General features: G+C 36.9%; 2 protein-coding genes across 2 annotated transcripts in view; both read left to right on the top strand.

Moving 5' to 3' along the window:
• The first annotated feature begins 4,696 nt into the window (after window positions 1–4,696).
• LOC117399821 (ras suppressor protein 1) lies at window positions 4,697–54,536 on the top strand. Its single transcript, XM_033999206.3, has 9 exons — window positions 4,697–5,073; window positions 5,258–5,369; window positions 7,338–7,388; window positions 21,606–21,726; window positions 24,075–24,193; window positions 25,312–25,394; window positions 25,682–25,796; window positions 33,776–33,908; window positions 54,019–54,536. The coding sequence occupies exons 2-9, from the start codon at window positions 5,261–5,263 to the stop codon at window positions 54,119–54,121; spliced, it is 834 nt and encodes a 277-aa protein (XP_033855097.1). The 5' UTR covers window positions 4,697–5,073; window positions 5,258–5,260; the 3' UTR covers window positions 54,122–54,536.
• A 9,607-nt stretch (window positions 54,537–64,143) lies between these two features.
• Window positions 64,144–64,591, top strand: part of LOC117399793 (complement C1q-like protein 3) — an 8,371-nt gene continuing 7,923 nt past the window's right edge. Inside the window, exon 1 of the mRNA XM_033999166.3 lies at window positions 64,144–64,591. This exon is cut by the window's right edge and continues 697 nt beyond it. The gene's annotated coding sequence lies outside the window, so the exon portion shown is untranslated.

Genomic DNA, 64,591 nt, shown 5'->3' with positions numbered 1-64,591 from the left:
AGTAATATTTCACAGCATATACTAACTGAAAATAGGATGTCCTGTCAATAAGAATACACTGCTGGATGTTGTTGCTCATCAAAGTTTGCTAAAGTTCAGTACTGTGAGGCATCTGTTCCTGCCAAAAATAATCAGGGTCTAAAAATAGGATAAACTATCAGTCTCTTCTTGTAACTAAACCCTGAAAAAATACTACTGTCGCCTGCCACAGTGCTGAATTCTTATTTGAGAAGTGATACTTTCTGGTTTTGAACAGCAGTACGGTGATCCTGGAAGGTCTTTATTATCATCTGCCAGAGGAAAGCCCCACTAAGGAATGTGTCTGCCTAGGAAGGTAAGGGGAGAGGTTGTGTTAAAATTGGGGAAATGACCAACCTGCATTGTGTACAGGTTTTGCACCCTGTTTATCTAGAGAAACGGTTGTCCAATTGTGATTTAACAAGCTAGACCTTCTTTAGCACACCATTCTCATTAGCAACCATGCTTATATTATATATGCCAACAAGGCTTAGATGCAAATGAAAGGTTACAGACTTTTTATACTGGTTGGTTATACTCCTGGAATTGTATTTCTTTCTCTATGCAGGTACCTAATCCAATAGGATATAATGCAGAAATACAAATATTGTGCAAGATGAAAACATTGCAAAGCAATATTCTGCAAATATGTTTGAATAGGTTACCCAAACCAGATCTATGTACAGACGTGCTCAAATTTGTTGGTACCCCTCCACAAAAAACGAAGAATGCACAATTTTCTCTGAAATAACTTGAAACTGACAAAAGTAATTGGCATCCACCATTGTTTATTCCATATTTAATAGAAATCAGACTTTGCTTTTGATTTTTTATTCAACATAATATTGTAAATAAGAAAACAAATGAAAATGGCATGGACAAAAATGATGGGACCGCTAACCTAATATTTTGTTGCACAACCTTTAAAGGCAATCACTGTAATCAAACGTTTTCTGTAGCTCTCAATGAGACTTCTGCACCTGTTAACAGGTAGTTTGGCCCACTCTTCCTGAGCAAACTGCTCCAGCTGTCTCAGGTTTGATGGGTGCCTTCTCCAGACTGCAAGTTTCAGCTCTTTCCATAGATGTTCGATAGGATTCAGATCAGGACTCATAGAAGGCCACTTCAGAATAGTCCAATGTTTTGTTCTTATCCATTCTTGGGTGCTTTTAGCTGTGTGTTTTGGGTCATTATCCTGTTGGAGGACCCATGACCTGCGACTGAGACAGAGCTTTCTGACACTGGGCAGTACGTTTCGCTCCAGAATGCCTTGATAGTCTTGAGATTTCATTGTGCCCTGCACAGATTCAAGGCACCCTGTGCCAGGCGCAGGAAAGCAGCCCCAAAACATAACCGAGCCTCCTCCATGTTTCACTGTAGGTATGGTGTTCTTTTCTTTGAAAGCTTCATTTTTTCATCTGTGAACATAGAGCGATGTGACTTGCCAAAAAGCTCCAGTTTTAACTCATCTGTCCAAAGGACATTCTCCCAGAAGGATTGTGGCTTGTCAATATGCATTTTAGCAAATTCCAGTCTGGCTTTTTTACGTTTTTCTTTCAAAAGTGAAGTCCTCCTGGGTCTTCTTCCATGGAGCCCACTTTCGCTCAAAAAGCGACGGATGGTGCGATCAGAAACTGACGTACCTTCACCTTGGAGTTCAGCTTGTATCTCTTTGGCAGTTATCCTTGGTTCTTTTTCTACCATTCGCACTATCCTTCTGTTCACTCTGGGGTCAATTTTCCTCTTGCGGCCGCGCCCAGGGAGGTTGGCTACAGTTCCATGGACCTTAAACTTCTTCATAATATTTGCAACTGTTGTCACAGGAACATCAAGCTGCTTGGAGATGGTCTTGTAGCCTTTACCTTTACCATGCTTGTCTGTTATTTTCTTTCTGATCTCCTCAGACAACTCTCTCCTTTGCTTTCTCTGGTCCATGTTCAGTGTGGTGCACACAATGGTACCAAACAGCACAGTGACTACTTTTCTCCATTTAAATAGGCTGAATGACTGATTACAAGATTGGAGACATGTGTGATACTAATTAAAGAAACACATTAGTTTGAAATATCACTATAATCCAATTATTTATTATCTTTTCTAAGGGGTACCAACAAATGTGTCCAGGCCATTTTAGAATATCTTTGCAGAATAAGCAATAATTCATCTCTTTTCACAGCTTCTTTGCTTTATTCTATGACATACCAAAGGCATGCAAGTGTACATGATAAAATAGCTTTTAATTTCATCACTTTTCAGGAGGAATGAAGCATTATTTCAATGAGCTGTAAGGGTACCAACAAATTTGAGCACGTCTGTATAGCTACAGTAATTCATAGTAAATATTGTACTGTATATATTTTCCACAAACTGCAGCACTTCATTTCTGTGTAAGATGCACTGTAGTGATCTAGTCATAGTTATAATGGTCTCTCACTAAAAAAGAAAAACCAGATAAAGGGAACAATTAGCACATACTAATATCTCCATTTCACAAACAGTGCACAACATCTGCATTAATCAGAACTCTGTAGCTGGCTTATCCATTAGAACAGTGGGATCTCTTTGAACATTCTCAACAGTAGCCTGCTGACACTTCCACAACTGTTAGCTGGTGAGCAGCTAAGTGTTGGGATTTGGATGACACGTGTACTGACTCTTACTGGGCACTCAGCACAAACAATCCCACATAATGTTTAGAGGGATGTAGACAACAAAAATTTGATTTCAGAACTTTACAGTAAAAGGGTTTTTAAGGACCTCTTATTCTTGGACCCACTTAATGATACACCATATTATATGGTAAAGGACAAGGTGTATAAAATAAGAAAGTTGCCCCCATGTTTCGATATTTACTATGATATGGAAGTTGTTTTATCTTTAATTTAATGTCACTACCACATATAAGAACTATTGCCACGTTGTTATTTTTCCATGTGTATCTAATGTGCAATGTTGCTCATGGTAAGGTAATTTTCCTACTTTGCGTCATCTTTAATGCTTGATAACACACTAAATAAAAGATGGTGCTCATATTTAAAAAAAAAAAGTAAGAAAATGACTAAAGTTAACTTACCACAATAATATTCTACTATTAAGAATATCTTGCTTACTCCTTTATTGCTTTTGCTGTTAAAAAAAACAACCAACAACAACTGATACATATTTCATTTATTTATTAAAGAAAGTTATGCAACACCAATGCCTCCATGTGAAAAAGTAAATTGCCCCCTTAGACTCAATAACTGGTTACGCCACCTTTAGCAGCAATAACTGCAACCAAACGCTTCCTGTAGTTATTGATTAGTCTCTCACAGCGCCGTGGAGGAATTTTGGCCCACTCCATGCAGAACTGCTTCAACTCAGTGAAGTTTGTGGGTTTTCGAGCATGAACTGCTCGTTTCAGGTCCTGCCACAACATCTCAGTGGGGTTTAGGGTCTGGACTTTGACTAGGCCCTTCCAAAACTTTAAATTTCTTGTTCTTCAACCATTCTGATGTAGACTTGCTTGTGTGTTTCGGATCATTGTCTTGCTGCAAGGCCCAGCTGCGCTTCAGCTGCAGCTCACGGACGGATGGCCTAACATTCTCCTGTAGAATTCTCTGATACACAGCAGAATTCAAGGTTCCTTCAATGATGGCAAGGCGTCCAGGTCCTGATGCAGCAAAGCATCCCCAAACCATGACACTACCACCACCATACTTGACCGTTGGTATGAAGTTCTTACTGTGGAATGTAGTGTTTGGTTTTCGCCTGACATAAAGGGGCCCATGTCGGCCAAATAGTTCCACTACTTTGTGCTACTCTGCCACAAATCCCATTTTTGCCCAGTATCTTTCTGATGGTGGAGTCACAAACACTGACCTTAGTCAAGGCGAGAGAAGTCTGCAGATCCCTGGATATTGTTCTAGGGTTCTTTGTGACTTCCTGGATGATTTTACACCTTGCTCTTGGAGAGATTTTGGCAGGATGGCCACTCCTGGGAAGATTCACTACTGTCCCAAACTTTCTCCATTTGGACAATATGGCTCTGCCTGTGGTTCGGCAGAGCGCCAGAGCCTTAGAAATGGCTTGTAACCCTTTCCAGACTGATAGACATCAACAACTTTTTTCCAGAGGTCTTCAGGAATTTCTTTTGTTCGTGGCATGATGTGCCTCTAGAACCTGTGTGCTGACAACTTCACTCTGAGTTAGTCAGATTTATATTGGGCAGGGCTGGCCCAAATCAGGCCTGGTTATTAACCAAAATACTCAAACAGCTGATCCTAATTATCCCTTTAATTGGGTTGAGTTAACTAGAGGGGGGGAGGGGGCAATAACTTTTTCACACCTGAAGATTGCATGTTTGATTACCTTGCACACCAAACAAATGAAAGAAGCACCAAACTTTGGTGTCATTTTTTCTCTCAGACTCCTATATACTACTACAACCCACAAAAAATCTGACCAAATACAATGTGAAAAATGTGCAAAAATGCAGAAAATCAAATACTTTTTCACGGCACTGTATATATATATATATATATATATATATATATATATATATATATATATATATCAAATAATACAAGTTACAGCTACCCATATTTTCTCTTTAACTGTGATTTGGAAAGGATATGCATATTGTTTCTGTTCGGGACTAATAACACTGTAGCAACTTCCTCCATAAAGATTGCCCTTTCGCTAATGTAAATATTCTTAGATGATTTTTTTTTCAATTGGATCAAGCTGCTTTTCTCCAGGCAAATTCACCAGGATACAGAGGGGTCTGTGGATCTGATTGAAGCCTTTGGAAAAAATAATTCTCGCATTCCTAATTCGCTGCCGCCTCTGTCTGGGTTCTCCCGAGGAAGTCTCCTTTTACGGAATGTAGACATTTTTACAACACACACACTCACTTCCTGTTGGGTGTGCTCTTTTGTTTTTTTTTATTTTTTAGCTGGCTGGGGAAGAGTTTTCTTACCGTTTATATATATTTAAAAAATCATTATTATTTTAACTTACTAAATATTTTACTTTGTCACCTTTTTTTAAAAATCTGGACTCTGCTGACAAAAGGTTAGTTTTACTTTTATTAAATAGTTGCTAACTGCATTTATGTAGCAATTACTAATTAATACCGCTATGAAACTTCTTTCAAATTCAATGTAGCCTTAATGCATCCACTAGTTTTACAATACATTAGCTGGTTGATAAATAGTTTCTTACCATTTAGGTTTTAACCTCTGCAATTTTGATACAGAAAATGTCGAAATCATTAAAGAAAATCGTGGAAGAAAGCAGGGAAAAGAACCTGACTGAGGTGGATATGTGTGACAGAAGCATCTCTAATATGCTGGACATCTCGGGACTCTGTAAGTACTTATTTTCATGTGTATTTTTGTTCTAGTGTGGGGAAAAAAACAGAATATTAAAATGTCCACCACCGGTAACGTGCAGCATGTGAACGAATGACTGGATCCCTTGTATACACTTTTTTAAAACTGCTGTCGTGTAATTTCTATACTATGACTAAAACGTTTGTTGCGGGGTAATCTACCGTACATCTACAATGCATGGCCCCTTTGCTACATCAAACTGTATTCACAATAAAGTAAATACAATTGCATGCATTTAACAAGTTATAATGGCGATCATCTTTAAACATGCACTACATTCTAGTGCAAATAAAATAGCACAGATTACTGTATTGGTGTGCATCATAAGGATACTAATTATATTGGGCTTGGTTTATGGAGATTGATTTTCTTTAATGTTTCTACTGCTTCTGTGATCGCTGATTTAAATGATTTTGAAAAATAAAATTGTCAAATCCAAAATTCTACGCTTTAAACTTGTAACGCAGCTATTACCATAAATATGACAGTCACCTGTAAAATATGAGGCATCCATTTAACTTTTAAAATTTCTTTATTGCCTAAAGTTAAAGAGTAATGACACTTCAATGTTTTATTACACGTATTTTTCTGGAATTAGAAGCTGGATAATCTGTTTTGCTAAACATCTCTCACAGTGCACAGGTTTAAAAAATAAATAAATAAAAATAAACTGTTTTAATTATTTGGTCTTTTGGTGCGTTTCTCCCTCTAGCTCAGAATGGGGGATTTTACGTTGTATTACTGTCCAGGCAGTGGGTTATCTGCTATTGCCCCAAAGCACTGTTCTGGAGTTTTGAAGTTTTGAAGTGTTGAAGCACACAAAGCTGCTCAAATCAAATAACAGCACAGGTGAGAGTCACAGTGACTCCCTCCTATTACAAGAAAATACCGCCGGCTACGCAATGAACCAGTCTCCAGTGTGCATTAAAAATGAGCACCGGTTCAAATTTGCATTTGATCAAGCAGTAGGTATATGTGTGGAGTAAATGGTGGAGAATTTTTAGATATATAAAAAAAAATGTAATCTGTGATAATGTGGCATAACTCGTATAGTATCATGAAACTTCAAAGTAGATTTATAATACTTATAATACTTATACAGATTTTTTAAAACAATTCTTTTCAAACCATTTTTTTCTACAAAATAGGTTGTTGGTTATATCTAATTCTAAATTGGATGTTTGTATTAGTTACTCGGGCTTGAACTACAGCTTCTGCTTTATTTACACTTGAATGTGGACGTAGCCCACTGTGGAGAGGAATGTATCTATGTACTGTTTGCACTCAATTATATTTGACATCTTTCAGAAAAAGTGAGCGATGTAGTTATACCCCTAAAGCTGAAATTCAGAGTAAAAATCTACTCATCTTAGCCAACATATTAAAAAAAGAGAGAAATACATTATATATATATATATATATATATATATATATATATATATATATATATATATATATACACACACACACACACAAATATTACAAGTTTCAGGGTTTGTATTCTGCTGCAATAATGCTGTATATTACACAAAAGCTACCTGGAATCCACATAATACAGGTATCCATCTTCAGTGTCAACAAATTCCTGGTTTTGGGGGTATCATTGAAATGTTATTTATTTTATGTTTTTGTATGCATTTTAAGTTTTATTTTCTTCTGCTGGGGTAAAGTAATTCCTTAAAATTACTGTTCCCCTTGTGGTGGGTATTGATGTTCTTCCACCTTCTGAGGATGAGAAGCTGTTGACTTCAATGAAAATGTCTGGGGATGGGAATTTATTCACCATGTAACCCTATTAAACCTCTTGTTTTCTAATATCCTGGTGTTCTTGAATAGGTAACCACAGCATAAAAGGCTTACCTTTCTGTTTGCAAGCGACTCAAAGCTTTGTCTTTGTAATTCAGCATCATTACTAAGTTTTTCTCCACTATTTTTGTTTTGCAGATACATTGTCTAACATCACCCAGCTGGTACTTAGTCACAACAAACTCACAAGTAAGTGTTTGTGTAATGTATCTATGCAAAGAGAAGTAGAATCTCTCAGCATTCACATTGGCTGGGATTTCAAATCCTTTTATTCTGCTATAACACAACACGGTGACAGCAGCCGCCACCAAGATGAATGACTGATTCAATTAAAGCAAGACTCGGAGCGCAAGTAGTACTTGACATACTTTTAAAAAATGTACAACCTTAAATAAAGAAAGACTAAAACACTTGTCATATAATAGCTATAACCATTACTATACTTGACTCCATCGCTTGTATAAAGTCTGAGTTTTTATCCACTTGGAAGACTGTAATCTCCTTAGTATGCTAGTACACAGGAGACTTTGTCAGACTGAGGTTTTACATTTGAGTTGTGTACTGCAGTATTTAATGACTATAAATGAATGATCACAGTACCGTCACTGTAATGAGACATAACACATATTAGTGCTTTTCTAGTTTTCTGGTGTATGTTAAATAAATGTTGACCACATGAGGGTGCTCTTGCCACTGTTTAGTCAAGTCGCAGTTACTTGCAGTTAATCACTTGAGTATCTTCAAATAATTGGTTTAAAATCATGTGCACAATAAGTAATTAAAAAAAATGATTCAGCCTAGCACTTCCCTACTATGCGTGCTATATTACACTCATCTACAGTGAAACAAAGTCAAACTGCAGTCATCATTGTCTGCTAAGAAATAAATAATAATAATAATAATCATTATCACATATTGTGACATGACTACTTTTATAAAGGTTGGGATGTACGTACAATAGATATGTAGGAAAGAAATGCTTTATCAAGCACCATATTTACAAATCTGTTTGCAACAGTCAGATCAATATTTTGCACATGTTCATTTGTTATTTATACAATTATCCAAATTAATTGTTATCACGGACACCTGCTGTATGTCAAATTAGATCTGATTGGTTTTTGCCTACAGTACCTTCTGGTACTTTACATTGAATTGTACCCCATACACTTTCCAGAAAAAACTAAATAGAAACTAGGAAGCATACCTTTATGTATCTGAACATTGAACTTTATCTCAATGGAGATGCGGATGGGGTTATGAGAAAGCACTTTGTGTGTCACCCTTAGATCACTACATACAGATCAAGAGAACCACTTATTCCATTGTTATTATTCAGCAGGGTTTTTTTTTGTATTGCCCAATAAGCACCTATTTACAACAGCAGACACAATGTCATATCTTGAGTGATGGATTGCTGTGAGACAACAGTAACCAATTAACCAACTTGATTGATTGATTTGTGTGAATACACTGTGATCAACGTGAAGAGCAGGAAGACTTCAAAACTGTTCCACAACACTGTTTACAGCTATGTGGGTAGAATCTTAACGCCGAGAGAACTGTCTACGGTTTACTGCACACTTATTTAAATGTCTTGCTTTATTTTGCCCATTGAAATTCCTGTTTTAATAACATGCTCTGTATATAACTCTAGTTTCGATATCCAGTAAAAGCAGAATGCTACCATAAAACCCTAATTTATCACAGAACTCTTTCCAATGTATTTCTATTGTATTTAGTTCTGTTAATAAGGGAGTGTCACACGGCTGGCTGAGTGGTGACGTCAGACCCAGGAAAGGAAATGCACACACAGTACTGAAGTGAAATGAAATGATGAAGGCGCTTGCTTGCGCCGGTTTATTGTAAATAAAAAGGATGTACAAAACAGAACAAGGCACTTGCGGCCAAAATAAATAGACAAACAAAACGAACCGACAATAACAAACAGGGCACGAACACTAAACACAAAACAAGTACGGTGCTGGTGCTTCCAGCACTCGTAGCAGTTATTTATTATTGTTGCTTTTACCTCCTCACTCTCTCCCGTTCTTTCACCCTGAACACACAACCCCGAGTGAGTGAAACGTGCATCTATATATACAATTGTGCTGGGATTCAATTACCAATTAATTATTCACTTGAATCCCAGCACATGAACTAATCTGTGCACTCCTGTGCTCACATAATAAACTTTTATTTTGCACGTGAAGTGATTTGTGCCACCCTCGTGTCTAAATACAATTATACATTATAAAAACTTGTGCTTCAGACCCATTTATATCATGTGCAGCAATACACCAACATTTACACACTACGTGCAACATAAAACACAAAAATACACACAGGGGTGGGGCACATTGCCACAGGGAGTTAAAGGGCAGAGCTACAAAGATCCGCCACCATTTGGATCATTAAACTAGACCCATGGCTGCTAGTGCTGCGTTCTTTTTTTCAGCCATATCCCTTTACTTTAATGCAGAGAAAATACAACTTACTAACATTTTTAGCACATTATTGGACTGTGTTTTTTTATTATTGAACCACTTTAAGTCTAGAATGTCAGTGCAGTGCTCAATAAATTTAGAACATGCTTTCTTTGTACACATGCTGTGTTTCAGCACATCTCCCCTCTTGTCTTGCATAAGAATATTGAGGTGTTTTTTAAGCAGTGCCTCATGCCTCACAACGCTTCGAAATTATGGGTTGTATCAGTACAAACCACACCTTCTCGTGTCTTATTGCTTATTTAGAAAATGGCTTAGGTTAACAAACTGATGTGATTGGCTGTAAAGGATTCCAAACCACGTAATTATGTCTGTACAGCCATGCGGTCTGAAATACAGCCTCATCACACAATGAAAAAACAAAAGCACCTGCATTTTAAAGTCTGGGAACTTTTAAAGCAGTCGGATTAAATCCATGAAACTGCATGTAATTAGAAAATGGTTTCTTTGTACACATGCCGCGTCCCTCACATTTGTACAGCACGTATTTTCCCTTGCCAATTTCCGATCTTTGACCTTTACTACTTTTGTCTGTTTTAAAGGTCACTTATTGGATGAAATGCTGCTTACTTCAATGCAGACCTTTTCCCATGTCTTGGCCAGGAAGAATCTGTCCTTCCCTTGCATGCAATGCTTTGACTGGAAAGAGCAATCTGATTCATCCAGTTCATGTTGTGTGCTTTCCTTTGCCCAATGAAAACAATATGCAGCACCTTTATTTATTTTTAAAAACAGTTATTTTACGTCTAGGGAATCATAATAGCTCTTCAGTGCAGCTGGGAAACTTAAAAAAAAAAAAATACAAAATACAATATTCTTAAGTAAAACAAGTAGAAAATGACTTCGGGTAGTGCCTTCATAATTGCAATACACTGCAAAAGGCTGAAATGTTTGAAAGAAAGATATATCATATGTTGATATGTAGATATGTGCAAAAAGTATATTCCAGAAATAGCTTCCTACTTCATGTTGCTTACCAGCATAGCCTTGATTTACCCGTGGTGATGTCCTGTGAATATTAACCGTTTCGGTGCCACATTCTTAACAATAACGATACAGCTCACTTGCTTTCAGACAGCATCTTTACAAGCTGCATTCTATGATTCTCTCAATAAAGTTGCATTGCAGGTGGTGTCCAGTGGACATGAACTTTTTCACTGCCACATTGTGTTTTTAACTTCTGGACATGCAGGTGATTAGATGAATGATACCGAGATTTCTATATTACTTCCTGATTACAAACCATTCAATCTGATATGACACACCCCTTAGAGCAGGGGTTCCCACAGTTTTGGTGATGGAGGGCCAATTTCCGGAGGTTGCATGGGACGGGGGGCCGCACAAGAAAATGTACCACTCATGAAACCGAAATATGTCCCAAATCATACCTTTTTTATTTCCTATACATTTTTGCATTTAAATTAGGAATGTATATTACTACCACTGCAACACCAGCAGCTTTGAAATGTATTTGTATTTTATCCTGTGTCTTGGTGACACAACAGGCTTAGGTTTGAGCACCAATATCATGCTGTCACATGTTACATTGTCCTGGTCACAACAATTAAAGAAGATCATACCGAAATAGACTCATCAAACTATACCAATTAAACTCTTCTGTGGGTTATTCTTCATTAGTGAGGCAGAATTCCTCTTGACTTGTACAACTAACCACTTCACTAAAAGCTGAATGTATGTACAGTGAATCTCTGGGGACCATACAAATAGTTTGAGATGTGCAAAGTTCGAATTAAACAAATTATATAAATTGCCCCATGGTGTGGATATTTAGAGCTATTTCCATAGTAAATGTGCAGAAATAAAACAGACGTTACTGTATTTTACCTTGATGTTTTTATTTATTTTTTCTTTCTGAATACAATGAAATAATCACATTTCTATATAAAGTGCAGCATTAATTATTCATAAATTATCTGCCATTACATTGTGGCTTTTTATGCAATTACATACGATTGCTACGTAACATCTTACTAGCTACTGTACTGTAGCCTAACTGTATTCGTATTCAGAAACATTGTACAAAAAATTAATGGAACAGTAACAATTTTATACTGTAGCCTGGTACTGTTACTACAGTAGTACTTCCCAAACAAAAGATCCAAGAACACCAAAACTACAATACTGTACAAAGAGCATTTTCCCGATGTAGTTGAAGATGAATACAGTTTTGCTCTTAAAATAATAAAATAAAATCTACTTGCTTCTCTGCGATTTCGTGAGCTACCACATAGCTAGCTCGTGTTGCAGCTTCACTTGCTTTACTTACATTTTTGAAAATTGATTGTTGAGCTGATAGTTCTCTTCGTAGCTGTTCAAGTTTTTTCTTTCGCTGATCGCACACAAGACTATTTATTGTAAGAGCCGTGATTTATCTCATAATGACGTTTCACATTGTACTCTTTCATGGCAGATATCTGCTGTTTACAAATCAAGCAAAGTGCTGTTTCACCATTTCTGATAACGAAGGAACTACTCAATTTTTCTTAAAGGCCTCCTCTCCTCAACGATGAAACGCTTTTTCTTACGAGGTTCCATGTTTTTTTTTTTTTCCTTCAGCGCGTGGCAAATCTACTGTGCGCTATAGGCGCCGTTATTTTTATTTTTTTAAAGTGACAGTGCACATATAATGACCGTAACAACTTAATTAATAAAATTGGCTTGAGAGGGTCCAGATTTGATCCAAAACATGTTAACAAATGTATGTTAGGGAACTTTTATAAACTTTGATTGCTGTGTATTATTAATTTCCCCCAAATTACATGCACCATTTTTTACAGAACATTTTCAGAAAATGTAAAAATAAAGTGGTCAGAAAATGGTGGGGCGAGGGGGTGTTTTGGGGGGTCGCACCAAACGTCCTCGCGGACCGCAGTTTGGGAACCCCTGCCTTAGAGTATGCTACCGGAGATGCTTTGTTTTTGTTCACTTTCTAGTAACTAAAATGGAATCCTAGTGAATCAATAAATGGGTCCCTTGCCAATGGGATTGTTTTGTAGACTGTGGAAGTCATGTTAATTTAGGTCTACACTTAAAACTTTGTGTTTATTGTAGTAGTTTAATCCAACTTGTACTAGTTTAATCCACCTTGGTTATTATTATTATTATTATTATTATTATTATTATTATTATTATTATTGAGTACAGAATTGAAAGCACTGACTTTTTTGAAGTTGTGAAAACTATTTCTGTTTCTTTCATATGAGAAAAAAAGTTTGCTCTGAAATCCCAATGTTGGTATGCAGCTCAGGACTATTCACTTGTAAGAGCTGCCCTTACCAAGTTGGCACTACAGTATAGCAATGTATAATATGGCTTGGACATTTCCTGTATCCTGATTGGATGCTAACATTCCAGTGTCATGTGGTTACAACAATTGCTTTGGATCTCATGTCATTCTAATCAGTAAAATCACAGTTTCATAATAATATTGATCCATTTCATAAGCTCAATAACACACTTGAAGGCGTGGCTCGTACTGACCATGTAAATATGTCATTACAACCACACCGTCTGCAGGGCTGGGGTCAATTCCTTTTTAAAATCAATTCCCAATTCTAATGCTCATTCCCTATTAATCAATTCTGATTCCAATTCAGGACTTGGAATTGATTAAAAGGGAATGGGAATTGGAAAAAAGAAATTGACCCCAACCCTGACCATCTGGAACACCGCCTCCTCACACACAAAAGCACTTTTAGTTGTAAAGCAACAGTAAGAGATTGTATAAGGCTCTTAACACATTTAAACGTGTGTGGTAGTACAAGATTGGCACACCTTCTCGGCTGTTGTTACTTCAGAGTTTTTCAGCCCTCATGATTGGGCTTAACTACCGGTACTTATCATTTCAGTGCATTTCGATATCTGAAGAACCCTTTTATATTAAAAACACACGTGGTGATCCACTGTTTCATGATTGTGTCATTTAGCGACTAAAAATCCTGCTCATAACTTATACATGCTTGTGTTTTGTGAATACCAGTCAGCATTCAGAAGAAACTATTGTGAACAAAGAAGAGCTCAGAAAGGCAGAATGGTGGTGGTCCTCTCTAAAATATTATTGAACCATTCCTAACTGTTTGAAGAAAATGATCTTGGCAATAACAGCTGTTAAAGGAGCTCACAGTGCCAAATGTTTAAAATGAAATCCAGATTTTCTCCTACAGTCTTACCTAAAATCAAGAGTAGCTTATAAAAATACATTGCAGGATATGGAACGTGCATTCTTCAGAAGCAGCAGGATTATCAGCAACTATTGGGCCATAGCTGGATAGAAAGTCTTGACAATTTCCTTTCTAATTTTCCTGTTCTTGATAATACCTGTCCATCACATGCCCGCACATTTGTGTATCACATTTTCCCATCTTACTGTTATCTGGTTCTCGATCCCCATTCTGACAGTAGCTTTGTCATCCATCTGTTGTTGTATTTCGTGTAAGTTGTCATTTTATTTTTGATTGAATTTCCTTTCATTTTCTGCTACAAGCTGTAGTGCCCAGGTGATGTGTGATTTCAGTACCATAGGTCCTTACTGTAAGGATGGAACCACAAAGAGTTTAATTTAGAATGAATGTTTCATCAGCTCGCACCTCCAATTTACCTTTCCCTTTGCATTCAAATACAGCCTTATGTTTTAGAATGTGACTGTCCAAGAAGCAAAATATGATAACCTTTATTCATTTGGTGTGAACTGCTGTGTCCAGAGATTAAGGATTTACACGTCAGTGCTACAGTTCAATTTGGGATCTAATAGCTCACCTTCTGTCTGGAGAACTGCTTTGATAGCGCCAGCCAGCCAGCAAGGTTAATATCCTTTGAGAGCATGAAATGTTTGTACCCTAAGGGAGACGCGGCTGTAAACTGGAATTTACACTTAACAGTTCAATCTGAGCTACCCCCAGTTCATGTCAATAGAATATAATAAGGTTGCCAGCAGTTTTGAAAAAGGTTATAACTATGGACCACAGACTAGAGCTAATGCATGTAGATTGCATGTGCATGAATACGTATAAACACTCCTTGTTTCCATTAAAGCTTACTTGCAAAATCATATACAGTACAGGTTGTAATATGTGTGAAAGCCTGTAAACCAGAGCCTGTATTTAACTTGTGCCCTAAAGCTTAAAGGAGTACCATAAATGAGAAGGAATCAGATGAGGCTTTTTGCTGTTGTAGTTCAGCATCTAATGAAACTGGCCTAGAGTATGCTGGTGAGTTACTGAATATTTTTTAGGATTGTGAAATAATTCACCTCACAACTAAGTATTAATATAGGTGTCAGTTTGATTTATTTTAATGATATGTTTTGGCCAAATAGCAGGGAGATGACTTCTTTTTTTTTTTTTTCCAGTCGAAATATTGTTCTTCTGTATTCATTACACTTGAAAGCTTATTTTGTGTCTTAGCTTGTTGTCCAGATATATTGCCTGATACATCAAAAGCTTTTTTTGAAATCAGTTGCTTGCTAATTCTTTATTTTTTCCCCCTCTTTGTCTCATTAACTAAGCTGCGCAACACTCTTTCATTCTTATCTTCCCTTTAAATCTCTGTGCTTGACTGATCCGCCACAGTTAATTGAAATGGCCTGCCTTGTTACCTGAATCAAAGCACAAGAACGGTTATTTTAATCCTTTAGTACAGTGTTGTGAATTCTTAATCAGCTGCTTCCAAAATAATAAGCCGTGCAGTAATTGGCATTCGTACTTCGAGTGTACCTCTTCAAGCAAGGAGACACAACCACTTTAACAGTGGATTCAAAGAGCCTCTTCATGTACAAACTAATTTAATATGGAAACTTTTGTTTAGTTTATTGCAACTCTGGGAACCTTGGGTGCTTGAATTTCCAACATTAATATGGATTATAACAAATTCCATTTTCACTGGCCTGTGCCATTGGTACAGCTCTCTCAAGCATGAATAAACTGTCCATGTGTTTTTGTTACAAGACATTCCACATTCTGAACGGTGAATGGAGGTCATGGTGATTGGCTGAACTATTGATGACTATATCTTAGGAACAGGGTGGGACAAATCACTTTGTATGCTGGTGGTAATTTGGCCACTAGCTTTCAAAACCTGGTGGCCAAGTGAACTTTCATGGTGGCCAACATTTTCAAATGGGGACAATAAGAGGAGACGTGTATATGTATATGCACGTTTTGTTTTCATGTAATGGGTGTTTATTTATTATATTTAAATTGTGGGAGGGAAACTATATACAATCAATGTGCCAGAGCACTAACTACATACAATTCCAGGGAACTATATGCATTAAATGCCGGGGAACTATTTACTGTGTGCATAAAAGGCCAGTGAGTGAAGTATATACATAAAATACCAGAGAACTATATACATAAAATGCCAGGAGATATAACTCTATTAATTAAATGCCAAGGAAGATAAAAAAAATGTAGGGAAGTGAACACATTTCTTTATTTTTCAGTTACTGTTATAGACAAGCTGTCTAAAATATTAAATTAACTCCTCCTCATCTTCAGTTACATTCTCATTTTCATGGAGTTGGCCAGATGTGGATTTTCCAAATCCAAATGCAAATAGATTTGACTGTTGCTTCAGTTTCTTTGACATTTTATTTAGGGTAAGTAAGAGATAGTTTGAGAAAATGTTGTGTCAGCAGCTTCAATGAATTTGACCTAACATTGCTTTATCATGCTAATGAAAACCTGTTGTTTCTGAGATGTATGATGAGTCATTAACATATTTAGTAATTGTAAAGTACCATCTTTTGAAACTAACAAACCGAGCTATCTGTTAGGACTTTTATTTTATTGCCCATATCTCTTGGAAATGTGTGTGTGTGTGTGTATATATAATATATTATATATATATATATATATATATATGTATATATACAGTACTGTGCAAAAGTTTTAGGCAGGTGTGAAAAAATGCTGTAAAGTAAGAATGCTTTAAAAAATAGACATGTTAATAGTTTATATTTATCAATTAACAAAATGCAAAGTGAGTGAACAGAAGAAAAATCTACATCAAATCAATATTTGGTGTGACCACCCTTTGCCTTCAAAACAGCATCAATTCTTCTAGGTACACTTGCACAGTTTTTGAAGGAACTCGGCAGGTAGGTTGGCCCAAACATCTTGGAGAACTAACCACAGTTCTTCTGTGGATTTAAGAAGCCTCAGTTGCTTCTCTCTCTTCATGTAATCCCAGACAGACTCGATGATGTTGAGATCAGGGCTCTGTGGGGGCCATACCATCACTTCCAGGACTCCTTGTTCTTCTTTACGCTGAAGATAGTTCTTAATGACTTTCGCTGTATGTTTGGGGTCGTTGTCATGCTGCAGAATAAATTTGGGGCCAATCAGATGCCTCACTGATGGTATTGCATGATGGATAAGTATCTGCCTGTACTTCTCAGCATTGAGGAGACCATTAATTCTGACCAAATCCCCAACTCCATTTACAGAAATGCAGCCCCAAACTTGCAAGGAACCTCCACCATGCTTCACTGTTGCCTGCAGACACTCATTCGTGTACCGCTCTCCAGCCCTTCGGCGAACAAACTGCCTTCTGCTACAGCCAAATATTTCAAATTTTGACTCATCAGTCCAGAGCACCTGCTGCCATTTTTCTGCACCCCAGTTCCTGTGTTTTCGTGCATAGTTGAGTCGCTTGGCCTTGTTTCCACGTCGGAGGTATGGCTTTTTGGCCGCAAGTCTTCCATGAAGGCCACTTCTGACCAGACTTCTCCGGACAGTAGATGGGTGTACCAGGGTCCCACTGTTTTCTGCCAATTCTGAGCTGATGGCACTGCTGGACATTTTCCGATTGCGAAGGGAAGTAAGCATGATGTGTCTTTCATCTGCTGCAGTAAGTTTCCTTGGCCGACCACTGCGTCTACGGTCCTCAACGTTGCCTGTTTCTTTGTGCTTCTTCAATAGAGCTTGGACAGCACATCTGGAAACCCCTGTCTGCCTTGAAATTTCTGCCTGGGAGAGACCTTGCTGATGCAGTATAACTACCTTGTGTCTTGTTGCTGTGCTCAGTCTTGCCATGGTGTATGACTTTTGACAGTAAACTGTCTTCAGCAACCTCACCTTGTTAGCTGAGTTTGGCTGTTCCTCACCCAGTTTTATTCCTCCTACACAGCTGTTTCTGTTTCAGTTAATGATTGTGTTTCAACCTACATATTGAATTGATGATCATTAGCACCTGTTTGGTATAATTGTTTAATCATACACCTGACTATATGCCTACAAAATCCCTGACTTTGTGCAAGTGTACCTAGAAGAATTGATGCTGTTTTGAAGGCAAAGGGTGGTCACACCAAATATGGATTTGATATAGATTTTTCTTCTGTTCACTCACTTTGCATTTAGTTCATTGATAAATATAATCTATTAACATGTCTATTTTTGAAAGCATTCTTACTTTACAGCATTTTTTCACACCTGCCTAAAACTTTTGCACAGTACTGTCATTACTCGTTGATGTACATCTGTGCAAGAAGGCACAGGAAATTGAACAGTGAATTTTGCATTCTACCTTGTGCTTTCTAAATTAGGTCTCAGATTCTGGTGATGTTTTGTGCAAGAGTTGCCATGTTTAATTAAATGTGATCAAGTACTATCCTAAACAAAATGAAATGCATCATGGCCTGTTTCTAGTGTGTACTATTAGAATAGGGAACACATTTCTACAGGCTTGTGGGGAACACAGCATTCAGCTGTACTTTAAATGCCAGGTGCATAGCTGGAGATTTTGATCCATTGATTAAAAAGGTCCCATTGTATGCTTTCTAAGTGCTAAATAATAGTACAAATAGACATTGTTTAATGTATTTAATTTTAAAGTGGGAATTTGCCCTCTTGTCATTGTGTTTGTTTGCATGGTCTTGTTCTATCGTGGTGGTTTATCTGTGCAGTGGTATTCATGTCATGCTCTTAGTTCCTTTATACTTCTAGGTAATGAATACACATTGATCAGTGTGTAATCTGATGGGAGTCGTGTTATCGTCATTGATCAAAAAGTCCTCCCTCAATAGACCTGAATCAAGGGAGAAATAAATCGCTCATGTAAAACACTTCATCATGAAGAAGTCAGATTCATCCTAGACTGTTAATTAATTAATGAATGATTGACAATTATTTGGTTGTTAAGTGAGTGTAATGCCTTAATTGGACAAGTATGGTCAAAAGTTTTGCATTAACTAGAATTTTAGATTCTTATATTGAGATATAATAAAAAATATACATATGAACATAATTTAGATCTTTTATTTAACATCATTTAATCAAGGAAACTACTAAATGATATTGCAAAAGTCTACCGGAAGCCATATTAGAAGTACATTATTTCATGTTGGAGTTTGAATGTGACTTCTTTTTATAAGGTAATGCAAAACCTTTTGGCCATAGCTGAATGTAGTACATTTATACACAGGTTAGTAAATACACAGGTCACATCTGTTTGTCTCAAGGTCGTAGACATGACTGCTAAGATTGGTACCACATGCCATACTAGTTTTGGACTAAGTTGGTCAGTTGCAGCAAACTTGCAGTGTAGTCCTTAGTTCTCTGCTAAGGTGAGTAGTGTCTAGTATGGTACTATCTGTGAGTCATCTCCAGCTATGTAATATTTTAGTACAATTGCAATAAAAAAATACAGGTAACCAAGTTGGGGATCAGCTAAGCCTCAACTGGTCATTTCTTGTTTGCATATCGGAATACGGTAGTTAGTGTGGGAAGGGGCAGGAGGAGAGTAAGAGGAGCTCTGCATTCTTCTACTTTATTATTTCATGGGTCTTTATTATTATTTACATTTTTCTTCATTCTATAAACCTCAGAAAATCATATTGTGAATTACATACATGCACATCCTGTAGAAATAATTGTATTAATAAGATGATATAAAGTTTCAGCAGTGAAACGAGTGAAATATAGAATGAGGCCATTGTTAATTAAATGTACCTATAACACTCAGTCTGAAGACATTCAGTACCAGCATAGTTGAAAAGACAAAGCAATCCAATACATCATTCAAAAGGATGAACCTTTCCCAGTATCACATACAGGTAGGTATCAATCACGTTTCCAGTACAGCTTTTACAACATCTCCAAAGTGACACTGTACAGGCAGAATGAAGTATACCGACTTCATGCATTAATGCTGCTTTGAAAAATTCTGACAAACAAAAACTGTTTCCTTAAGTAATATGAAGTCGACACTTCATACTTGTGTGAAATAATGTATTTTTCTTAAGAGTATATTTTCTTCTTGTGTGGGGTTTGGAACATACGCAAATTCAAAAGACCCCACACAGCAAATATTCATGCATATTTAAACACTGGAATCAATTCCTTCCAGTTATTATGAAGTATGATATATATGTATCTGTATGCATTTATTTTTTCTTTAAGTCTAGATTTTTTGAGAACAGCTGTAAAGTTAACAAAGACATGTGCAACATCACAGTTTGCACAGCAATATTAACTACTGTTCATATTAGTATATATATATATATTATATATATATATATATATATATATATATATATATATATATATATATATATATATATATTTATAAACATTGTTTGGAAGTAGTGTGCTCTCTCTTTCTCTCACTCACTTACTCCCTCCCTCTCCTTCACCACTTGCTGTTCACTTTACATTTCAGATAAACTTCCCCTTACCTGGTTAGTTTTAAACACGGTCGCTCCCGTCTGTACCTTTGTCAAAATAGATCAAAGCTAACATGCAAATGAGACCACGCCTCAAAAGTTATGCCATTGGCACCAACGCAGACGGTAAAGGACAGGGCAAAGCATGTTGCCAAAATCACATTACAGGGTAAAGGCAGTGTATCTCCTGTTTTGATCTGTGTTTTTTTTTATTAAAATCAGGGGCAAATGCGTTTTGCCCTCGAGTTAAAGACTTGCCCCGTCATCAGAATCGGGCCAGTTGTGTTCGTTACTGTAGAGCAGGGGTCTCCTGGTCCTAGAGAGCCCCTCTCCAACAGGTTTTATAGGTGTATTTACATCATCAGTGGCTAAAGATCTGGAACACCTGTTAATCTTGACTAAATTAAGACAATAATTGGTTCAATTAAGTAACTGAGAACTGGTTGAAACGAAAATCAGCAGCCACAGTAGCTTACCAGGACCAGGGTTGGAGACCCCTGCTATAGAGAATATCTTAAAACCTGCCTGCAGTCTATAAGAAGTGCTCATTTCAATGCAATTGCAGATATCCTGCAGTCTATCATTAGCACTGTCCTCCGTACGAACCACAGGTTACATTTAGTTACTTTTAGTTTGTTGCAATTGACCAAAAACGTTGAAGAAGCTCCCCTTTTTCTGCATTGATGGGATTGATTGCTCATAAAACCTTTGTGTATCTGAAGAGGAGTTAGTTCAGGGATACTATGACTACTAAGCAAGCTGTATAGTTGGGTATAATGCACAATAAATGCCCCACCCACAGGCGATGACACTTGTTCCCATATTACTAGAAAACCATTGTACTGTAGTGCCACCTAAAACTGTCAATGGTGTCTACGTTGATAAAATGCGTAACTCTATGACCGCATCCTGACATCACCCTCAAATTTGGACCAACCCTTGACTAACATACTAATTGGCAATACATGCCATCTCTTTCTGGAGTTATTGCATGTCAAAAGAGCATTTGATGTAGAAAAGAAAGGACAACAGAATGTCTCTTCCAAATTGTAGACATAACTAGATTTTTGTAGACTGATCCATCTTGCACTTAAAAACAGTAGGTTTATTTTTGAGTAAGCCCTTCTTAGTTCTGTGGTATTTATTCCTAGATACATTGATTTGTCACTATTTACTGTACCTGTTATTTAGTAAAGCGTTCTCTTTTTGAATACACAGCTGTTCCACCAAACATAGCTGATCTGAAGAACTTGGAAGTACTGAACTTTTTCAATAACCAGATTGAAGAGCTCCCAACACAGCTAAGCAGCCTTCAGAAACTCAAACACCTTAACCTGGGGTAAGTATGGACTTTATCTCTCTCAGCACTAGTAACTAAATTGTGTCAGTGTCACATAATGACAAATAAATACAAATGGGCATACACATCCTGTATGGATATATTCGATTAGTTTACTTGTCTATTGGGTTACTGGAGTTATCTTTTCTTTACTGCTAGGGCGGTCTGCAGTTTTCATTGGAGTTATTTTTCCAGCAGGTTCAAGCGATTCATCTTGAGAGGGAAAAAAACGAATCTCCATTAATCTTGGATTTAATTGATACAATTACTGCATCCATCTTATTTAAGTTTGTATTATTATTATTATTATTATTATTATTATTATTATTATTATTATTATTATTATTATTATCCATAAAACAGCCCAGCATAAAAACCCTGTTTTCCTATTTCTGGATCCTATTTGTTGGTCCCTCTTTATAGTTTTATATTTATTTAATCCAGCATTTGTTTAATCCACCAACTGCTAAATAACAAAGAACATAATTGTAAATAATATCATTTAAAATAAATGTGGTTATTGAAATAAAACAAAGCTACAATGTTAACAGGTCTATAGTTGGTAGCTATCAACCTTGCAACAGCACTGGATATAGTATCGTACTTAGCTTAATTCATGGGTTTGCAGCGATCCTGAATTTCTAAAAGAATACTCTGTTGAAACTTGACAGGTTTCATTTGTTGTTGTATTGTTCTTGTCCGTAGCAGAACTACTACTAGAAAGTGTATTTTGAGAAGTGAAAGCATGCTGAACAGCAGACTTGATGCACTTCTGTGATACTGGAACTCACTTTGACATTAGATACAAGAAACCCTCTTTCTATCCAATGAATGTGGTTCCGAGGCTAATTTTATATGCAAACTATGACTGCACTCATTCCATGTTGGCATGCACGAGAGTGTACTAAAGTGGATGCTGCAGGAAATTAATTACAGTATGCCAAGAGGGACAAGACAGGAGTGCGATTTAACGTGCGTTAAAAAAATGCATCCCCCAAAAACTAAACGTTTAATCACATAAGTTAACTGCGATTAATTAACAACCCTAATCAGTGTGTATGTATGTATGTATGTATGTATGTGTGTGTGTGTATATATATATATATATATATATATAATATATATATGTTATGTAAGATCCATTGTTAATGCGTATCATACTGAACATCTCCTCATCTTCTGCCATTGCGCACATCCTGCTTTGTGAATGAGGCTCTTCTCATTTGGGAAGAGGCAGCCTTGTGGGGGCTTGTGGGAGCTTCTGGAGCCTTCCTTTGTCAGGGTCATAATATATCCCCATACTAGTGTATGTTTTAAAGCTTTTTTTCTCTAAAGGGGTTTTTGTTTGGTTCTAAAATTAGGAACTGCTTGAAGATATTTGTTTCATAGATTACTTTCTTGTCTCATTTTGTTGGTCACTGATTATAATGATCATCTTCACAATACAAGTAACACACCATGGAACTACTTCCTGTCATTTTCTAGTAATGTATTCCCTAAATCTTGCTCTTTTTGGGTGGCAAATTTGGGATTCATACAGTGTGTTTTTTGTTTATGTTCACATGGTTTTTAACTTGGATGTTTACTGTGTTGCTTCTTGTAAATAATATAAAAATATATATTACTATACTGTATGTAGAGAGTGAAGACAGAACACCTGTGATCACCTTCATTGTTATATTAATTCCATGATCACCTTCAATGTTGCACAGCCACATGCTGCTGTTAACCTACGCAGTCTTAACAAATGTGATATTGATGGTTATTGTCACCAGAAATAATTTATGTTTTGAACACAAAAGGATTTTTTTAAAGAAGTTTTATTTATCTTTTTTCTTCTTTGTTCAACAAAGAAGAAATGATGATGTTCATTCAGAGCAAAATGGAGTTGTTTACCTAGGTGTTGGAGGATAATTTAGAAATATTTTAACAAATATGTTAAATATATTGTGTGAAATAACTGTCAACTTGTTTATTTTAGTAGAGCATATTCCAATGTATAAGCTTTCAAAAATTCACGTTCCGGGGTGCCTTTTTTAAACTGGTATCCGCACTGCCTGTCAGTGATCAGGTCATAGAAACACACAAAAAAACATTCATTTTTAATCCAGGGGTCTGTATTGTTTGTGCAATGTACAAGTACAACCCAGAAAGTGTCTCCAGTGCTGACTTTGCTATTATTTTGCTGCTGTATGTTGACTGGAAAGACAACGTATTTTTTTGCTCCTGGTTAAAAATCAAGATTCGCATTTTTCTATATATATTTTTTTTGTTTTGTTTGTTTTTTTCTGTGTAAGTGAAAATGCTGTGCAGATGTGTCATGGTAATGTCTCTGTTTTGTAATTTAGCATGAACAGATTAAACTCCCTGCCCAGGGGATTCGGGTCACTGCCAGGTCTAGAGGTTCTTGACTTGACCTACAACAACCTCAACGAGTCCTCCCTCCCTGGAAACTTCTTCTACCTCAGTAAGAAAACCCTCAGATTCCTCACAACTAACTTTCCACATTGTAACACAGATGGAACTGAACATAGAGATGTTCATTACTCCACATACTCTAATGCAGAGAGAAGCTACTGAAACTCTGTGTAGACATTGCACATGCATCCATTGAGATATACTGTATATTCTTTTTATTAAATATAATACATGTCATTCAGTAAAAAGAAAAATGGTATAAACCTTTTTTTTATTATTGGAACGTTCAATAACACTCACACTTTGACAAGGACTAATTGCTATTTGAATTACCATTCTAGAAAAAATGTCAATCCCCTCTTTTCACTGTTTGCTAATCACTCATCAAGTCTGAATCCTAACTGTCAATTCAAGGTTTGATTAATTACCTGGCAAGGTGCTGTAACTGTCATAAAATATTTAACCATTTATTTTGTTTTTGTAGGTGACAAAATATTTTTTCAGTCTTTTTTTAAGTTTAAAATAACAGCAATAACATCTAGTACAGGAGTACTAATATAGCATTTATCAAATTCAATTTGAGTGTTTTAATCTTCAAATGACCACATCAGTTCTGTGCCACAGCTTCACTGAACGATAAAGGAGCACTGCCACGTCATTGATAGCAGTACTATCCACACAAGTGGAGTTAAACTGCAATACACACAAAAAATAATCTGAAGTGGTCAAGTCCAATCATTTTTCAGAACGGGCAGGTTCTTTATCCTACTATTTGAAAAAAGACAGTAAGAATGCCTTTTTTATTTTACTACAATCCACATGCCTGTAAAAAAAGCAGTACCCAATCATGACAAAAGGAATTAGGGTCTGTGTAATGTGACAGCCCTAATCTGAAAGTGTGTGCAGAGCCACTGACAGGCTTTAGCAATGCTGAAGTTGTTAATTGTGTCAGTCCGTTCTGGATATGGATGTTTTCCTCAGCACGGTGCTCACACAACAAGCCAGTAAATCTAGGTTTGACTTGCTTGTTATTATTGGGTGCCCTGGGTATGTCAGAGGCTTTTCACCAAGCCACAGTTATTAATCAAACTTGGCTTGTTTTATTGATCAGGATCAAATGGTCTGGTTTAATGTCACCCTGTTTATATATTGCTGTTTAATCTGCAGCCACCCTGCGTGCACTCTATCTAAGTGACAACGATTTCGAAATCCTGCCTCCAGATATTGGGAAGCTCACGAAGCTGCAGATTGTGAGTAATTTATCTAAATTCGGGGAAAATCAATTCACTTTTCGCAGTCTTGAATCGAGTCAATTTGAACAGCGATTGGGTTTATTTTGCAGAAATAAATGGCAACACCTGGTGTTCCAGGGTTTGTTCATCTGCTGAGACTCCTAAAGAAATGAGGAGTAAGAAAAGGGAATGGGGAGGGAATGGGGAGAGGAGGCTGAGGGAGGGGGGGTCGGTGAAAGTCCTTTTTATTGATTATTTAGATTTCTAATTGAAAACTGGTCTAATAGTCTTGCATTTCCTTCTAGTTGAGTCTAAGGGACAATGACCTTATTTCGATGCCTAAAGAGATTGGGGACCTCAGTCAGCTAAAGGAGCTCCATATCCAAGGGAACCGTCTTACAGTGTTGCCCCCTGAACTGGGTAAGCATCAGACAATACCATTCAGTTTTAATTTCTAGGGCGCCTGCAATGAACACAGTATCCATAAGGTAGCAGTAGGGACAAGATTCAATGTGTGGGTCCGTTTACAACCTCAAAATTTACAATAAGAGAACGACTATCAATATCGATTTAGGTTTCGTTAATATATTTGAAATCCATACCATTTCCCAGCAGTGGAATAATACTTAACCGCCTGCAGTAGCATCTACCCTTGGCTTTCAATGGTGAAATGTGTTGTGTAGAGCAATATTGATCACTATACATTACTAGACCCTGGTTGCTTAGCTAATAAAGGTCTGTAATGGATCTCCTCAGAGTGCTTGTCTGCACAGCTCTGCTGTTTTCATGACTCCATCTGGGCTTTGTTTCTAAATTGGCATTCCCAGAGGAATTTGGGCATGACCATTGAGATAATAAAGGAACACGCTGTACAGTGGTGGCAATTCAAGCTGAACTGTTATTTCAAAGCACTCATTCTAAATGTTCTGCCTTATTTTCTTTAAAACTCCCAGTTTGAGGCAGAAATCTTTGTTTTCTAAATACCATTGTAAAGCTGTTTTGTTAAACATTTAAATATTGAATGCAATCAAGTCAAAGAAGGGAAAATGAGAATCAGCACTTTGTACATTAGACTGCAGGTTTCTGATGTCAGTTACAGTTTTTGGTATTTTTATTTATGTATGTATTTATAACCTCAACCGCTTGCTAATACCTGTTTGTATGCTTAATTTTATTACACTTTTTTTTTTATTCAAACATATGTGCTGCCAATATGGCAATATAGTGATCCACTGTGAGATGGAGCCATGTAAAACATCACCCAAATACTGTAACTATATAGGGTATGTGATTACCTCTTTAAATTAAAATATTGTCAAGTTTGTTTTTAATCAAATGTTTGACTAAACAGGCTTCAATAATTGTGTAGCAAAACCAGTATCGCTGTTGAGACATTCAAGTTCACTAGATGATGTTCAAAACCTGAGCTATAGCATACTGTTCAAGATGTAGCTGTAAGGGTGCTGTGTGTTGCACTGAAAAAAATGCTATTGTGAGCTTGTCCTTCTTTAGCTCATTTATCATGCTTTGCTAAATCTGACAGGCGCGCTCTGCTTTGTGCAGAATATGACTTACTGTTTTTATAAATGTTCCTTCTTACTGGTGTGGAATTAGAGACACTGCAGTCTTCCTTGATGTAAAGGTCCCGTTATATCTCCGGATTGTCTCCAGTTTTACCTCGTTGCGTCACCAGATAAGAGGTAGAACCACCTGTGCTGAACTCAGTTATGGTTGGAGGCTTTCTTAAAATCATTCAATTTGAATGCTTTCTTATATGCACAGATTTTACTATTTTTACATAACATAGCGGTTTGATATCTCTGTGAGCTATTTCACCCTGTGGAAACCAGAAACAGTTTTGAAAAAAGGGAATGACTCTTTGATAGGGCTGTGAGACGATAAAAAAAAACTAATCGTGATTAATCTCGTGATTTAAAATAAATGTAGATAACACTGTGTAACAAATTTTTAATTTTTTTTTGTTCCTGGGTAGTAAGTGTTATTTCCTAATTGCTTATGCCTCAAAAGTATAGAAAATGGCTATTATTCCCCACAAACTTTGCTTTTGTGACCAGGACAGCGATATTTTGAAATTTACCTATTTTCCAGAACATTCCAGATAGATTCAGTGCTGAGTAAACTTGGAGTAACTTCTAGAACTTTCTAGAACTTTCCAGTAATATAAATAGTAGTATAAATACAGGGGCCTTAAGCCCACCAGTTCAGTTTAGTTCCAGCTGCCTAAGTGGATACATATCTGTATTTTTCTGAGATGGCATCAAGGTCATAGGAGACTTCAAAATGGTGGCATTCCTGATGGGTCTCCAAGGCGGTTTTACCAAGTTTCCCTGCTATGTTTGCCTTTGGGACAGCAGGGACACCAAGACGCACTACCACAGGCGGGACTGGCCACAGCGGACTGAGTTCTCTGTGGGGAGGAACAACGTCAAGTGGGAGCCACTGGTGGACCCCCGGAAGGTGCTGATGCCACCACTGCACATCAAATTGGGCCTTATGAAACAATTTGTCAAAGCTCTAGATAAGGAGTCGGCAGCCTTCAAGTACCTTCAAGACTTCTTCCCTAAGCTGTCTGAGGCAAAGGTCAAAGCCGGTGTCTTCGTTGGACCACAGATAAAGAAGATCCTGGAGTGCAATGAATTCCCCAAGAAGCTCACTAGTAAGGAGAAAGCAGCTTGGAACAGCTTTGTTGCAGTGGTTCGGGGCTTCCTGGGCAATCACAAGGCCGAAAACTATGTGGAGCTGGTTGAGACTCTGGTGAAGAACTACGGCACAATGGGCTGTAGGATGTCCCTCAAAGTCCATATCCTTGATGCTCATCTTGATAAATTCAAGGAGAACATGGGAGCGTACTCGGAGGAGCAAGGCGAGCGCTTCCACCAGGATATACTGGACTTTGAACGCCGCTACCAAGGACAGTATAACGAGAACATGATGGGAGACTACATTTGGGGGCTGATTTGTGAAAGTGATTTACAGTATAATCGTAAATCTCGAAAAACTACTCGCTTCTAAATGTTCTGTAGTCATTTTTGTATTACTTTAGTATAAATACATGTTAATTTGGATTCATATGTTAATTTTTCTGACGAAGAGACACAAATTCGCCCGTTTTCTCATTGGAAATAGGTAAATTTCAAAATATCACTGTCCTGGTCACAAAAGCAAAGTTTGTGGGGAATAATAGCCATTTTCTATACTTTTGAGGCATAAGCAATTAGGAAATAACACTTACTACCCAGGAACAAAAATTGTGTTACATAGTGTAATCTTATTTAATCTCGGTTTTAATAATATATTAAACCGATACAATTACTACATCCATCTAATTTAAATTTGTTTTATTACTGTTGTTGTTGTTGTTGTCCTTATCCTTAACTTAATAGAATTGTGTAAAATGTATTTATTTAACCAGGAAATTTACCCATTGAGCCCACCACCAAAATGTACTAGGGGCAAAAATTTAGAAATCACAAACACAACCAAGACAATAAAATGTGCGGTTCAAGCTAGATCAGCAGCATACAGAGATCAGAAGACAGAATAAATAGAATATCTATTTTTAAATGTGATTGTGCACTGAAATAAAAAAAATAAAACATAATAAAATCATAAATATATAGCAAATATAGGAAAGGAACTGTTCATTGTGAAGAGAACACTTAATCATATCATCATATCCAAAAACTGCAAACTAACAAGAAAAATTGGTAAGCTTTACATACTATGCCCCAAAAAAAAGCTGCAACGCAGCCTCTTTAAATATTATCATACTTCGCTTGATTCGTGGGCTTGCAGCGATTTTACCCACATTTTAAAAATTATAAATGGTTCACTTTCCTCCGGTATAGTTCCCTCAGCACTTAAGGTACAGTGCTGTGAAAAAGTATTTGCCTCCTGTCTGATTTTCTGCATTTTTGCACATTTTTCACATTGTATTTGTTCAGATTTTTTTGTGGGTTGTAGTAGTATATAGAGGGAATCTGAGAGAAAAAATGACACCAAAGTTTGGTGCTTCTTTCATTTATTTGGTATGCAAGGTAATCAAACATGCAATCTTCAGGTGTGAAAAAGTTATTGCCCCCCTAGTTAACTCAACCCAATTAACCCTTTGCGGTCCATTTATTAATCGCGCGTCAGGCACGCCAGGTCTAATTCATTTTCACACGCGCAGTTAATTTTAGACGCGCTGTTTAAAAGTTTTTTTTTTCACAGTCAAACGGGTTTAAATGGCCCTACATATCAACAAAGCACACACTAGGCATCTCCAGCCCCGCCCCACCCTTTCGTTTGCTATAGCGTTCAGCTATGTAAGAAATAAATAATAATAATAATAATAGTCGTACATACCGATCGATCATCTCCGGATCACTCGTTTTATCACCAAACTCCTCAATAATGCGATCCAAGTCATTATTCTATTACTATAACATCTCAAAAAAGCTCTGCAAATGTCAGTGTTTTCTGTGCGCTGATTCAGTCAGCCAACTTGTTTACTTCAGACCGCCCCCGTTATCTGATACCTGATACCATGTATGACTATTCATGAGATACGCCTTTTTTTTTTTTTCGACTTGTCTCGGCTCCTGTCGCTCCCACTCGGCAATTGAATGGTTTTCTCGGCTTTTTCCGGCGAAAAAACGACTAAACACCCGTTTATTGCGTTGCTATAATGATGTCGGACCCAGTCCGACAAAGGACCTGTGAGGAATAATTGCAATGTCGGACCCAGTCCGACAATGGACCACAAAGGGTTAAACGAGGGTGACGATTATACGAGGGCGGCCTTTATTAATAATACTATGCTTTACAAACGCTGCAATATTTTATTAAATGATTTAAGGCATTTTAGAAACGGCACCATGAGAGGCTCCGATCTGCAGCACTATACTCCTGTGTGTTTTTGGGGCTTGAATACGGTACATTTACTGACAGTTAACGAGAGCCTATTAGGTGGGAGTTGGGAGGTCAGGGGAGTACTGTACCAGCGAATCAGGGGTGTGTATTGGTTGCTATGGGGCGGGACAAGAGGAGGAGAGAGAACGCTATGTGATGCAGTTGTTTTTCTTAATGAAAAATATTACCTCTGAATATACAGGTGTGGCTCATGCATTAATTAAGCAAATAACATCCCAGCATGCTTAGGGTCATGTATAAAAATGCTGGACAGGCCTGGTTGCCTATAATTATGGCTAGCATGGCTGCAAGAGGAGACCTCAGTGACTTTGAAAGAAGGGTGATTGTTGGGGCGCATTTGGCAGGAGCTTCAGTGACCAAGACAACTCAACTTGCTGATGTTTCACGAGCAACGGTGTCTAAGGTGATGTCGGCACGGAACTCCGAGGGAGAGACATCATCGGCAAAGGGCAACAGTGGGTGGAAGCGCATACTCCAGGATCATGATATCCATGCATTAATTCGAAGTGGAAGACAAAACAGGCGAGCAACTGTAGCTCAATTGACTGAAAATTCCAACCTGAGGCACGAGCAGCCAGTTTTATCAAAAATGATTCGCCGAGAACTCCACAGAGCGGGATACCATAGTGGCCCAACGCCCTATTAAGTGACTTTACATTGGTGTTTCCATTTTTTTTGTCAACTACCTGTATATATTATATTACTTAGAAAATCGGACAACCTTTAGAATACATTCGGTTTGTAGAAGCTTATTTAGGTGATATTTTAGTTCACAGTAAACATAAAAGAATAATTGACAAAATAGGTTCTACGAACATGTGCACCAGTAGATGTAAAGTGTGTAAATACATGGATAAAAGTAAAAATATAATTAAACACAAGAACACCACATATCCACTAAAAACTAATACCTACTGTAAAAATAGCAATGTTGTTTATGGAATAGCCTGTGAAAAATGTGATGAAATCAAATATGTTGGAGAGACTTGAACTACTTTATATAAAAGAATTCAGAACCACCTTTCATTGATTAGAAATAAAAAAATGAATAAACCAATAGTGCAGCACTTCACCAGTCAAGGACATGACATAAATGATGTAAAGTTTGTAGTATTAGAACAGCTAAAGTTAGACAATGCGACATATAGAAGAATAAAAGAAAGTAAATGGATAAATAGACTGAACACGATTATGCCAGTGGGACTCAACAGAAAAGAATGAACTAATTAACTTCAATAAATATATAACATTTAAATAAATAAACTAAATTCATTCAAAAGTTGTGCATGCTGATGCGCTGGGGGGGGGCAAATCAAGACTGATCCTCAAAGCCAGCATTGCATGATATAATAAAAATATAAGTTTATGTAAAGTAATGTTAATTAGAATTAATACAGATTCAAAGATAGAAGTAAAAATGATGTCACAATATATAGAACACCATTACATCATGTAAGAATAAATCATGGATTTGAATGTAAACAACATGCCGTCAAAAACCTATAAATACCTCCAATGTTTTGATTCAGACACAGGCTCCCTTGAGAAAGATATGTACAACATATCGAAACGTTGGGCAGCTGGCTCTCTGAGCTAAAATTTAATATATATATATATATATATATATATTGTAGTGTATATGTACATGTACAATAGGTTCCTAATAAATCTATATGCAGTAAAAAAAATGTTTAGCAGATAATACATGGGTAGTAAACAGCGCTTTCTTTTTTTCTTTTTTTTTGTGTAACGCTGTATCTGGGTTTTTGTTTTGTTTCCCCTGCTTTTTGTTCTTAGATTTTTTTGGTGGCTAAATGAGGCAGGCTGTGTATAAAATGTATTTTTCTGAAATGACCTTGTTCTGTTATTTGGTTTTAATAAAATCTTTAGATTTTCGTATACCTTGCAAAATATTTTTTATGTTCATCTTTTATTAATACCAGTGTTCTAGGGAGGTATGTTTTTTTAGTTGTAAGTTTCAAGTAAAGAATACAATGAGCTAATTTGCAATAGCAAAACAAACCTTTGAATGACACATGATCCTTGGTCAGAAGGGTTACCGCTAATCGCTGTGCTGTCTGGCTTACCCTAGTGGCCTTAGCCTAGCAACTGAGCAATGAACAGCAAGAGCCTGTTTCCAGCCAGCCATCATATATTGTAAGAAACAGCGGTTTTAGCTTATTAGGTTCTCTTTGTCACATTGCTTAATCCCTCTGCCTGCTGCTTGATCCTTGTTAGAATGCCAGGAATGCTCAACTCTAATAAAGGAGATGGGTGAGACTTCTAGCTGGGAGCAGTGAAGCGAGAGGCTGTTAGGGTTCTTGCTGTCTGACTGACATCGGGGGTCAAACACATTCAGCATGCTAGTGTTTAATAGAACATACCTCACTGAGCTGGCTGAGAAGCTTGTGAAGACTTGTTGATCGACTGGTTTGAAGCAACTGTCATTCCTTTAAACATTGTGACAGTCCAAGTACAGTATTTGTGAAAGGTGAAGCATCCCTTTCTGAGGCTTTTTCCAGTTAAATTCATACTTGTTAAATATGATTTTAACTGTTTCTTTCACCAATGTTACACCATTTTTTAGAAGCTTTAAAATACAGTACCATATTCAAAAACAAAATAAGGAATCCTCTTGTTGTTCCCTGATTTGGTTATTTTAATCCAGAGATGGACTTGGATTGCTGCATTGTTTAGTGTATTTTAATATAATGCCTTGTGTTTAAGCTTAGAATCACGTGTCTATAATTATTTTACTGCGGCAGTATGATGCTATGTAAAACAGACCAGGATGGTTTTAATTCAATAAAAAAATAACATTTCATTTTTATTATTTTATTAAACTTCCCTGGGTCCTGTAAGGTAAAGTTGGTACAGTATATTGGAGTGATATATTTTTATTATTAATATTTAAGAGCATCACTGATAAAAACATTGTAATTGTAAATTAAACTGAAATGCACGTCTGGTAATATGTTATGTGAAAGAAAGAATTCTGCTTCCAGCTTGTAAGATGTTGTCACCTTTATTGACGGCTGGTGTCTCCAACCTCCTGTCCTAATAAACAGAATTGTGTAGAGGGAGAGAGCTGAGCAATTTAGCTTTCCTAACAAATTTAGATCGATACATTTGTGTCTGTTGTTTTAAAGCCTTTTCAATACTACGCTGAAGAATGTAGGATTTAACTTGGATTTAAATAATAATAATAGTTTCAACTCAATGAAAAACTTTCCATGTTCTTATTTAGATAAAAGTTTGCTAATATTTAATTGAAATCATATAAAGTCTACATGTAATGTAAGTGTAGGTGCATTGATGTGCTTTTACTGTACTCTGCAGACTTTCAGCACTGTAATCCTTAAGAAATGTAATTCGCCTCAGGAGTCCCTTGATGAGTTGCAGCAGTGCCAGAGAATCTGGCAAACCACCCAAACTAATAGTTTTGTCTTGTATTAATATTTCAGGTAACCTGGATCTGACGGGTCCCAAACAGGTCTTCAAAGCCGAGAACAACCCTTGGGTCACTCCCATTGCAGACCAGTTCCAGTTGGGAGTGTCTCACGTTTTTGAATATGTTCGTTCAGAAACCTACAAATAGTAAGTACATTAAAAAAAATACTTTATCTGTTCTGTGTATTTCTGCATGTTAACACTCACTTAATATACAGGTTGATAAAGAAGCTAGACTGAATGACTTGCAGAATCCCATATTTTCACTCCTAGCCACTGTGGGTCAATACCTTCTCCTGGTTAGTAGCATTAGCTGTCTTAACTGGCTTGTCAGTGATATATCAACTGGCTCCCGTGGGGGAAACAGCTCTCCTCGCTATCTTCAAGGGGGATGACACCCCCCCATGGGCCGCATATGATAGTGTCCTGCTGGGACCCTCAGACTAATAGCAGCAAAGCACCATGAATAGTATTACTACTATTCTTCTCATTGCATTTTTTTAAAACGTTCTGTGGTTAAAGATCTAAAGTGAACATGCTTACCAAACTGCTTGGAAAGTTAAAGGACTATAGTCATACCACCTTGGATTCGGATTTACTGAAATCTCAATATCTAAGCGTGTTTGACATGCAAGGAAATCTAAGTTTAGTAAACCGTGTTGTTGGTAACTCCTCTTAGCTAGTACAATATGCAGGCATGGTGTCAGGTGGCACTGGGCTGTTGGAAGAAAATCTTATAGGTTAAATATTGAACACGGTTAATACTGTATCCTTGCTAAAATCTTGTACTGGTTTAGAAATCTCACCCTGCACTGGCTAACTTTCAATACCTCACCTCCCATTTCTGGATTAGCTCTTAGGTAAATACATTTTTACTGTGGTGCTAGAAACAAAAAAATAATATGTGACATGCATATACAGTATGATCTGCAAGAAAGTATGCAATTTTGAAAAGACAAATCAGCAGTAGGCTAGCAGTGTTGTAAAACTGTCCCTTTACGGCCGACTAAGAACCTGCTTAATGATGTGATCATAGTCAACACATTTAGGCACAATAAGAATGATTAATTGTGTGAGCAACTTAACACGGTAACACTTACTTTAGCAAACAAGCTAAACTAATCCTATATTCTGTAGAGACACGTGTGCACCTGATAGCTGATGAGCTGGGCTTGCAGCACTGAAATAGTGCACAGGTTTTTTCAGCTTTTCTGAAGCTACGAGCTTTATCTGCTTTACTGAAACCTTTTGTTCTCATTAAATAAACCATAAAGCTGAGTGAAGGGTGTTGTAACTCCTTTGGATTTCTGTACCCTTTTGGTGAATTGAGCTCATACTGCGGAGCACTTTGAATGCCCGTCTCTTGATTCACAGTAACACCCCACCACGTTATTGAGAAGATTGAAGCAAAGGAAAATCAACATCATTTAACATGTATTAGGAGTGATGATTGCGATTGCGATGATTGTGTTTTGCAGGTTGTTAATCTTCAAGTTTAATCAGAATGTTTTGAATTGCAAAGAGTATAAGGGATGGTGGTGGCCTGTCTCAGGTTTTTATGCAGTTTACATAAACTGTGCTGAGCAACTGCTTCTAAACAAGTCCAATTCTTTTTGTAGAGATGTTATATGTTTTTGTTCTTCGTGGCTTTAAACAAGTCTCAAAGTGACCTTTTTTTAAACACATTCTAGGAGGAACTTAAATGTCTAACATAGTGACAAAAATAGGTGATGGATTGTATAATTAATTTAGTGGCTGTACAATACCCAGGCCATCATGTAGAAAGACTAAGGACAAAAAATCTCCTGGCTAAAGCTTGTAGTTCAGTACTCCAGTCTTAGAAGAGGAAAACATGTGCATTTTGTGCAAGGCTGTGTAATTGTTGCATAGGTGTACAAACAAATGAGACTAGTTATTCGATTATGCATGTTGGCATACATGACTGTATGGTCTATATGCACACAATTGTATGATTTGACCTCACCATATTTAACCAACAGTTTACCCTTAAAGTACAGATATTACTGATACTTGGAAAGGAAATGCACTATATCCATATTACATTTGAATTTTGATTTAAGATATATTTATATATGTGAGAAGATACTGCAATAGCAGGTCTTCCATTTGTACGATTTCTCTCGGGGTGTGGGGCATTGCTGACACTCATATAGCAATAGATTGTGGTATTCCGTCATAAACAGAAGACCATTGGTCCCAGAGTAAATGTGCAATCTGGTTCAGATCGCTGGCTGCCACTTCATTTCCAGTGCTTGTTCTGATGGCTGCTACCTGGATGCCTCCCCTTCTTGTAAAGATAACATAACAGGTTGGAGTAAAGAGCCCTTGACAAGATGGTTAATGAAAGGAAGGAAATGACACTTGTCGAGGTTCCATCAGGAACAGTGGATTGAGAACAAAGCTGTCTTTTAAAAACTGATAGGCTGACTTGCATCATACGAGAGCTTTTGACAAAAAGCTGCTGAAAGCATTTGGCATTTATAAATAGCTTTCGAATCTGCTGTGAACCTGTGTGAACTCATCATGGAGGCGGTATGAACCTGTATGTGTCTGTCAGTACCCAGGCCTGATTGCACCTGTTTGATTCACAGTAAAGCCCAGAAATAGGAACAGTTGGAAATATGTATATATACAGTTGTCCTGCATTATACCGCCCCCGTTTATAATGCCACCCTCGCATACCTCCAGCCATTCTCTCTGAACAAATGTCACCAATATAAAAACAGTGCTGTTTTTCCCCATGATATCGCCACCCCACTGTCCGCCACCCGCCAACTTCCCAAGCCAAGCAAACATAAATATAAGCATTGTAGTTTCCCTTATTGTAGCGCCATTGAAATAATCATGGTCAATAAAAACAACAAAGTTATACAGTTAACCTTTGACTCGCTTTCCTGATTCGTTGTTAACTGAACGTTCATACCGATGTCATCAACACAAACAAATGGCTTACCTTGATGGAACGGGTCGATTTAGTTTAACCTGAAAAAGGCTTGACTTTTATAAACCACAGTAAATGTTAAAAAAAAAAAAAAAAGAAGCACGGTAAGAGGTTTGTTTGTTTCCGTCCAAGTTTTGCACAAATGAAGGCTGACTTAAACTAAAGCATCAGTTTTGTAAACAGCAGAATTTTTTTTTCTTTTTTTCGTTTTAAAAAAGTGTTTGCCTGTACATATTCAATGTTTTTTTTAAAGTTGTTGAGCTGTTGAGCTTAAATTTCTTTGTGAAATAAATAGATGGCATCGTTCAATGGGGGATAGTATTCAGCAGGCTTACAGTCATGCCACAAAGAGTAAAGTTCAAATGACCAGTACAGTAAAAAAAAAAAAAAAAATAATAATAAAAAAAATAATTTGTACGCTTTTTTTGTTTTTATGGAATTGTTGTTTTGGTGATTTGACACTAAATGAGTGTTTTATTTTATTCCTTTTTTTTTTTTTTTTTTTTTTTAAGTATAAATTGTTTTTTTTTTAAACCATGTATGTTTCATACAAATGGGAAAATATGATAAAACGTCACTAGTAGACCTACTGTTGTGTTAAGAAGTAGTACTGTAGTTTTAAAAAAAAGATTAATGTTTTATTAAAATGGCCTGGAGATACTGCTATATAACTAAAAAAAATAAAACGTTTGAATTTATTGCAAACATAGAAGGTTGTGTGGGTATTTTTTTTTGTTTGTTTTTTTTGGTTGACCCTCACTATAACGCCACCCTCGCTTATTGCCCGTTTTTGCCCATGGCCTTTACCTGGCGGTGTGCTATTTAGTGTCGACTTATCCAAGTTATCCAAGGTGTCGAGTTAACCACGGGTGCAATAAGCCGTGGCATTAACATGCATATAAGTAACAGAACTCACACGTTTACAGTATTACAGTATTTACAAGTTTATTTTTAGTTAAATGTCCTTATGAAAACGGTTGAAAGAACTGCAGTGAATAAATCAATCACAGTACTGTACAAACTCTGTGTAGTGTCCTTGCTCTTTAGTAAACATAATGAAGATTCGGAAGCACAGGTGGATCTCAAGTCACATTAACTTTATTCCATGGTTTATTAGTTAACATTAATGATGTTTATTACTGTTCTCTTACATTAATCTACCACTCTGCTGCTGCTATTTTTGCCATGTCTGTCCACACACTGTCTAATCCTTCCGGTTCTTGACCTTACTTCCTTTGTGCGACTACTGGTTACGTTGTATTACTTAAAGGGGCAGCAGTATATTTCTGGACACTATATACCAGGGCTTCTCAAACTCGGTTCTGGGGACCCCCTGGGTCTGCTGGTTTTTATTCCAACCGAACTCTCTTAATTGTATTAATTAGCTTAATTAGGCCTTTTTACTTGTTTTCAGCTCTTAAACAGTTTCAGTTCAAGTTACGCATCAAATGTTATTGCTGACTTGAACTCTGAAACTGCTCAAGAGCTGAAAACAAGTAAAAAGGTCTAATTAAGCAAATTATCAGTTAAATTAAGGGTCTAGTTAAGTAATTGAGAGTTTAGTTGGAATGAAAACCAGCAGCCACAGGGGGTCCCCAGGACCGAGTTTGCGAATTCTGCTATACACGGTGCAACTCGTATAGTTCGATTTGAAATAAGACTTAATAAAATAACTACAGTGTTATTTTTACAAAAACAATCCAACCACAAACTGTGCACAAACTGTTGACTATACTTTTAGGTATAGGCTTGTACTGTCTAATTTGACCACTTAAATAGAAAAAGTTATGAAATGTACATTATACAGAATTAACTCGGTGTAAAAAAACAATAATAAACAACTTGGTTTCCCACAGGTCCGTGTACATTCCGGCCAATTATTTTTGCATTCTAAATCAGAAATCGGAAATCGGAAAACCCGAAACAACTCGTTTTTCTATTTCGGTTTTTCATAAAAACAAAAATCAACCCTTTTTTCATTTTCCAATTTCTGAGTTTAAAATACAAAAACTGATTCAGGCTTGTTTTCCCATTTTTCATATTGCTTTTTGCAACAAAGTATTCAAAATGGAATAATCTGTAATACAAAAATAAATAGACCATTTAAAAAAAAAAAAGGCGTGCTCTACTCGTATCGAATGTGTCCTGGTCTTATGACGTTTTCTGCATCAATACATTGATATCTATATCTATGGATGCACCCCCCCAAGTGAAACAAATTGGGTACCCGTGAAAGGGGAGCTCTAAACATACGTGAGCGTCCTGGACAAATGTGCTATGATAATATAATCCAGTTAAGTTTATAAAGTTAATTTATAAAGCCGGATATAAATATAAGAACCGTAAGTGGATTTTTACCCCCCTTGTGTGTGAAGGCTTATTATTTTTAGTATTATTATAATGCACTGTACCTGAGTGATACAAGGATGATTATTATATTCACTTAATGTAGACCTACGGCTGTATTGTAATACAGCACTTTGTAACAACTGATAAATTAATTAATAAATAATGTTGGTAAACACTTCGGGCCGTGTTTTTTTTTTTTTTTTTTTTAAAAAGGTCTTGAAGGAGCTAAATAATTTAAGAAATTAAATGTTGTGGAGTGTTTTCATGCTGTAGTGGGGGTTCTTTTGTAACATAATATGGTGAAGTTTCGCATTGTATCGCAGTTCCTTCTTTTGTAAGCATCTTACAGAGCTTGCCATAGGATCACTAAAGGGGACTGGCATGCTTTTATTGGTTGAATAGGTCTGTCCCTCTTCCCATACGTTAGTATATTATTATTATTATTATTATTTGTTTATTTAGCAGACGCCTTTATCCAAGGCGACTTACAGAGACTAGGGTGTGTGAACTATGCATAAGCTGCAGAGTCACTTACAACTACGTCTCACCCGAAAGACGGAGCACAAGGAGGTTAAGCGACTTGCTCGGGTCACACAATGAGTCAGTGGCTGAGGTGGGATTTGAACCGGGGACCTCCTGGTTACAAGCCCTTTTCTTTAACCACTGGACCACACTGCTTCCTATAATATATAGGAGGTATATCTATCATTGTTTAAGTGTGTACCTGTTTGAGAAGCATTAACAGATTTCCTGTGAAGTGTTGTCTCTCCAGATATCTGCTTGAAGAAAGACTACCTTCTTTATCTCTTGGAGATTGATTTCATTTTTCGTCCCTACAGTCTATTATTTATTTTTGTATTACAGATTATTCTATTTCAAATATTTTGTTGCAAAAAGCAATATGAAAAATGGGAAAACAAGCCTTAATCCGTTTTTATTTTAAACTCAGAAATTAGAAAATGAAAAACAAATTTGTTTTCTGGTTTTCCAATTTCCGATTCTGAATGCAAAAACGATTGGCCGGAAAGTACACGGACTCACACAGAAATCAAACTTGTCGATTTGTTTCCCATGCAAAAAAAATTTGAAAAGTCTGCTGATTTGAAAAGTCAGCTTGTTCCCCCGAATAACCTGAGCTTTAAAGCCAGTTGAACGAGAACTCATTTTTCGCTTCCGACTCATTGTGCAGTGCACTGGTACTGTAACCAGCTGCACTTGGTAGTTGCGAAGAAATGAAGGAACTGTCCGTTTCCAGTCAGAGTTCAGTCACGTGATACAACAGTGTCGATTATCTACTAGTTTTTCTAATAATTTTTATCCCTTTGCTAATGGTAATAAGTGTCGAGTTACGAGTAAAGCGTGCTGTCGAATTAAAAAAATAAGGCAGGATGCATATATTTTATATGGAGAATGGCAAAGTGGTTTGCAGTGCGCAGGTGTAGAGGTGATACAGTGTTCAAGTAATGACAAACAACAATATTCACGGTGCAGTGAGGTTTTATTTATAATCCAAAGTCACTTGACAACTGTAAATAATAATAACTGGCAATACAGAGCTATATGTACTGCTCAGTAAAACCCACGGGGTTCAGTCCCGAAATAATTACCGTAAATACACACACAGTCACAAGTCCAAAGTGAGTGCTTTTTAAGTGCGAGTCGTGAAATAGATGTATTTGTGAACAGTGGTGCAGTGTTGTCCAGGTTGGTGCTGGCCTTTAGCGACAGCTCCTGGTACATGTTAGCCGTCTAACAAAAACAAACGTTTACAATTAGTATGACAAAAGAAACAAACACTAAACACTCAAGGTTTTCACACAGTCCCTCAGCGGTTCGTCGGTAACCATAACAAAGGAGCAGTTTGCTCAAGCCACATCCCCTTTTGTACCTTCAGCCACACCTGGACGGTTAGCGAGTGCAATCGTTTTTTCTCCAATCCACGATTGCCACATCGCTTCCTGTCTGGGGCGATGACGGTGTACTGTGGCTCCGCCCCCTTCCTGGCTGACTTCCGACTGACCCTGGAATGAACTGTCAAACCATCCAGTCCGGGGCACACTGTTCCTACAATCCAATCAGCAATCTGACATTATGTAGAAGTCAAAGATTACCTTTATTTAATAAATAGCAACAATACAAAAAAAATGGATCATTTCCAACTGCCAATATTTTCCTGACGGTATAATATATTCACAGCCGTCATCCATCGGACTGAACGCTCATTAGATAACTTCACCCCATCGTCCTGCCAGCCTGCAATCCCAACTGGGGCTGAGAGAGTCCAGATTTGAAATCAGTTTGATTTCGATCTGCTGATGGAAACAAGTCTGATTTCAAATCACAGTCCCAGCGGAAGAACGTAGCAAAAGAGTTATGATAGTTGGGGTGCAATTAACAGAGTGATAAGCAAAATTCTCATTTATATGATTGATACAAATGGTTAAAATTCCATTAGCCATGCTGATGGCATGCGTTTATTAAAAAATGTATTTGAACTTTGAAACTCTGAAAACCATGTGTAGTATAGCCATTTGATCTTAAACTGACAAGGACATACAAAAGGCAAATACAAGTAGTAAAGAAATAAATGAAATATAACAATATGTATTTATGAATGTAATAGACCATGTGCTGTATATTCAGCAATGTTACGCTTTGTGATACACTAGACTATTGAAGTCAATTCGCCTTTTTTCTGTACAATATTATCTTAGACGTATTTTTATTTCCCCAGCTATACAGTAATCCACTTAGCTGTAATAAAAATGGACACCAGAGATAAGACAGGCCTGTAAACCCATTTAACAGGTTTAACAGTTGGCTCCCATCACACTTGCACACTATTTTGCTTATTTCCTATTAATGTTGCCATATGCATTCTATGATTATTCTGCTGTCTTGGATCCACGGTCAGTAATGATGCAATCAGTTTCCATAGCTTTATCATCTTGTACTGTAGATTGTAGAAATTAGTATCATTAAATATTAACTGCAAACATAATAAAGTAAGAGGATGCATTTTCAAATTGCTGTGCATATTTGACAGCACATTGCTGATTTATAGATGGAAATGATGCATTTGACAGCGCTTTGCTGAGTATTTGATGATTTCTAATCATACGAAATTAACGTATAAATCACAAACAAAGGCATTGACATCCTTGTAGTGTAATAATAGCAAAATATGCTTGTAATGTTGACCTTTTCAGACTGTATTTGTCTTTTTTTTATTTGTGTGTTTTATTTTATTATTTTTATTTTGAATTAAATGACTGCTGTTTTTTGAAGTAATACACAACTCAATCAAAACAGGAGGACATAATTACAGCACCTATGCCATTGATATGTAGCAATAGCCAGCATAAAGCCCAATACTTGGGTTTTATGTTGGTATCAGCAGCTAAGTGACACTATGCTGAGTAGTATGATAGGGCAGAATCAGTTTTATTACTGAGCTGAAGGTAACAAGAACACAAATTACAATCCCTACAGCTTTTGCTAAAGAATGACCTCATTTAGACGGGTGTTAACAAGCATGTCGGTTGGTTTTCAGCAGCTGCATCTGTGCTTGGCAGTCTCACTCCTGCTTGCCCTTAAGTTGAACAGGTCTTAAAATGGTTGATGCTAACAAAATAATTCCAAATATCGTTCCATATATCGTGTTATGTGCGCAGTTTTGAAGGAAGTACATGTTACAGCAAACGTGTGTATTTTTAGAAAATGAAATCTTGTGTTACGCTTGGTCAAGGAAAGCTGTTTGGAAAGGTTGCGTCATGCTTTCTCTGGTCTGCATAACATAACCCAGAATGAAACTGTTACTCTGCCCATTACGTAGAGTAGAGCATGATACATCGCAGGTAAGTGTTGATTCCACACCTAAAGAACCAGCTACGAACCAGGATGTTGCCATTATTAAGCTGTATACTGTGTATAGATAGATGAGCAATTAAAGATAGCCAATGTGTTACTGAAATGGAGGGATTTATTCATTTATTCATAGACTTGTTTTGTATGGCAGCACGGAATGATGTAATATGCAATGTATTACTGCAATATGTATCCTGGAATAGAATATGCAGCCTTCATTATTAAATCATGATTATGGTTCATTCTCTGCAACAGGTATGCGTCTGACCAGTGAAAATACATTTTATTCAAATGTAATAGTCTTTCGTTCCAATCATACATCTAAAAGACATTCTCATTTATCTTGGCCTTTCTTCTGCACTGTCCATTATTTTCAGCTGTGAAACGTCCCTTAAAGGGATCCAGTGACTGGATGTTATCTGTTCTTTTAATATAGAAATATAAATCAGGTATTTGGGGTGAAAATAAATGGTGAGAATTCCAAGTGTAATATTATATTACTAAACAATAAAAGGATTTGGTCTCAACATAATCGCAGTTACAGTTCTTGTTTTGCAGGTGAGAATTTTGAAAGTGTTAAAATCAAGCAATACACAATTGCTACAATAATGTAGCAAGCTGTTACTGAACCCAGGTTAGGACGTGGGTAAAATGCCACAACATCAAAAGGATGCATTAGTTTCAAAAGCTTAACCACCATGCTTATTTAAGAATGAAACAGTGGTGCTGAACTGTCATGACTCTTTGAATAAGGACTAATATGGTTGCTGTTAATATGGTTGCTGTCTTCCCATTTCAGTAAGAGCAAGCACCTGTCAGACATATTTCATTCACAGCTTGTTATACTGACAGCAGAATCTCAGAGGAATGCAAGGGAAACCAGAAACTTGTATTGCATTTACATATTGTAAACCTGTTACTGGACAAGCATTGCCTGTTTCTTAAAATGTTTTATTCATATAAATGCTTATTGACAACCGAACCACTAAAATATCAACTGTTTATTAAAACCCTTTAGCATAGCTCTTAGAGTAGTTTATTTGCCGCCTTTAATGTAATAGTGTGGTTAAAGTAAATGATGCACAACTTTTCAGATTCAGAAACGGGATGTTTACAAAAGTGAATCTGCACACTACTGGTAAGTTTAAGATCGCCTGTTCTGAAGTTGTGTGTGAATATGTGATCCAATATGCTCCTTGTAGGTTAGCGCAATAACTAGTATTAGACTGATGGTATGAAGTATAACGTTTGTGGAGGTTAGATGATAAATTAAGTGGAACAACAAAATATACTTGTTACCCAAGTAAAATAAATAAATAATTAAAATCTTGTTTGGGGGGGGGGAGAGGTGGCTTCATCTCGACCAGCTTTTTTTTTTTTTTTTTTTTTTAAACAGAACTGCAATAAGAGTCTTTTTTGAAGCATTATTTGTTTATTTATGTATACAGCTTTAAAAAGGGAAATAACAAAATTTGGAGACACATTTCTGCTTTCTGATTTTAATAATACAGGAAACATACAATTTGTCAACTGCTGTTATGCTTAAATAATGAGTAGTTATGTTAAATCCAAAGTGGATTAGCAGTAATCATTCTTTAAATACAATTAATGCTGTAATAAATTAATTGTGACGAGCAGCAGTGCCAATTATAACGAACACTTCCTATAAATGCACTCTGCTTCCTAGACAGCGGGTAATAATTAGAAAATAATTGGCCATTTAGTTTTGTTGCTGCGCTGTGTTAAAGAAATGTGCCTCCATTACTCAAAATTACTGTTGTACTGTAAGTCTGTTTACTCTGAGAATCTATCAAGTGCTGTGTGGCACGTGATGATCTTGACTGTGTATTACAACCTGAATGGCATGTAACTAGACCTGCAACAATGGTCAAAAACCAAAACAATCATGAGCATCCCTGATTGGATAGGTTGCTTGTGTCTCTGTGATTGCAGCTATTGAATAATCTCTTGCACATGAATTACAGTATCTCTGAACTGTTTGTGAACTGAGCTTCATACAGTGCAGATTAAACCTTGGGTGGATTTGTTAGGTGACCTTGCTGTCGACAGCATGCCAGCCTGGCCTCTATTTGTTGAACTACGGTGAAAAAGGATCTTTCAGAATGTTGTTCTCATAACCTGGTATCGCTGTAAATGAAACGATCTGCCTTCTTGCAAGTCAGGGTAAGGATTGTATTCTACTGGCTGCAGCACAAAGCATGTGCATCATTGCATGGTCTCATCAGATCCACTGAGCGCTGGCTAACTCGTGATTGTTGGACACTGTGACAAAGATGATGTTTCGATTTTAAAGGTCTTATAGAAAGGTAATAGGGAGAGAACTACATGGATACAAAAAAAAACAAAAACTTTTGCCACACTTCTGAAAAACTTCCCAGTGCTTCAAGTTGACATGGTTTTAGGTTTTTTCTGTATCGCTTGTGTTACAGTGAAGTAAGAACTAATATGATTGGATGTTGGTGGACACCCTTGATGATGCTGCCACATGTATGCACCTGGAAGCTCCTTGCTGTGATTGGATGCATTTATTAGGTGTACCCAAGCATAAGGCTGACCAGAACTCCCACTCCAGCGCGCAGGTTGTCGCTGCATGTTAAATATTAGAAAAATTGAGGAGAGTAATACCATTCTTTTGTTTATTTTGTGTATGGATAGCAGCAGTTAATTATATTGTAGCCTCTGACCCTGTCTCATTTTGTAATGACTACAGTATGTCAATCTTGTGCTTTGTGGAATATTTAAGAGCCAGGTATTACAAAATGCATCAGGGAATACAGCAACCTGAAGTCGGTGGTGCAAAATGACAGGGCCATTAGGATAAAATATAAATGACTTCATCAAATAATAAAATAAATCCTACAACTTTGCAAGGACCGTCCCATAATGCATATGTTGCAAAACAAAAACATAGTTTATTTTGTAATTAGTTTACTGTTTCTCAGTGAGGTATTCCAGCACACCATGCTAAAAGAAGTGCAGGTTTGGAAAGCAATTTTTTTTTTTACATCCTACTGGTAAACTTTTTAATACATTTAAACATAAATGCAAATTCACAATCACCCAGAGGTGTCTGACAATGTGTAGAATAAAATTCCAAGGTGATGAGAAGCTTTTTTTGCTTGCATATGAAAAGAGCTTATGTCAAGTTTGTTAACACCTACCTATATTGAAAAGAATTATGTGATTACGCTTACATTAATAAGAAAACTGTTGGCATTTTCATCTCCGTATGTGCAATGAAAGTATGATGCTGTCTCTTTTTGAAGCAGCTCCACTTGAAATCTAGTACCTTGAAATTATACATACAGTATACAGTGGAGCAAAATCGTTTTTAATCCCAGCCCCTTGTGATAACCACAGCTTCCACAAAGCATGTACAAGTAATAAAAAAAACACCTTTTAATTAGCAACTGACAATGGCTATACAGTACTGACGACAAAAAACGGAGGTAGCATGCTGCAATAAAACAGTGACTTGCGCAATGCGCTATCCGCAATTGTTAGGTAGACCTTGTCACTGGCACCTGGATAGGATATGTGTGGGTAATTACCTGACTTCCCTCTGATCTTCTTCTCTTGAGATCTGGGAGACATTTGAAGATGGGCTATCTGAGTGTGAGCTACTGATGAATGGGCAATTGATGGAAACGTAACCTTCTCAAAGATTTTAATCCTGCTGATGAGCATGTCTGTCAAAAATCCATTATAGGCTGTTTGTGCATATCTTGTGTAGGGTGTCTTAATTATTGTCAGGTTGGATTATTGAGCACCACTATATAGATTCATTTGTAAGTGTCACTATGGATTTTTTTTTCCTTAGGCCTATACTGCATAGCTACTAGCCCCTTATGCAAAAAGTTGAAATGTGAATGTGATATCTTTATACATTATCACATGAACTATAAAAGAGTAGACCAAATTATTATCACTAGAAATCTCACATGGTATATCATACTAAACACAGTGCAGTAAGTATACCTGTTAAGAAATGTTTTAAGAATTGCTGTTTGTAAATACTGTTTTGATTAATGAAAAGTTTGTAGTTGACAATCATTTTCTCACTTTTCTCTCCAAAGAACTGTATGACCTAAAACATATATATATTTAAATATATATATATATATATATATATATATATATATATATATATATATATATATATATATATTTAAATACTGTACTAGCGTACACATGGAGTTAGCTTATATTATAATACACAGCATTGTTTTAGTTATGACTTTCCTGTCAGACCCTCATCAACCTATAAGTCCTTATATGATTGGATTGCCTTATCTGTATTTCCTTCCCTTGAATAGAGTTCCTATACACCGCTGCAGGCTATGCCATAATACAGTCACAATCAGGATATCATGTTGTCCCCTTTCCAGGCTGGTGGACCATGTTGAAACCAGCTGGAGGTGGGCAAAAGGAGCTCAAATTAGAAACTGCTATTTGAAATTGCCCTTTGCTTCTCGTGTCTGAGCTGTCCAAATGGATTCACCATTAGTATACATAGCCCTTCACCTGCTGTCATTAGAAATAATGTGATTTTATTGTTGATTATTTGCATGAATTGCTGCCAGGCAGTTACTCGTTATTCTTTCCTTTTTGCTCCTTGACATTGATAGGTTGTAGACTAGGACACCCATCCACTAGTCTAGCATCTGGTGGCTCTACACAACAACACATTAATGTTAAAAATCATTCAGCTAAGGCTAATAGGGCTAAGCTGTACTGGTTACCTGGAGGCATAATTAAATACAGCTCCCTCAGTTTCCATTTACCTTTTTGGGGGAAAAAATTGTGTTCATAGCCTGGGGTAATGGAGATACGTTTTCCAAGAGAGCATGTCTGTTACTAAATGTACATCTGGATAAATTCCAAGATAATGCACATTTTTAATGGCCCTGTCATTTCCCATTGTACACATTATTTATTTGAAGGTTAGAAACTGCTCTTTGATCTTTCTGAAAATATTTTCAGTATTTCAGTGCCAGCATGTACACTGAACTGCTCGAGGATCAATATCTGTATTGTGCAGTTTGCTACAAAAATGATTAGCCCAACCATTATTTGAGTGATGTGCTTGTTTTTTGCTAGTTTCTAGGGTCCTCATTAAAAAAAAATGGGCACCCTTATACAAATTTATGGAAGAGCAGAATAACACGAGCGCTCTTAGAAAGTAATACCGACTGCCTGCTTTGTTTGTGCCTTCCGAGATGTGATTCCTGGGAATTCATATATCCTTATTTGATCCAATCATTTTCTTGAACCCTTTTTAACAGTGTAGTTATTCCCTTAGATCAGGGATGGCAAAAGTTGGCTCTTTGTCCTGGTCTTTGTTACAACCCTGTTTTAATTGTTTAACTGAACCAATTAAACCTCCATCCAGACTGGAGTAATTAATGATTTCATTGTACCTGTGAAGCTGGAGTGGACTTGCCCTCCAGGACCTGTGATTGGACCCCACCAATGCTTTAGATCTCTCAAGTAGCTTTGTAAGAGCAGGTTGTTGGTAGGCCCTGCAAGTATTCATTTAATCAGCTCCAGTATCTGGGGCTTTTTTCTATTGGCATGCCTATCGTAGATTCTATATTGGTCCAGGTTTTTTATTTCATTTTGTGATACATGTACATTTATATTTGTTTTTGTATATTTGCCCTGGTTTCACTTGTGAAATTGAAAAGTGAAACTGACTCTGTGTACCATTCCCATTTGCTCTTTTTTATTTTTTATTATGCCAGTGAAGAAACTCCAGTGCATGCATGGAGCTGTAACACTAGTGTAGAGGCTTTATAAATAAATACATACAATCAACTATAAAACCAGCAGTGCAGTTCGTATTGCTGGGCAGCCAACTGAAGAAGGCTAATTCCTACCCTGCAGTTTTTTTCAATGTCTTTTTATGAGATAAATCTAATAAAATATCAAACAATATTTTACTCCTACGCAAGATATGCATTGCAATCACAGCCAGAGATACCCTTCAAAACTCACAGTGTAATAGCTGATAACTCATAAAGGCAGACAATTTAAATAGCATTTAGTAATGAAATACACAAGCTTAATAAATCCGGTCCAGTATCTCTACAAATAAAAACACTTTGTTATTATATTTACTGAAGGGAAACATCTGCTTACATTTTTTTTAACCTGTGTTAGGAGTTGTGCTTCACTTGTATGTTCTGCTATCATGATTTTTAAAAAGAGTTAAAAAGGTGTAGCGACCAGTAACATATAAACACAAAGTGAAGAAGGGACCCTCAGTAGCTCAGCTAGTAAAAGCAGTACCGTGAGGAGTGTATGGGTGTGTCATGCGAGATACCTTGCTGTTTTCAATCTTGGTGATTGAAAACAGCCCACAGGGAGCGCTTCCATGGGCTTTGCAGTCCAGGGCCTATGCTCTACGTGCTACTGCGGCCCCTGCTGGCCAGGTGCTGGTGAGCTTAAGCTGACATCTGCAGAAATTGACGTTGTTCTTCAGGGTCTGGTAATTGAGGGTTTTTTTTTGTTTGTTTGTTTTTGTTTTGTTTTTAAATGAAAAAATATTTATCTGTTTATTGTTGGTACTACTGCATATCTCCAGATTTTAATGGTTACTTCTTTTTGTTTTTATGTAGGATGTGTTTCAATGTATTCATGTTGAGTGGTAAAAGACTGCTGTTTGACAGTGGTTAGAAACACATGAGGTTTTGGGGTTGTGCAACCAGGTGATTAGTCATTTTAGGTTTTGGATTCAATACCTTTTAAATGTGTGGTTTAACAGGAAACATGACTGACTCTGTATGATACAATTTCAAAGGAGACATTACCAAGAGACACAATTAAGCCAAATCCTTATGAAAGGAAGAATGAGGAGATGCAGTATAATGAGGGCTTCTGGTTTTCGGTTTTAACCGATAAACACTGATTAAAACACCCCTGGTACAAAAAACAAAAATGCAATCAGTGTCTATCCAATAAACGCCAGAAAAAACACTGGAAACGGTTACTCGATTCACATTGACTTCACCCCTTTCCTAGTGCAGTTAGTTATGCAATGTCCCTCCTTCCTGACTTGTATCTTGCATTGATTCGTTCTGAATACTTTAAACCCACCCTAACTACTGAGTGGCAGCACATTCCTACATTTCTATTGGAGACTCTGCAGACAGGGACGCTTGTTCGATTTAAAACGAGATTGCTCGCAGGATTTAAAGCTATATTACAGTTAGATAAGGAGGATTGTACACGCTCGTGGGATTTAAAACAGAATTACCCATTTTAAAAAAAAATGCCTACACATGCAAAAAAAACCTGAAGAATATGCCTGTGACCATAAGGATTTTGTTGCGGAAGACAGCAAAGGAAACAAGGTACTTGTGTGCTATACATATTGTGCCAGGAAAACCCGCTAAAGAATTTTGGGAAGTAACTGAAAAAAATAATCTCATACAGTATCTAAAAAGCGAACGCCCTGAAAAAATAAGTTTTCAAGGTATCTACATAGAACTCAAATAGCTCAAAATAAACACAGAAAAATGAAAAGCTTTTGTCATAGGTAGCCATTATGTTATATTTTAGTTTCTTAGAAGGTTATTATATTAGAGTGTTATTGATAAAACACTCTAATATAATAACAAGCAACAGCTATTGGTTCTCCCTGCAATTATTAGATGGAAGTTGTTTTGCCTCTTCCTCTTGGGACTGCGTGTGCTGCACTGTACACTTCATTTAAGCATTTTTTTGGTAGGTTGTACTTGTTTGTTTCTGTTTGATACCTGTTATTTTATGGTTAACCTACATTACGAAGAGAGCACTTCATTCTTTTAAGTTCACCTTAATATGGTAAAGGAAATAGAGCATTATGTCTGTTGCAATGGACCTAAATAAAAAAATGCACTTAGTAGAAAAAGATTGGTAGAATAATGCAGCATCCCTTTCCTGTTGTCTCCCCTTTTAAAAACCTTTACAAATTCAAACCACATCATTCCACATTGCGCTGCCTTTGCATGATCTGTCAGAAAATGAATGGTCTGCTGATTTTCAACTTTAAAAATGCAAAACAGGGCAATCTGAACATAACACAAAAGACACATGTTGCTAGAATCAGTTTCAAAGGCTTGTTTTGACAATTGAAGGCCACACGCTCATAAGATAAGTACACAAACATTACCACTTCAAGTTATAAGACAAGTCAAACCTTGTGTAACATTTCCACTTGTTTTAAATGCTTTGAATCTATTTGACACATAGTCAAAGTGTTAGCAAGGTCCACATAACAATTCCACCGTATGTGATTTTAAAACTGTTTATTTAACAAGACCTAAGCATTTTAGTAAGCTCTAAAAATGATAGAAGATGTATTTACAACATTTATATAGCATGAGATCAAGTAGCACACTGCATGGTCATGTAGACCAAGAAAAAAGTGCTTATTATTTTGTACAAAAATCAAATAAAAAAACAAATCTGGTTGAGCACAAGTAAAGTTTCTGCCTCGGCTGTTGTATTTCCCAGAAGTGCCTGGAGATTTTTGGCTGGCGCTACAAATCCGAGTGGTCAAGTAAGAAAAGGGATTACAATTCCAACAGGAGGGCTGTTTATTACAGTATCCACTGCCTTGTGGCTCTACAGCTCACAACACGACTTCATCCCGTATGATCCAGGAGATAGAAAAAAGGAAAAGACTTGTAGAAATGTGTCGTCAAATTTAGTAGAAAAAAGTGCTGCTGCTGATACATCAGGAATAATGTTTTTGTCTCTTTGAAACTTTTATAGATCAAATGTCGTATGTAGACAGGCTAAAATAATTGAATCTATTCAGTCTTGAACAAAGAAGACTAAGCGGTGACCTGATTCAAGCATTCAAAATTCTAAAAGGTATAGACAGTGTCGACCCAGGGGACATTTTTGACCTGAAAAAAGAAACAAGGACCAGGGGTCACAAACGGAGATTAGATAAAGGGGCATTCAGAACAGAAAATAGGATGCACTTTTTTACACAGAGAATTGTGAGGGTCTGGAACCAACTCCCCAATAATGTTGTTGAAGCCGACACCTGGGGATCCTTTAAGAAGCTGCTTGATGAGATTCTGGGATCAATAAGCTACTAACAACCAAACAAGCAAGATGGGCTGAATGGCCTTCTCTCGTTTGTAAACTTTCTTATGTTCTTAAATTGGTACAAAATTTCCACAAAAAAAAAAAAAAGTTTATGGGGCCCATTTTCTTATTCTGGTTCCTCCAGTGCAGGGTCCCTCCTCCATTATTATTTAATACAAGAAAACATGTCTCCTATCAAACTTCCTGTTTACTTCTATTGAACTTCCTTTCCTCTGGTACTACACTGACCTAAACTGCTTGAGTTATCAGTCTTGTAAAATTGCATAACGCTGCATAACTTTACAACCCGCCTCAAAAAACAGATTCTGAGCGAATTCCATTAACTTGAGTGCTTGACGGGGTAATTACAAAACTAGTAATAAACATCCTGCATATCTGAGCCGTTCAAATACCATTCTGGACCATATATTGAACTGTGTAACGTTTTCAGCCATTTTTTCAGACGTAAATAGAACAATTTAACGTTATTACGCTAGCAAGAAAGAATGAATACTTTAATAACTGTACATCATATGTTTTTGGATGTTTACATAAATCTTTTGAACCGATTCATCGCTTGGCTCTTTGTTTTTAATGTTTAGTATGTTTATGGCCTAATGACAAATTTTTAACAGTACATTTAGTTTGGGGCCTGCTTTGTTTATTTATTCATTCAGGAAAGAAGCAAAGAAGGGAGGCATTTTAGTTTGCTAAACTATATACAATATTATTAAAGCCATGCCCCTTATGTGTAAATAAAGTATTTATTTTGTCTTTTGGTATGACGATAGTTATTAAGTGACTTGCATGAAATCACTGGTAAAAAAAAAAAAAAAAAGTGAACTGAAGAAAAGTAGTAGAAACTTACCAGGAAACGTCATCTTCTTAATTTAATATTTAAGAGAAAAACAAATATTGTATTTACATTCCTAAAGTATTTTTAATATTACTTTATTTGAAGTTTCTAAAAGGTAGATTTTAAATGTTTAAGTGAAAAAGGTGCCATTAGAATAACAGCCCTGTAGAATTTTGTTAGACTCGCGTTTGGCAGATTAATTCCTTCTCAAGCTGTTAAATACATAGTAGTCCCACAGAGACTGCCTTCATGCTGGCCTCTCGTACATTTTTAATGTTAGTGTTGCTGTGACTAAGCCATTGCTTTGTATTTATTAGGTGTAATGAAAGTAATTTTTGAGCGACGTACTGTAATTGCAGTCTGCATTCGGCTTCCATTACGCAGAATAGTCCATTTCGCGGTGTCCTGCACACCCGCCACGTTAATCACAGAGTACTTTGTCAACATTTAATCAACGGTTTTTGTTAATATGGAATTGATGGCTTGGTAGCTACCCCTGTGCCATCAATCACACAGGGGCAGCCAGGGAGGGCTCTGACACCATCTCTCTCAGTCACATTAGTGAGCCCCGGGGTTTTCTGGTTTGGCATGAAACTCACTCGGCTGTAAACGGGCACTCTGTCTCTCGAGCTCAACCCAATTTGTGTAATTCTCTTTTTTTTTTTTTTTTTTTTACTGAAAGCTTTTACATTTTTTTCTGCTAAAGAACAAGCAGAAAGAGGAAGGACAAACTGAGCCTATTACGTTTTGTTGTTCCTATCAAGCAAGCTAATTTACATGCTTATGAGTATTTATTGCAGTTGTAAATAAAAGTATGAATTGTATTTTAGTCAATGACAGGGAAGCAGGGTTTATTACCCATTTTAGATGACCCAAGGATCCTGAAGTTATAATTAGAACAATGCACATAAATGACATTGAAGCACCGTTTAAAGATCCTACTCCATGAATAACGGTTACCTCATTTCCCCCTGATTCTTGTCAGAGGTAGCTGATGAGCCAAGTATTTGCTCTCCTTCACATTTGACAATAAACTGTACAAATGAATGAATAAAACAACTCTTTGAGACACATCAACCTTTTAACTGGTTATAACTTTTTTGTATGTATTTTTGCAGCCTATATGGGAGACACATGCAGGCCAACCCAGAGCCCCCAAAGAAAAACAGTGACAAGACCAAGAAAATCAGCCGCAAACCTCTGGCAGCTAAGAACAAATGAGGAGGACAAAGCCTGTATTCCAAGAAGAATGTATTGCATGTGCCTTTTTTCTATGTACGTACCTCAAGAAAGAAAAAAAAAAAAGCATTTTTGTTGTCAAGAACAATATATCAATATTTAAACTAACAAACTCTCCAAATTAATGTCCTGGGAGTTTTCTACATGTATCGCACCATTTTATAATCACCACAGAAATATTAATCTCACCAGTGGTTTAAGCTTCATACATTGTGCCACACTGTTTATGTAGGTATGCATCAGCTAGTTTATCATTTTTATTATGTGTGTTTTGTTTTGCTTTTAAAGATTGCACTTTTTTTGGACATCATCTACTGTAATGTGTCATCTTTCATTTCTGATAAAAGTCTAATTTGTTCCCCTTTATTTTAAATAAAAGAATGTGTTTGTATGACAATCTCTATTTTTATTTTGGTCTTTTATACCATCCCACTGTGCTTCTGGTGGACAGATTATTATTGTTTTGTAATCATAGTTTTGATTTTGTAGCAGGTAACATTTATACATTTTAAAATTTAAATTGCTAACTTCAAAGTATAAATAATTATTTGAGAATCCTAAAATCATCTGAAAAATGAAGATGATTAATAAGCACCACACACACAATAATGACCAAAGGCATCCCAGATATAGATTTTTAGTATCTCTCCTTAAGGGTAGGTCAAACTTAAGGTCTTCTGATGTATTTCCTCCCATTTCTAATTTACTGAGCTACTAATCATTAATATGTGTTCGTAAAATAAAACATGTAATGTTCAGTTATTTTTTTAATACACAAGATCAGCATGTCAATAAATATTACTCCACTGGAAGCATTTGCCAATACTATACAGTATATTGTTTGTTTGTTTATATATACAGTGCCTATAGAAAGTCTACACCCCCTTGAACTTTTTTCACATTTTGTTGTGTCAGTGCCTTAGAGTTTCATGCATTTAAATGAGGATTTTTTTCCTCTTATCTACACACCATACTCCACACTGTTAAGGGGAAAAAAGTTTTTATTGAGAAAAAATATATATATTAAAAATACAAAACTGAAAGATCATAATTGGATAAGTCTCCACCCCCTGAGTTAATACTTGGTGGAAGCACCTTTAGCAGCAATTACAGCTGTGAGTCTGTTGGGATAGGTCTCTACCAACTTTGCACACCTAGATTTGGCAATATTTGACCATTCTTCTTTTCAAAACTGTTCAAGCTCTGTCAAGTTCCTTGGGGAGCGTTGATAGACAGCAATCTTCAAGTCATGCCACAAATGTTAGATTGGATTTAGGTTGGGGCCCTGACTGGGCCACTCAAGGACATTTACCTTTTTGTTCCTTAGCCACTCCAGTGTAGCTTTGGCTGTGTGCTTTGAGTCGTTGTCATGCTGAAAGGTGAACTTCCATCCCAGTTTCAGGTTTCTTGCAGAGGGCAGCAGGTTTTTCTCAAGGACTTCTGTACTTTGCTCCATTCATTTTTCCCTTCTATCCTGACAAGTGCCCCAGTCCCTGCCGATGAGAAACATCCCCATAACATGCTGCCACCACCATGCTTCACAGTAGGGATGGTGTTCTTTGGGTGCTGCGCTGTGTTGGGTTTGAGCCAAACATAACGCTTTGCATTTAGGCCAAAAAGTTCCATTTTAGTTTCGTCAGACCACAAAACTTTTTGCCACATGGCTACAGAATCTCCTGAGAGTTTTTTTGCATACTTCAAACGGGATTCAAAGTGGGCTTTCTTGAGTAATGGCTTGCCACTCTACCATACAGGCCAGATTTGTGGAGTGCTTGGGATATTGTTGTCACATGAACACTTTGACCAGTCGGCCATAAAAGCCTGTAGCTCTTGCAAAGTTGCCATTGGCCTCTTGGTAGCCTCTCTGATCAGTCTCCTTCTTGCTTGGGCATCCAGTTTGGAGTGACTGCCTGATCTAGGCAGGGTCTTGGTGGTGCCATACACCTTCCACTTCTTAATAATCATCTTGACCATGCTCCAAGGGATATTCAAGGCCTTTGATATTTTTTTATATCCATCCCCTGATCTGTGCCTTTCAACAACTTTGTCCCGCAGTTCTTTTGAAAGCACCTTGGTGCTCATGGTTGAGACTTTGCTTTGAAATGCAGTACCCAGCAGAGGGAACCTACAGGAACTGCTGAATTTATCCTAAAATCATGTGAATCACTACAATTTAACAAAGGTGGAGGCCGCTTAACTTGGTGTATGATTTTGAAGGCGATTGGTAACACCTGAGCTAATTTAGGATTGCTATTACAAGGGGGGTGGACACTTATCCAACCAAGCTATTTCAGTTTTTATTTTTAGTTCATTTTCTACAAATTCCTAGAATATTTTTTTCATGTGGAAGTTGTGGGATAGGATGTGTAGATAAATGAAAAATATATATATATATATTTTAATCCATTTTAATTCCAGGCTATAAGGCAATGTGAACAGGCTGGCTGTAGGGGTGACGTCAGGCCAGAAAGAAACACACGCAGACAGGCAGTACTGTGGTTGAAACTGAGACGCTGCGGCGCTCAGTATGTTTAATGATACACAGAAAATAAAATGCTGAAGAAAAACAGAATACGGCACTTGAGGCCAAAATAAATAGACAAACAAAACTAACAAACGGCATGAACACTAAACACAAAACAGCACTCGTAGCAGTTATTTATTTACTATTATTATTACTTTTACCTCCTCTCTCTCTCTCTCTCACGTTCTTTCACCCTGAACACACAACCCCAAGTGACTGCTTTGTGCATCTATTTATACTGTTGTGCCGGGATTCAATTACTAATTAATTATTCACTTGAATCCCAGCACGTGAACTAATTCTGTGCAACCCTGTGCTCACATACTATGAAATACTTTAAATGCACATGTAGTGAAGTACAATCCCCCTGCCTAAATACAATTATACATTTTAAATAACTTGTGCTACACACACCCATTTATATCCCGTGCAGCAATATCTATACACCAATATTAACACACCACTCGCAACATATGACACAGAAATGCACCCGGGCGGGGCACATTGCCAAAGGTAATAAAAGGTGAACATTTTGAAAAGGGGTGTAGACTTTCTATATATATATATATATATATATATATATATATATATATATATATATATATATATATATACATACCTGATTTGATTTTCCCAGTAGAGAATGGAGTGTGAATATTCCAAGTTAAACCATGTTTTATTTCAAGCTAAGATTTTCCTAGTAGTAACCTGACAATTTGTTGCCTGTCTGATTGAGACAAGTGTCATTTGCCCTCACCATCATGAACAGTAAAATTGACAAGCATAAAAAAAGTTTCATGTTGTATTTTGTCTAATATTTATTCTAAAAGTAGAAATTAATTAGCAAAGTAACTTAAATAGTATTGCAGGGTTACTGGAGTAAACTAAATAACTAGATAACATAACATTGGCTTATAGGATATTTATCGTTCCGTAGAATGGATGAGTATGATGTACTAACCTTTTGCAATACCAGAGCTCTTAAAGTTAGGCTTGTCCTTCCTCAGTAGTATTCAGAGATTTCTAGTTTTTTACTGCTGGGTATGCTTATTGGGAGTTGCAGTACAGCATAGTTTTAATTGTATTCACAAGAGTTGTCATCTACGCAGTGATCTGATTCAAGCATTCAAAATTCTAAAAGGTTTTGACAATGTTGACCCAGGGGACTTTTTCGACCTGAAAAAAGAAACAAGGACCAGGGGTCACAAATGGAGATTAGATAAAGGGGCATTCAGAACAGAAAATAGGAGGCACTTTTTTACACAGAGAATTGTGAGGGTCTGGAAACAACTCCCCAGTAATGTTGTTGAAGCTCACACCCTGGGATCCTTCAAGAAGCTGCTTGATGAGATTCTGGGATCAATAAGCTACTAACAACCAAACGAGCAAGATGGGCTGAATGGCCTCCTCTCGTTTGTAAACTTTCTTATCTCTTTAAGAAAGGCTTCATTAAGTGGAGGCTAATTCAGTACCAAATCCATTCATCTGTAGTCTTTTAAACACAATCAATATGCTCAAACACTGTATAACCACAATCGAAATACAAAAAAGCACTTCAGTTTCGTGGCTGATCAATTACTGACATGTTTGTTAGAAAGTAGTCATTTTTTTTTATTTATTCGTCAAACCATTTCAAGGGCACTGGTATCACAGCAGACCAGTAACATTGATTTTTATTCAGTGATTTATGAAACTGAAAGACCCACATATTGGACTTGCAAAAAGACATTCTGTTCATAATGTACCACCATTACAATTGTATGTTGAAGGTAAAAATACTCAAATGGAAGAAATATAAACTTTCAGGAGCCGAGGTAAAATCCAGCTTATAATGAAAACACAAGTGCTTGGGGGCCGTGGCCATACCACATTTTAAGATGTTCCACAGTATGAAACACTACCAACATATCTTAAGAAAGAAACACTACCAACATATCTTAATGTTTACTTAGATCCACATGTAAAATTTAGAGCATTTAGATCCAAAACTGTTTAAATGAATGGAACAGACCCCAGTAAATACAGTAATGACTGTGCTCTTCGCAAAGCTTTAACAACAGTCTAGATTAGTAGAATTGATACCAAACAACTCTCACACTGCTATCAGGCCCAGGACTGGATACAGGACAGGAGAATCCCACCCCCCCCTTCTTTGGCTGTGTTTTCACAGAACAGGTTACAAATGACAAGGGTCTGTAATATGAGAATTTTGCCTACAAGTGACGGGTATCTTAAAACAACTTCAGTCTTTGGTGTGTTGTTTAGCATTACAAGGCATGATAAATATGAAATGATGATATTGTTTAAAGTTGGTGCTCCCATTAAAAATGGATGCAAAGTAGGAAAAAAATCCCTGAAACTTGCAATATTGCACTAGTTGGTTGATATGCATGGATAAAATAAGAATGTGGCAAAAGACGTTAATATATGAAAATATACACCATGGTAGTTCCATTAAAGATCGAACACCACCCACAGTAAATATTTAGCCTCTTGTAGAGATCCTTGTCATTCAAAATCTTAATCATAGTTGAACCACACTAAAAGTTATATATTTAGACAATCAAACTTCAGAATATGCACTTGTACTTGAAGTATATCTTTTAAATCTCGGTTGCAACTTTAGCATCTATAAAGACATATAATTGGACCAAACAGGAAGAAATTGTAATAAAAAGATGAATGCAATACAGTGATTAAGAATGACTCAGCTAGCGGGCAGGACAAGTGGCACTTGGGCCACCTTCCCCTGGACAAGACACACTGCAAGGTGGAGGCAGGGGAGGAGGAGGACCAAACAAAGAAACAACGGGGTTGTGGGCAGAGAGACCAATTTAACTGGTTAAACTGGTAACGTATGTGATTGATGGGTGGAGTCTCCTTTCGGAGAAACATCTAGTTTCCAATTCTAATTTAACAAATGAAGCATCTCGCCCAGAAAATAGAAGTAACCTATATTAGTTGTTTTATTGTTTTGGGGTAGGCTATAGGTTACATCGCATTTACATTATTGTCAAAATAACAATAGGTAGTCTCCGCCGCATGGTGTGCAGGGTGAGTCATACAGCACAGGTTTCCGTCCTGGCTGTGCGGAATCGCCTCTTCGCTGAGGATTCCAATGTGAGCGTCGCATTCTCTCTGGCACTCCCGTGGGTTGGGGATTCAAAGCTGTCAGAGACTGCTTCTCCTCATCGCACTACAGTGAACCCTGAGAACCGCTCTGAGTTTACTGGGCACCTGGCCTCCAGAGGCCGGTAGCTCGCTGACATCCACTCTTAAGTTCCTGGGTGTAAACAAAGAATCTGGCTTGGTAGTGGTATCGGAGTACGCCCACTGAACCTTCATATCTCTTGAGCTGTGTGTGAAATTGCTGCAGTGAGGAGAAAAAACTAATTGGACATTTCAAATTGGGAAGAAAATTTGATGTTAAAATAATAGGTAGTCTCAGGAATGTAATAAGGGTAAATAACAAATGCCTGTAGCTTTTGATGTATTTATTAATTTATTTTCAAGGGGTGCAAACATGTGATATGTGAGTTTAATAAAACACAGACATTACCTTATAGCCCTACTGCAGAAAAAGTAAAAAAAAAAAAAAATTGTTGAATGTTTGTTTTCCTATACAGTATTAAGTTGTGTTGCACTTTACTCAAACAAGGGATAGAAATTAAAATATATCCTACAATTGGAACGTTCTAATGTTGAAATAAAACAAATAAATACATCTAGAAACAATAACAATTAATATCTCGACTAAATATGTTTTAATTGTACGCCCCATTATGTAAACAAGTATTTTACTGAAGGTGTACTATACACACAGGACATGTGCATATGTACGCAAAATACCTGACTATACATTTTGAAAAGAAAAATCCATGATTTGATGCCAGACTGCACAGTCAGATTTGCATTTGCTCTAGGCAGACAGCACTTATAAATCATGCCAGATTCCATAGACAGGTTCCAGATTGAAGGGTGTCAGACCATTAATTTCGGGACGCCAAATGTATGGCAATACAGAATGCCGGTAAGTAGAGGCAGTGTTAGATAGGTTTCACTGTGCATATTGTTTTGTGTAGTCTACACTTGTATAGCCTATGTTGTGTTGTTGTACTTTGGTATGATGACTGCCTTTAGAAATGGACCTGGGTTAGCTAATGCGAGGTCTATAACACTTGAATTAATATGTTTTTATACCACGTTAACATGACACACACCCCTACAATAAATGTTGTTTTAATACCAAGAAATTGGACTGCATTGTTATTTTTGTGTTTGTTTTAATACCAATAATTATCCCACCTTACCCAGCTGCGCACAGAATTAACGTGTGTATGGGAAAACTGCTACGCGGACTCCAATATGTGTTGCTTCTACCAACTGTGGTTGATGAACCCATTCAGTTTTGAGGCAGGAAGGTGTCATTCAAATGCAGTCTAAATGTTACATCTGCTTTAATCTCCTAGTAATAAACCAAACAAAATCAAAGCACGTTAGATTGGTTTAGAAGGAGCACATCTGAGTAACCGAAATTGAATTCAGCATAAATCTAGTTTTCTGCTTTTCAAATATAATATTACTTATTTCTTAGCTGATGCCCTTATCCAGGGCGACTTACAGTTGTCACAAGGTATCACATTATTTTTACATTCAATGACATTATTTTATACACATTATTTTTTACATACAATTACCCATTTATACAGTTGGGTTCTTACTGGAGCAATCTAGGTAAAGTACCTTGCTCAAGGGTACAGCAGCAGTGTCCCCTACCTGGGATTCAACCCACGATCCTCCGGTCAAGAGTCTAGTGCCCTAACTACTACTCCACATATATATATATATATATATATATATATATATATATATATATATATATATATATATATATATATATATATATATAATTCCATTATGGAGGCTGTGTGTTCCAGTGGTTAAAGAACAGGGCTTGTAATCAGGAGGTCCCCGGTTCAAATCCCACTTCAGCCACTGACTCACTGTGTGACCCTGAGCAAGTCATTTAACCTCCTTGTGCTCCGTCTTTCGGGTGAGAAGTAATTGTAAGTGACTCTGCAGCTGATGCATAGTTCACACACCCTAGTCTTTGTAAGTCGCCTTTGATAAAGGCGTCTGCTAAATAAATAAACAAATAATAATAATAATAAAATATGATACGAAGCAACAAGAAGGTGAAGTCAATTTTGATTTTGAGATTGAACTTTATTAACAACAAAAATATGATATGTCAGAGATGTAATTTGCATAATACATTAAGTCGTCTGACTGTCCAGTTGCACAAGTATGTGAAACGTATTGTCGGTGGTTCTATTTGTTTCTGTGTATTCCTCATCAGTTACTTTGATGTGTTTGGGACGGTTTCAGTTGTTTTAACTCTGCAATAATAGATGGTGAAACAGTTTGCTTCTGTTGTTTATACATTTCTATTCAATAGATGTTTTTTGCAGGCAATATTTATTGTATGTTTGATACAAGCAGCGCCATCTAGTTAGAATTAAATAGCTTTTGACCATAACAAATAATACGTGGGCATTACAGGGTTCATTCAATCAACATTTTATGAAGAAATTATAACATGTGTGAGGTGTTTTAAATGTCATGGCCTAAAATTATTATTAAGCTGTCTTTTTAGTTTTAGTCTTTTTAGTTTTAGTTTTAAACATTTTGATTTTTTGGCACATAACTTAACAACAACTGGAAAGTTGATAACCCGCGTCATAATCTCTCTACACTGCAACCTCAGAGACCCAGAACATTCTTACTTCTTCTAAGAATATGCCATTTATACTGTGAACACTACTGTAATACAGTACATGTCTATTCCCGTGTATTAAGAATACAATGCAACCCTATTTATGTATTATTTAGCACGAGTATATACTCCCAATTTGCCTGTCCACCGATTACTTCTGCTGATGGATATTAAATTCATAATATTAACCTAACACGTCAGTGTTCAGACCCGCGTGTTCATTTTCAGCACCATAGACAGCGGAGCAATCAGCCCGCGCGCTCGATAGAAATTTGGTGTCGGAAGCACATGGCACTAACTGAACATCTTGAGTAATCCTAACCTGCACTATGTGTTCTGATGTCTGTTGGTCTTTACAGTGCTTGCAGATGAGCTTCTGGTTTTGGTGGCATTTGCAGTATATCATCTCTTACCAAACTATGTTATTGTCTTGTTTGATGAAGTGATCATAAGCGTTTCTCGCATATATAGCTTGCTTCAGAAACAGATTGGACAGGTATATACTAGATACATACATATAACGTACGTGTGTGTGTGTGTGTGTGTGTGTGTGTGTGTGTGTGCGTGTGTGTGTGTGCGTGTGTGTGTGTGCGTGTGTGTGTGTGTGTGTGTGTGTGTGTGTGTGTGTGTGTGTGTGTGTGTGTGTTCAGATTTGTTTTCCCTGGCGGTTGTTGTAAAAGAAAGGTTTTTTTTTTTTTTTTTTTTTTTTTTTTAAACATTTATTATAAAAAATAATCAATTCGTCTTTACTGGTCTGTGCCATGAAGCATGATCTTACAGCAGAGAAAAGGGAAAAAATGCATGACAATATGACAAGAAAACACATGCGCGTCACCGTGGATCAGGAAATAGTGTAATAAGTCACATCCTGATATCCACTACTTACCTACTGACACAAAAGTGTCAGCCCCGCATTGACTGACAAGCTTGCTTGTTACTAATTTGCTCATAGCGAGGAAACCAAAGTCCCTCTGGGCTTCTCCAGCAACGCTTTTATGTCGCTAGATGATATACGCTACGGTTTATTTTTCAACACTTGCTGCTGCTTCGTAATATTCCAAAAAAGTATCTCGCTATTTGTCGACCTTTCTGTATACATGTATCCATCCAACGTTGTATTGAGCTTGATATGTGATATACAAGTTGTGCCTCTGCATATCTACAAATCAGAAAGTATATTGCAACGTGACATTGCAAAGAAAGTATTAAAGAATGAACCTCTCTCTTTAAAAACTGCACCCTGGTCCAGCTATATTTCATGATTGCGATTATCGCTTTAGTTAATTGTGGGTGTGTTAGATTTTGAAATATGATTAAAGTTTTAAACCGCATCCAATTAGATTCAATTGTTAAAATATACTTATGCCCACTGACGTATATTGAAACCTTCAGACATATTCCATTCAAAAACGGATGCCTTGACAAGAAACATCAGAAGATGTAAACGAAAGCTGTCTGGTACAGCATGTTTCACAAACAGGGTTGCACTTCAAGTCACTATTTATCTTTTGCTGAGACACGAGTTATCTGAATTGCCAAATTATCAATGAGAAGGAGAGTGGCTTTGTTTCTGCCTCCACATCTCTTTAGCAATTGCTCTGGCTGAACTCCAAGAGAGATGTCAATAAAGCTGTAAGTGGCTAGGTTTGTTTAACATGTTAATCTTTTATAAGGTTGGGATCTCTGGTGTGATGCAAAACTGTATATGTCTGCCCGCCTCTAAACTCTGGCGCTGACAATTCAACAGCAGTCAAGATGCTAAGCTATCTGTAAGTGGCCGCATGCAAACTTGCGCACTGTTTTCAGCAGTTCTCGTCTCGCCCTGAAGCAAGACTCGATGCTATCTCTCTGAAGTGGCATGGCTGGCAGAAGTCGATCGCCTTCAAGAGCATAAAGGAGTTTGATCCTTCACTACAGGGAGGTGGTTTGCTCCTCTTAGCCACACGTGGATATAGAGCTTTAATGTGGAGGTGTGAGAGCTGTAAAAGATTGTATTTTTATTTAACCCGGATGAATCAACTTTTAAGTGGTTAAGAGATCATATGAAACAGGACAAAGAAGAGAGCCAGCATCAGCAAAAAAGCTCAAACCAACATTTTAATTAAGATTTAAAACAGTTGGTATAATTTATTTCTTCTTAAGGAGGTCCTTG

Source organism: Acipenser ruthenus, chromosome 4 (assembly GCF_902713425.1).
Source record: "Acipenser ruthenus chromosome 4, fAciRut3.2 maternal haplotype, whole genome shotgun sequence".
Lineage (NCBI taxonomy): Eukaryota > Metazoa > Chordata > Actinopteri > Acipenseriformes > Acipenseridae > Acipenser > Acipenser ruthenus.
Note: the sequence above shows the minus strand (reverse complement) of the source record. Positions and strands in the feature narration are given on the sequence as shown.

Excerpts from the sequence above, each read along its gene's own strand:
- LOC117399821 (XM_033999206.3), top strand. The coding sequence starts at position 5,261 with ATGTCGAAATCATTAAAGAAAATCGTGGAAGAAAGCAGGGAAAAGAAC. Across the intron at positions 7,389-21,605 it reads TAGTCACAACAAACTCACAA|CTGTTCCACCAAACATAGCT; the intron begins GTAAGTGTTTGT and ends TTGAATACACAG. Across the intron at positions 25,797-33,775 it reads AGTGTTGCCCCCTGAACTGG|GTAACCTGGATCTGACGGGT; the intron begins GTAAGCATCAGA and ends TTAATATTTCAG.